Source organism: Adiantum capillus-veneris, chromosome 29 (genome assembly GCF_014529385.1).
Source record: "Adiantum capillus-veneris isolate H3 chromosome 29, ASM1452938v2, whole genome shotgun sequence".
NCBI classification, from domain to species: domain Eukaryota; kingdom Viridiplantae; phylum Streptophyta; class Polypodiopsida; order Polypodiales; family Pteridaceae; genus Adiantum; species Adiantum capillus-veneris.
The window spans coordinates 129,266,149-129,338,237 of NC_140959.1; positions in this window are offsets into that span (position 1 = coordinate 129,266,149).

Sequence of the window (72,089 nt, forward strand, 5' to 3'; positions counted from 1 at the left end):
CCAAATTAATAGAGACATGTTGCCCACATGGATAGATTGCATGGTTGATGCCTGTTGCACAAGAGAGCCCACCATGTACAAAAGATAAACTGCAAACCACATTTTGAAAAATGACTCCATGTTACCACTAGTATGCAAAACTATTCTTCCTTGATTGGTGTGTCCTAGATTGATTCCACTGGTAGTTGATGTCAATCCTTCCACTCTTGTCGCAACCCAACTTAAAGAGCTTCCCAAATTAATGTTACACACAATGTTCACAGTTAGAAAGGAAAACCTAAAGTGCCAGTAGACCTCAATTGCATTTCTCTGCATTAGTCTTTCACCAATCTCGTGCCATAGGGCTAGTTGAAGTGTCTTCACCACTTTCACATGTGGTTGAAAATTTGAAGGGTCCACCTTGTTGTGGTTGAATGTGAGGCCCATTACCTCAATGGAGCTATCACTTCCTTCACTCCCTGTTGACTCCTCCTCTGAAAACTAGAAAACTCATCCTCGGAGGTTTCTAGATCCATGTTGCGTTGTTGACCTATCTTCATGTCGTAAAGTATTGGCCTTCCTTTTGCATCCTTCATCTGGATTATGCCGGTGTCCCAGTCCTGCTTAGCTCTCATAGCCATAAGCCAAGGCCTCCCTAGAATGATAGGATAGCCCTCCCCTTTGTGTGGCATGACAAAGATGTCCACATCTACCTCGGTGTTGAATGCCTTTATCCTAACTGCATTTATGACACCAACACATTGAACTTTTAAATTATTTGCCATTTTGGCTCGGCATGGTGCCGGCCGACTCACCTCTAAACCCAAACGGTGCATCATTTTTTCACTCATGACGCATATTTGTGCGCCACCATCGATGTAGATATTGGAGATGTGTTGCCCTTTTATGTAAGCATCCATCACTGGTAGTATGTCGTCTAGATTCCTCCCAGAGATAGCCCCAGCTATCTTTGGCTTTGGTCCCCTCGTGTTAACCATCTTTTTCCATTGTCTCCTCACCCTAGGTGCTAGGTGGAGTAATTGGTGCCAGGTGATTTTTGGGCCCTGCACAGAAACATCTTGAACCAAATCATGTGGTTTAGAACATTCACCCAAAGAGAAATCTACAATGTCAATTTTACGTCGTGACTTGGACGGCTTTTTGCTAGATTCCCCTTTATTCTTCATCTTTTCTTCCTTTTGAGAAGATTCACCATGCCTAGCGCGTTTTACCCCAATGGCATCTACTCCTTTAACCCTGGTCTTATCCTCCTCCACTTTCTCCTTTCCCTTACCTTCAAGACTGATGATGCTTACTGTTTGATTGCCAACTGGTGGTGGGGGTAAGGGTGGAATGAGAGGTTGTGGTGGTGGTGGTGGTGGTGGTTGTGGTTGAATCGGTGGTTGTAAGATTTGCACAGGTGGTGCTTGTCGTGGTGCCCTCGGTGGTGGTGGTCTTGCTCTTGGTGGTGAAACCTGGTTTTGTCTGGCCCCTCTATTGAAATTCTGCCTCCTTGGTTGTGGAAAGTAGTACATGCCATGACCATCCTCCCCGCAATTGTAGCAGTGGTATTCTTGGTTTTGCCTTCGTTGTCCTCTCCCTTGCTCTTGGTTGCGATTGTGTGCATGCCCTTGTTTTATCAAATGGACTAAGAGATTCTCAAGTTGATTGGTGATTCGGTTGAGCAGGTCTTGCTGATCTTCAATTGGTTCTTGTGGTTGAATCCTCTGGGCGACTGTTGTAGGTGGTGCTAGAGGTGGTGGGGTCCTAACGGCTTCCTCTCCATCGATATTCCTGGCTTGTAGGCGCAACTTCTTGTCTTTAAGGCGGGCCACTTCAACTGCTAGCTCATACGTAGCAGGAAACCTTCCCTTCACCTTCTCTTTAAGAGTTGGCCATAACCCAGCCACAAACCGATCCTTCTTTAGGAAATCAGGTGCCCCCTCATCCTCTCTTAGCGATGCAACCCATCGCCCCCATAAATCTACAAACTTTGACTCATATGATGCGTATTCCAGCATACTGCCCTACTTCAACTCTGTCAAGAATTTCCATAGTTTCTCTGATGTTGTGCCCTCTCCAAAACGCTTGACAAAGGCTGCTCTTAATAAGTCCCACCGTTCCTTGGTTTCTTGTGCCAAGGAATTGTACCATGATCTTGCCTCCACCTTCATTAGAAGTGGGAAGATGCGCAAGCGCGAAGCATCATCATCTCTCGCAGAGATGACACATGCTATTTCCAAGTTGTCTAGAAAGTCTGCAACATCCTCGCCCACCTTACCAGTAAAGGTTGGAAATGCTACACTTGCCATGATTACTGCGAGAGAGCTAGAAAGACACACTTCTTAACTTGCAAAATTTTTTCTTCTTTACAAGGAGGCGTGTATACCCTATTATACTAGGACATAGAATAAAACTTCAAACGGTACATTGCCTTGTACCAAAGCTAAAACAAATGGCTGATCTGATGCCAGATCCTCAAAAAACCGCTCCCCACCCGGCATGGTGTCAATGACGTGCTGGTAGTGAATCTTCAAGTCCAATATTACCTTGATTGAGCATACACGTGTTGGTATGTGTGATCTGTCTTGAGGTAGGTTGTCCTGATTCATGTGAAGCTTAGAGGTGCTTAGTCACTGTCCAAGCTTGTAGGAGAGGGTGGTGTTCTTTCCTGAAACAAGCTCAGTAGATCCCTAGTTTCTCTAGTGAGAGTTTGAGCCAATGCTTCTGTTATCTGTGCTGCAGCATCAGGTGCGACTTGAAAACTGACTATGATAATTAGCTCGGTGACTTGAGTTACCCGATTCTCAAAGTAGAATAGTGTTGATTCTCTATTGTGCAGAGCTCCTTCCATTTTGTTGTTGTTGGTTGGTTGTAGGTTGCGGACATAGTTTCCACCTTCTCCTTCTTCTTCTTGGCACTTGGCCTATGTATATCCACTGGGTTTGGCGCGTTAGTTGACTCTCCCACTTCAAATCGATTACCGTTACGCTTGGTACTCGAGCTTCGATGGAGATGCGGAGTTCGTCTAGTTGTGCTTGGAGCTCTTCTTCTTCTGTCGTCCAGTTAGAAAATCCTTCATACTCATTCATCCATTCACAATAGTTTAGGGTTTTCAGTCTTGTAAATTGAAGGGTTTCAAGAGCCCTCCTCAGTGGGGGCACCAAATGAGAGGCGGAAGTGGAAAAAATAGACCCGGTGGCCTCTACACCAAGACTATGCACAATGGCCTCATCATGGGGAATACACAATAGGGGCACCACCTAACAAGAGATGCGGCTAGGACGCATACATATACACAATGAAGAATGCATGGAAAACAATTTCAAGATCCACGCCCAAATGTGGAATGGGGTGGTCGGAGAATAAGGTGAGAGGAGTGGTGAGTGAGTGAGAATGGGCTCGCTACGCGTGCATGTAGTAAGGAAGATAACGAGGTCAGGGATACATGCAAGTATGCTCACTTCTCATACAAAAGGGGGCGAATCCGCACACCTTAAGATGGAAGTAGCAAGATGATAGGAATATGAGAGGGAGAGAGAGTGTGTGTGTGTGGTGGCGAATCCGCACACCTTAACATAAGCAGAAAAAAAATGGCAAGGAACAAGCATATACCATACTCACAATGAGATTTATTTAAAGCGACACAAAGTATGGCACCAAGATGGAGTGTGTTGATTGCTTGCAAAAGATGAATACAATAGGTAGCGTATGGCAGGAAAATGAGAAGGGAACAAGATCGTAGGAGGCATAATGGAGAGATGGGAGTTGATGGCGAGGAATATCATGAGTGTGTCCACCCTTCTTCTTCTTGAAATTGTGCCTTCAACCCTTAATTACAAGTGGTGTGGAGGTGTGGTGCTCATCTTTTGTGCATGGTGATGGTGATGATGATGGTGTTGTGATTATGTGATTAGGGTTCATGCTACAAGCATGTAGCACAAAAGTGTGTATGGATAGGTGTGTGTGTGTGTGTGTGTGTTCTCTCCCCCAAGTGAGTGTGTATCTCATGGCCTCCTTATATAGGGAAGGAGGGAAGGATTTAGCAATATTTCTATTTGAGGTGAGTGTCCCACTTTGGTGACTAGGAAAATGGGGTGCATGTGACTGTGGCTCCCATCTTGTCTCCTCATTATTTAAAATACCAGAGTCAATAGAGAGAGAAAAAGAGAAAATGTGGGTAGGATGTAGAGGATAGGAAATATTTACAATAGTCTAGCTTTGGATAGACATAAGCTTATTAGGGAGAGAAGAGAGAGGTAAGAAAATTATAAGAGAGGTTGTCGAAGGTGGATATTTGTTGATGATGATGGATCCTCCAAAAATGGTGATAGAATTACTCTAGACTAGCCAAGACCTCATTAAAAGAGCCTTGTCTCTTGTAATCATGCTTGAAGACTTGTAGAACCATAGCCATTCTAGAAGGAAGAAAAGTGGGATGGTCTGTGTCACCATTACACGAGAAAACTGGGGTCCACTACAAAAATCATATCTCCGTGTTCATAACTCCAAAAATTCTGAAAAAAATTGAGCTAAAAGTTGAGATCACGAGCTACATCTTTCATGTTGAACGCTCCTTCAGATTCGGGGTTCTTCTTTACTTAAAAAATTCAGCCAAATAGTGTATTATTTGTGGCTGCAAAAGTCTTTTGGTGGTCCCCTTTGAGTGGACTTCTCTCTTGCCTTCAAGTGTAAGCTCCTTCATGTGTATGAAAACATGACCTAGAGTGTTGAAAAGATTGGCAATCATCTAGATGGAGGTATTATTGAAATTTGAAAGTGGGGTTGAGGTTTGAAAATGAAAACTAGTGAATAAAATATTTGGTAGAGTGGACTAATATATATACATGAAAAAAAAATTATTAGAAAATACTAGAATATATATATATATATAATATTTAAGGTCAAAAGAGAGATCAACAAAGAAAGCTTACTTATTATGCTACATCGTGATTGATTAGCATAAGTATTATTTATTTAATAAAGGCTAAAACGTTAGTGAAAAAGGGAAAAAAAAATCAAAATTAACTTATATAATAGGAAATATTTTTGGTAAAAGAGAAAATAGGGGGGGTTCCCATGCATGGAAAAGCATGCCTCACATGGTGCTTGGACTCGTGCCCTTCCATCTGCAGTAGCACCACCCTCCATGCAGCGCTTCTTTTTCTGTTTTAATTTCCAGCTTAAGCTTTTTGTTTTAAAAAAGACCCCAGCTCGATTCCGTTTCACACACCTAAAACTATTGAATGTCGAAAAAACTTCACCAAATATAAATGCTCTTGCTGAGTTCCTTGTCGCCTCTTTTAAAGCTCCGCCTTGCATGAAGCTCTATAATAAGGAGCATTTCTCATGGCGCCGATGAACCCACGACCGCAACAGACCATAGCTAAACATAACCTGCTCTCAAAACAATGCTTCTCAAGACATCCACCAATGGTAGCACATGTAAGTTTCCTTTGTTAGAGAAGCTTGAAAACCCTCTTTGGTCTGCTAAAAGAAACATTTGTCATACACATCACAATCGCATTTGCTGCAATCTGCATCTAGCACTTGTTCAAGCATTCCCCCATCATGCTACTGATTTCCACACACATGCTATTGGCTTCTCCCTGGGTCGACCAAATCTGGCTGCACCAACGTCAGTGAAATCTCTACATGGAGTGGTCGCGCTCCCCCTTTGCGGCAAGATTTTGTAAGGTACGTTCTTTCACCTGAGTGGGAATTTTTGTGTGACAGAGGGGTGTCCTTGGGTGGAGGTCAAGCAGGTCTTTGTTTGTCGAGAGTTGCTCACTATTCAATATGTTTAGTGTTGTGGGTAAGGGCTCCTTGTAAAAACCCTGAACATTTGTCTTTATATGGATGGATGACTCTCATGGCACATAATGTACATGCAATAATATTGTAAATGTTTTGGTGTATAATTTATTTCCAACTCACCAATTGGTGAGTACTGCTACAAAAAGGTGCAATATTGAGAAATCAAGGTTGATCTCATTATCGTGTGCTCCCTCAAGGCTCGAGACGAGCTTGAGGTTCCTTTGTATATCTGTATGGTGAAAAATCGAGACATACACTCACATTTATGAGTTTGAAGAAAAAAAAGAACTAGTTTCTAGCTACAAAAATCAAATCCATCAAGCTGAAGTCTTCATGGGGGCCTTCAAAAGGCAAAAAAATTGACTATTGAGGGGTCGTAAGACTCAAAATCCATTTTAAAAAGGTAAAAACGCAATCTCTCACTTGAAATTGAAAGCCAAGAGTTGCTTATATGTACTCAAACTGTCAGATTTTATTGTTTTCAACACCTTTTAAAACCAGAAAACCGTCGGATTTTTGACAATGACACCATGGTAGGTAGCTTCAAGGACATTATCCATGCAAGCAATGAGTTGATTATTACCTTGGACAAAAAGAAGAATTTAGATGAGTGGAGTCAGGCATCTCTAGCAATCATGACCTCTTGCAATGAGCAAGGTTGTGTGAGTAATGGCTCGTCCCTACTTGTGTCATAAAATCTAATATCTAACTACCCCAAACTATTTTTTCATAGTAAGATGATCATTTCATGTGGGAGAATAAACGAGAACAAGAGCTAGAATATAGACATGTGCTTATGGATCACATGTGCATAAGGCCAAAATGTGAATGAGAGAGAGAGAGAGAGAGAGAGAGAGAGAGAGAGAGAGAGAGCCGAAACTACTTGCTACCGCATGGGTTGCCTGTGCTGACAGGAGATGAGAGGGGGAGAGAGATTCAATGGGGGTGGGGAAGTGGGGGGAACGGGATGGGGTAGTGTGTGGGTGTGAATGAAAGAGAGAGAGTCTATTATTATGCTGGCCCACATGTAGCCATAGGGATGGAGAGGGAATCAAAGAGAGAGAGAGAGAGAGAGAGAGAGAGAGAGAGAATGAGTCTACGTTGATAACGAGAGAGGGAGAAGGAGGATTTAGGGGGGTTGAACGAGCTGAGAGAGAGAGAGAGAGAGAGAGAGAGAGAGAGAGAGAGAGAGTGAGAGTTAGGGAAGAGAGAGAGTGTGTGAGAGGGGAGAGAGGGTGGGTATGGCTAAGAGTGTGTGTGTGTGTGTGAATAATGGAAGAGAGAGAGAGACTCTTGTCCATGCACGGCAGCCCTGCGAGGGAGGAAAAAAAAAGAATTGTTTTATGCGCCTATTGGCTTGGTGTCACGAGAACAAGGTAGAGAGAGAGAGAGAGAGAGAGAGAGAGAGAGAGAGAGAGGATGTTGGTGGAGCCGAGCAGGAGAGAGAGGAGTTGTCCTCTGGTGATAATGGAGGGGTGTGTCCAAGCTGAGAGGCACCCCGCCCGCGTGCAAGCATGGAAGGGATGGTGGTGCATGTTAAAAACGTTTTTTTTTTTTCCTTGTATTACGTTGCCTCTCGGATTGGGGTTGGCTCTTGCGGCCGCCTCCAAAAGACAGGGCTAATGAATGGACAATGATGAGTCATGGCCAGGTGTGCCTTCAAAGCTGGGCCGCATGGGCCGTGGCAGAGAGAGAGAGAGAGAGAGAGAGCGAGAGAGAGAGAGAGGCCACGAGCTTGGCATGGCGGGTCCACGTTGTCAAAGTGTAAACAGGACTAATGAAATCTACGGATGAAGGGCAAAAAATGTGCCATTCGCGGCTCATTGATTGACCAGAGAATTGTTGAGCTTTCCAATGGTGTTGCCGTGCTTCGGGCAGAGGAAAAATAAACCTTTTTTTCCTTCATTTCCAAAAACTGGCTATCACTGGCAACGTAAACTAGGCTTTAGTGCTTTTCCTCAATAAGAATCTTCTAATAGGTTTCAAACAATTCTTCAAGTTATGTTTGGCTATTTTGAGGGTCAAGCTAGTGAAGGAAATATAAGGAATCATAACAAAACTGATCACCCAACTCACTAAGGGACGCAACACATATTCCCACCTTTTCATTTCTCCATGGATCTTCTCCAAGACACACTTGAACCTTTGCTTCTATGTAAAATCCACCCCCAAGGGACGCTCAGATGTTGAAATATTTTTCCTTTAGACCTAGTCTCTCCTAACCAGACCAATGGGTCAAATGAGTCGTTTTTCGTCAAGGATATTATTCTATACTTCTCAATACTACACTTTGGATCTGAAGCCATAAAAAAATGTCTACACAATCTCTAGCGCCTTCTTGAGTACCCAAGGGCAAGCTTTGAAAAAGACAAGGGAATTGTCTTCAAACATCTTGGCGAAGAGCTGTTCATTGTCGAGCAAAGCTAAACCTTTAATTTCACCCCGTCCAATAAAAGCTTTGAGCATCGTTATCAGAGATTGTGACCCAATGGCAAAGAGAAGAGGGACCAGGGGGCATCCTTGCTTGATAGATGTTTTGGCTTTAAATGAGCCTACAATTCTATCCTTGAACAAGAGCTCAGATTGACTACATGCACCTAGAGTGTGTGTAAGTTGACAAAGGCGTGGCATGAAGCCCACTGATTTCATGACATCTTCAATGAAGAACCACATAATCCTATCATACCCCTTGTCCAGGTATAGCTGAACCAAAATTCACTTCAGCTTTGTGAATGCTTACCATTGCCGTCAAGATATTTTCATTAATTAACCTTCCTTTGATAATTAACCCGGTTGATGAGGGGACATGACTCTATCAAGAGGGGGGCAATTCTAAGAGTGACTGCCTTAGCAATGATTTTGTATGCCACAAACATCATAGTTATGGGAGGCCACTACTTAAGATGCAAACAAGAAACCTATTTTAGGATAGGCTTGATAAGCTCTCTTTTCACACTACGATCCAAGCTGAGCGACCCCTTGACAAAATCTTGGTTACACCCTTATCTGTGCCTGGGACCTTGTGGTCATCCCTGAAATCCTTGAAGATTTAATGGTCAAATCGTCTCAGCCAAGGGAACCGCTCCTTGCCAAGAGCTTGCACCGCAAGGTCTAAGCGAGCACTCATCTACAGAAAACGCAATCTCAAGATGATTGGCTTCAGGTTGAGGGATTTCCAATAGACACTCACGAACAAAGTCTCTAGAAGCTTCATCCACTTCTTGAGAGCCGGTCTCCGGTTGGGATGATTTGGCTTCGATGATCAAGTATCATCCCTTCCATTTTGTCTTGGTCTTGCATAGCATTCCTATTCTCATGTGTGGGCGATGTCGCGCAGCTCCGCTACCATGCTAAGAAATATACCAAGAAGATGCACATCAATCTTAATTGAAGCTTACCTGATTAATGGACAGTGTTCAATGCTTGCTAAAAACCTAGTTTATGATTAATGTATGCGAGATGTTGTTTTAAAGGGCTAGAAAATGCCTTGATGATGCTAAAAAGGAATATGCTTGAAGTGATTATAGATGGGATTCTATGATCTAGAACTGCAGTGCTTGACGTGCTCTACCAGTCTGCCTTTACGGCTAGTCGATTGGAATAGAATGAGGAAGTTATGTTAGTTTGAAGTTTAAGTTGATGTTGATCCATACCCTATTGGGCAAGCGCACCTAAGGGGATAGAAATAAAGTGAATGCATGCAGTTGAAGTGCTCACTTTGTGGAGCGCCCGGACTTTCCAGATTAGTGATCAGATTTCTGGTTGCCAAGTTATTACCAGTTTAAGTTTCCTTGGGGGCCAGTTTTGTGCCAGGTTGACATCCTCGATCGGTGTGTCATCTGGGAATTTTACAGCATTAGCAAGGTTTGTATGTGTCCTATGCAGCTTGAGAAGTATCGTCTCGTCAGAGAGAGTCCGGGTTGATCACATAATATGAACTAAGGCCAGTGTCAGTTTTTGGCAATGTTGAGCTGAATAATTTTGGCATCATCCGAAAAGATGATGCAAGCAATAAACACCCGAGTGCAAAGGAATGCCTTCGGAAAATGCAATCACATATACCTTCATCTTAAAAGCATGTGGCATTATTTGAGATGTTGATATGGGCAGTAGAATCCGTAATGATAGTGTCAGTCGATGCTACTAAAAATCAAATACGTGCGAGGAAATGGTTTGGTCTATGTGCATACCCAATGGGGTGCCATTGAATGTGGTTGGCCGATATGTATACCAAATGTGGTGCGCTACAAGGGTTAAGGACCGCCCACCATGAGAACGGTCGCCTATGGTGTAGCCACCCAGTTAAGAAGTGTTTTGGATTAACAAGTGATATAATCACGAGCCTACCATAAAATGAAGTATTTATAAGAAAAACAAGACCACACTGGCCTACTACGCAGATGAACATGCCAAAATGCGATTAACACATCCAGTGTTAGAAAAAATTGGGGTCTAATGTATTTTAATGAGTTGTAATCGTAACATCTCGGTTAGATTTTGAACTTACCTTTAAGAAAATTGGGAATTTTAAACAATTCTTAGTGTAATTACCTACAAAAGCTTCAAATTTTGACCTAAAAACCTATTTTCATGGGTTAGGGAAAATACATTGTTTAGCCCCAAATACATCTACTTTGAACCGAGGAAAGCATATTTGCATCATTCATTTCCTACCAAAAAATTCACATTTTTTTCAAATTTACAAACCGTGATGCCTCGACCTTAACACACACACACACAGGGAGGGAGAGGGAGAATCCAAATGTATGACCAATCGATTCATGTATCGAGGAGTTTAGAGGTCAGGACTGGCACGCCACTGCATAGCCTCTTCAGAAGGCACTACAACAAAGTCACATCAAAGACAATTTCTAAAACAAGTTTGTCTATTGTCAATTTCTTGAAAAGCATATGCCACCTTCATGTTGAGAAGATTGCAAAGAATGTTGAAAGTTGAAACCTTGGATATTGATCTCTGCTTTTAAGAACAATAAGCTTAAAAATATCGAAGTGCCTAGAGGAAGATGATTATGTGCTATACATAAAAATAATTAAACATTATGCAACCTAAGATGGTTGAATCCTCGTGAGTTTAGTGGTTGAATATAGGAGAACTATGGAAACATTATCATTGTTGACTACACAGAGTTACTATTGTATTGGAGGAGGTCCTTAGTAGCTGAAAATCCTTTTCATGGCTGTTGTACCTCTTGCTCTGATGCTTGAAGTCATGGAACTTAATAACCAGGTAGGAAAATACTTATGTCCACAGGTTGGTTGTAGTGGATAATTGAAGGGGGAGAGAGAGAGAGAGAGAGAGAGAGAGAGAGAGAGAGAGAGAGAGTTGTGTGCACATGAATTTCCAAGAACCCACTTTCCTAATGAAAGTTAAATCAAAGCACCATTGTGGAAGCTTGTGACTTGTTGGTGTTTCGCCGGGAAGGAGCTTTGAACAAGAAACACGATGAGAGGTGGGGCGCGCAGGAGTTACTGGGTTGCGTGTGTATGGTGCAGCTCATGTGGTGGAAGGATTTAAGAAAACTCTTGCTCAGGTGGTGCTAGCACATGGAAGTAGTCAATCTCATCTTCACAGTTCCCCAATTAATTAGCCCTACAACAAACATTGGAATACTTTACAATGATATTTGGCAATGTGCGCCTTTGCACCAAACATCGAGCTGACTGCCCTGTATTGTATGAATGTACACAAATATAGCCATTGCTTCAAAGTAACATGTACAACATTGGCAATGAAGATTAGCACATATACTATATACTGATTCCCGACTAAGGTGAGCTTACATGTGTTAGGAGCCCAACAACTCCCAAATTAAAGGAGGTTTGGTAGAGCTCTAGGTCAAGCAACCTCTCTTGTTCTTCCATGATAGCGTCTCAACACCCTCCAGACTTGTTCCACTCGATCGAGGTGAGGGAGTGAATGATGAGTGTGTGACACGTGATTATCTACGTGTCACTTTTATGCAAATGACTTGAAAATGGGATGAATGTGTGCAAGTCGAGGATATTGTTCAGGCGTTGCATTCAGTAACAGTGCATGACAACTCAATATTACGAAGGAGTACCGTTTCAGGGGAGTGCAAAAGAAAGCAGGATGAAGGGTGCCCTCGTAGGTTTTCCCCCAACACACATATGGATGTCGGCGCGAGAGAGAGAGAGAGAGAGAGAGAGAGAGAGAGAGAGAGAGAGAGAGAGAGAGAGAGAGAGAACAATTGGGCATGTATTCTTTCTTGGATAACCCAGTGCAAAGGATATATCAGAGCTCTTTGTAATTTTTTTAGTTTTTAGCAAATCAAGCTCTTTTAGCTCCTAGATCATGAATGAGCTCGGTGCTTAGATGCACAATATGATCAAATTTAGCCACGAATAGCTTAGCCTCAAAGACCCGAAGGTTCCTATTATCTTATACTTCCAAACCTCATTACCTTAATCAGGTTTGGTGAATTGGGCTTTGGAATCTATGCCCTCCCACAATCTGTCATATGTAGAAAAGATGATCTTTCATGTCCTCCATATCCGTTTGCAGACTTTAATCCTCGTGAGGCAAAGCACTTGCTAAACAGATGTAGGGGGTCCTTAGAAGCCAATCTCACCTTTGAATTCTATTGAGGTAGGGGAGGAAACTCCAAAAAAATATCCCCTCCTTGCGTGGTTAAAATATATTACTCTATAGCTTTTTTTAATTTATTTATTAGCATTGCATTCAATTTTCCTATCATTGCACCACTTTTTATGTATATTTTTGAGGGGCACTTAAGTAAAAAATGGATGCAAAAATCTATTTTGTAAAATCTTCAACTCTTGACCTTGAAAGTTAAGGTCCTTTCAATTAGGATGCTCTAGGGTTCAATTTGTTCGATGCAGCTCAGATGGCTCAAGTAGCTTTTTGTATGAGGGACTAGGAGCGGAGGAGCTCAGAGGATTCACCTATGCTAGGAAGCACACTCGTGTCCTAGCATGGAAAGAGATGCGCGTCAGTGATGCCATTGGAACAAAGGTTTTCTTGGCGGGGGGGGCGCTCCTCGCAAATATACACACAAGTTGTGGCCCCAATGTTTTGAGATGGGAGTGGCTCTCCCTCCCACCTCCTCTTAGGGAGCCAAAGGAGGCCAAGAATATGAGGCTCCGTTGCATCTTTGTTCTTGTGAGTTGCTGTTGTGCATGGCAAACGCCACCAATTTCGTGGTGGCTTGGCTCCCCAAAACAACCTACAAGTGTCTTTGGAATCTATGCCCTCCCACGATCATGTCATATGTAAAAAAGATGATCTTTCATATCCTCCATATCCATTTGTAGACTTTAATCCTCGTGAGGCAAAGCAGTTGCTAAACAGATGTAGGGGGTCATAAGAAGCCAATCTCACGTTTGAATTCTATGGAGGTCGGGGAGGTAGCTCCAAAAAAGTTACCCCCCCCCCCCTTTCCTCCCTCTTCTTACATGGCTAAAACATATTTTCCTATCATTTGCATCACTTTTTATGTTTATTTTTTAGGGGCACTTAAGTGAAAAATAGATGCAAAAATGTGTTTTGTAATATCTTTAGCTCTAATCGTTAACTCTTGACCTTGAAGTTTAAGGTCCTCTAAATTAGGATGCTCTAGGGTTCACTTTGTTCGATGCAACTGAGATGACTCAAGTAGCATTGCCTATGAGGGACTTGGAGCCAAGGAGCTCAAAGGATTCACCTACAGTAGGAAGTTGGCTCCTATGCTAGCATGGAAAGAGATGAGAGGCGGTGATGCCATGGGGATAGAGGTTTTCTTGTGCGTGTGTGTGTGTTGGGGGGGGGGGGGGGGGGGGGGGGGGGGGGGGGGGGCTGGCTGCCTCCTCGCAAATCTACACACAAGTTGTGTCCCCAACGTTTTAAGTTGGCAATGGCTCTCCCTCCCACCTCCTCTTGGGGAGCCAAAGGAGGCCAAGAACCTGAAGATCCGTTGCATCTTTGTGCTCATGAGTTGCTATTGTGGGTGGCAAACACCACCAATCTTGAGGCAGCGAGTCGGAGTCGTCAATGTGGCTTGGCTCCCAAAAACAGCCTACTATGTTTTCTCTCCATTGTCCAGGGACTGCAATTGAACTCAAGAAGCTTCTTTTTGGTGAAGGCCCCTCACCAATCTCATGATGGACTCTTTGGACCCCCCCTGCCCCCCTCTTTGCGGTGTACTCACTATATTGGGTTCAATGTTCTCTATGTTGGATCCTCCTAGGCTAGAGACCTTCCTGGTGGCAGTAGGTTTTCTCCTTATGGAACTCATTCATGATCTTATAAGAATGTTGCGGCAATTTTATTCTGTAAGTTTGGCGAGTGGCTCCCATAATAGCCAATGTACTCAAGTGTTCGGTTATGTAATTAGCTATATCCCTCACAATTGTCAATGTATGTCTTGTTATCTTGATGCCCTAGCTCGGAATCTTGAGCAAGGCCGATGATGTAAATTTTTTGGCTAAGAATACAATCACTCACTGTTGTGAGTTCTGCCCAAAAAACAAAAGGCCTTTCAAATTATTCCTCTTTTTCTATTTTAAAATTTTCCTTTCATAGGTTTTTCGTTTAATCCGCTTTCATCACTCTAAACCTCATGTCAAACATACAACTAAATATATACATCGTTGTAAGAGGAAGATAAGAGTATAAAAGCCATGCCCTGAATCATGCTTGAGATCTCAACATGCTTTCTTGGCGTTTTATACTAAGAACAAGATTTTTTGCAAAATTAATAATCATAATACTCAATTCTGACCTTCTAGGAGTTTTCATTGTCAATCAAATAAAGTTATGCAAGAAAATGAAGAAGCTATTATGCAAGATCTATGATTATAATGCGTGAATTTTGACCTTATAAGTTAAAGTTGTCTAAATATGATTGAGATTTCTTATTTTCGATCAAGAAATTATATGCAATTTTCCCTCTTAAGTAGATTTGTGTCACTCTGAACTCTATACCATAAACATCACTAAGTCGTTACATTCTCACAAGTTAAGATACTTTAAGAAAGATCTCCCCACTGAACAAGAAGTGGGGCAAGCATTGGTCCGAGTCAAGGTGGCAAACAATCATGTGGAACATCTTGCGCCCAAAATGGCTGCATGGAGTGAAGGTTTTCTTGTGGAAGGTTGGTCCGGGTAGATGCTCGCAATGCATAATATCTTGTGAAGATCTCCTCCACCTTTTCAAGGAATGCCCAACAATATGTGTCCTTGCAGGAAAGATTTGCAAGTGGGTCCAAAGGACCTGGAAAATAGGATTTTCAAGAACAATCTCTTCTTGGGAGGGAAATTGTTTACCAGCCATGCTCTACTCATCGTGACTCAAATTGTCAGATTTTTCTACTTTAAACATGTTTGGAAGGCAACGATATTTGAGAACACCATGGAAGTTGCTAAGTTCACAGAGCTAATCCAAGGAAGCAAGGGGACTATCATCGCCATCCGGAAACACATGGACCTTGATGAGTGGCACATGATCCTGGGTGCCATAATGACTGATATGAATGTGTATTTATGAGGACCCATCCATCATCATTAGGGTGGCTCCCCCGTCAGTCGATTCATTTATGTTCATATGATGATGTCATGGCTCGTGAGACGAGCGTGTGTGATTCTATGTTCTTGTTGATATAATCTACTCACCATTGTGATTTTTTAAGGGAAAAAAATATACTTTAAGAGAGCCTTAACTAAACTAAGCCTTATCAAAGAAGGGAAGTAGGCCTCACCGGGTTCACTATGTATAGAATGTGTATATCACGTGAACTCAAGAACTATTTTTAAAACTCAAGAACTATTTTTAAAACTCCTTGTCTGTGAATTTTTTACATATAAGATATAGCCTTCTCATGAGCTTTTCCTATTTAGTCTATAATTTTTTGTCTATCTCCATTTTGTAGTACCCTTTTGTATGTGCAAATGTGAGAAAAAAAATAAAATTTGCACTCACATGATAGTCACATAATTATTAAGTGCGCCCCCCCCTCCCCCCCCAAGGGTAGGGAGTGCTCTTAAAAAGTGTACCTTAGCTTGGCCTTAATTCTGTTGGAGACTGAAGATGGCTAATTGAGAAAATAGAAAAAAAGAAAAGATCCAAGTAAGATTTGACATAAAATAGTGTAAAACTGGCAAAAATATTATGCATACTCTAGTGTCAATGATTGCCTTGGGATTCTTATATGTTTCATAAAAGGGGTCACATAAGCATAGGTAACACCACCAATCTAGATATTTGCTCGACTTTTCCTTTGCTCGAGTTACAATAGGGCTCACCGCCAATGTATTTTGGCTTCTAAAGAATCCAATGGGTCACGCTTCATGCATCACACCACCCATATTCTCCGGACTATAAAACCATGTTCTTCAATAAAAAAGAAAACAATACTCGACTTTATATGTTTAAGAATATCTCTTTGTGGATGGTATGCACTATCTTAGCCATTTGGCTTAGCTCGCACTCCCCCTCAACGCTGGACAGGGCACTAAGGAAATGGAGAATATTCACATCAACTATGCAAAATATTCTCACTGCCTCCCACCCCATATCCCCCCTCGGATCCCCGTCCCTCCCTCACACACACACACACACACACACACACACACACACACACACACACGACCGCCAATATACATTGGCTTCTAAAGAATCAATGGGTCACGCTTCATACATTACACCATTCATATTTCCCCCAACTATAAAACCATGTTCTTCACTAAACAAGGAAACCATACTCATCCTTATCTGTTTGAGCCTATCACTATAAAACCAATATACATTGGCTTCTAAAGAATCAATGGGTCATGCTTCATACATTACACCATTCATATTTCCCCCAACTATAAAACCATGTTCTTCACTAAACAAGGAAACCATACTCATCCTTATCTGTTTGAGCCTATCCCTTTGTCGATGGTACACAAAAGCCATTTGGATTAGCTACCACCCACCTTAATGCAAGATGGAGCTCTGGAGAAACGCAAAAGAGTGACATCAAATATGCGAGATGGGGCACTAGGGAAATAGGGGGGGGAGGGAGATATGTAGGAAAAGGAGAGAGAGAGAGAGAGAGAGAGAGAGAGAGAGAGAGAGAGAGAGGGAAGGGGGGGGGATACACAAAGGGATGGAAAGAGGAGAAAAAGAGAAAGGAGAAGGAAGAAAGCGAAAACGAGACATCTCTTGCCTGATTGTTACCAAATTTTGATAAGCTTCAAGGTTAGCTGCTTCCATGTCTGGAGAAGGATAGTTTTTCCATTTGTTTTCAATGTTTTGGTATTCTTTAAGTCTTGCTTGGTAAGCTTCAAAGACTGCATTAATAGGCTCAAAAAATTTGTCAACCAAAATTGATCCTCCAGATTTCATGGTGGTTTCTTTGATTCCACTTCCAGGTTCTTTCACCTTTTCTTGGAATAATTTTTTTCCTTTCTCCTTGAATTCAGCCCGTTGTTTTGGTTTTCTCATCTCATACCTTTTGTTTCTGTTTCTTTTGGTCTTTTGAGAGGAAATTTTTGTATTCTCTAAATCATCAGAGGAGTTGAGTATTTTTTTGTTAACCTGGGCTCTGGTGATTACCTTGATTGGAACAATCGGTTCGCTCTCAGATGAGATACTAGGTATCACTTGGACTACGTTCACTCCTGTTTTACACTTGTTTATAGGATTTTTTGGGCAATCCTCTGCGAAGTGTCCTCCCTTTTTACATTGGAGGTAGTAACATATATATTTGAGCATCTAATCACTTTTAATTATGGATCTATATTTGCATGTGAAGCTTTGAAATCTTCTTGTTTGAGAGCTTAGTATTGACTTCCTTTTCATTTTCATGTTCTCACATGATTCTTCATGGCATTTTATATAAAGTTTCTCAAGGCTCATCTAAGACATACTACCAACAAGAATCCTATGGGCCACCAAGAGTATTATGCTAAAGTAGCAAAAAGATACTATGGCTCTTTTTGAATTCTTAAGCCAATCAATGAGATGGATTATCAATTAAATTTGTTCAACCATTGGCTCATGCATAATGTTTTCCATGGGAGCTTACTTAAGCGTTACAAAGGAGCGCCAGCAAAAGAAGCAATAGTTGCAGACCCTCAAAAAATCGAAGATTAAGAAGAAGTACTTCAACCTGAGTCCATCCTACGGCATGAAGACAAGGTATTAATAAGAAATGGAAAGTTTATTTGACGACATTATCCTTTTAAAGATGCTAGATGGATGCAAGGAACCTAGCTTAAGGATAATATTAACCTTGTCAATGCTTGCAATGCTACACTAGAGTAAGCAAATGAAAATGCATTTTAAATGAACAATGTTTTGTCTTATAAGACTAGTTCTATTTTTATTATGCACAAATTTAAATAGTGTGCATGCTTAGGATCATGTTTGTGTCGATGACGTCTCCCAAACACCAAGTACAACTTTTCACTCTACTTTGGAAGTATGATATGGACTAAAGAGCAGACATGCTTGCGGTAGCTAAGTCTCCCGAGCACCAGATTGATTAGTCATCTATTCTAGAATGATGTCGTAGGGTAAAAAGGGATCCTCTATCGGCTAAGAAACATGGACTAATGACTAGGCTTTATCTTCTCTACTTTATAGTCGGGGACGACTATGATTTCAAGAGAGAGGTAATGATATAAAATCTGATATCTAGCTAACCCAAATGATTTTCTCATATTAATCTGGTCATTTGATGTGGGAGAATAAACAAGAACAAGAGCTAGAATAGAGACATGTTCTTCTAGACCTTTCTCAGCAAGGGACCAAAAGGAGATATGGTTATATCTCAATAGGGGTCCAAAAGGAGTTGGTCTACCAAAGAGAAATAAGTAATAAGAGCTTCTAGATCTATCTCAACAAGGGACCAGAAGGAGATATGGTTGCATCTCAATAGGGGACCAAAAGGAGATATGGCTGCATCTCAATAGGGGTCCAAAATGAGACAGTCTACCAAAGAGCAATGTGCAATAAGTGCTTCTAACTTATCTCAACAGAGGACCAAGAGGAGAGATGGTTACATTTCAATAGGGGTCCAAAAGTAGGTAGTCTATCAAAGAACAATGTAAATCTAATGGAACTTAAAATATCTCAATAGGGGTCCAAAAGGAGATGGTCTACCAAAGAGAAATATGTAATAAGTGCTTCTAGATCTATTTCAAAAGGGGACCAAAAGGAGATATGGTTGCATTTCAATAGGGGTCCAAAATGAGACGGTCTACCAAAGAGCAATGTGCAACAAGTGCTTCTAGACTTATCTCAATAGGGGACGAAGAGGAGAGATGGTTACATTTCAATAGGGGTCCAAAAGTAGGTAGTCTATCAAAGAACAATGTGCATCTAATGGAACATAAAATATCTTAGGATTAACTTCATTAAAGATCTCCAAAGGTTTAGTGTTAAAAGTCCTTAGACCTTAGGCAAGCTAGGGTTGTGCATGAGGTGGGAACCCGGCCCAAGCTGGAGGTGCTTGTCATGCTTGTTGACTAAAGTGCTTGTCATGCTTGATCAGTAAGGTGCTTGTCGTGCTTGCTGACTAAGGTGCTTGTCATGCTTGATGTCCCAAAGTTAGGGGAATGTTTCACTTAACCTCCCACTCACCCAAAGGGCACCCCCTTTCTCAAGGGGCACACAGACACATGTTAAGCTCTCCCTATGCTTAGCCACATGGTGTGCTTAAATCCTATTGGCTTGGCTAAAGAGGGGTTCAATGAGCTTCTAGTTCAATTCAACAAATATCTAGATATTTTCAAGCTCTCTTTCTCAAAGAGGTAAGGAGAACACTTGCCCTAATGCTACCCATGTTGATTGAAATGAATCATGCATGTGATTGGCTAGCCTTAAAGGGGTCCAATGAGCTTCAAGCTTGAGGCAAAAGGAGGGCTCGACCAAAGCATGCAAGGTGTGTGCTTGGGGGTATATACCCTCTCACACACTCATTTTTCACACATTCTCGCTCGGTGAAAGTGCAAGAACTCCATCTCCTTCTCCAAGCTTGTTGAGGAGTTGAGTGCCTACACCAACACTCTTGGCTATGGAATGCAAATCCAAACAAGAGCCATGTTTCAATGCTTAAGCTTTCCATCTTCTCCATCTTCATTACTATGCTATTATGTATAATAGCAAGAAGAGTGATGATAAGTGAGGAACTATTTCTTTTGCCTATGGAATGTTTCTTCTTCCTCTTCCCAACCCTCATTCCACACTAGCTCTCTCCACCTTTGAAGGTGCTTGAGGCTGGGGATGATTAATGCTTTTTACAAAGTCTATGTGATGCATGAATCTTCCTATCTCTATAGCATCACCAAGGTCACAACGAACACAAAGATTGTATTATACCAAATCTCTCTTGATGGGAGAATCTATAATACCATTAGGAAGAGGATAGGGTCTAGGAGGGCCTCTTTATTTACCATGAGATTATGGAGGTGATTAAAATTTTCACAAATAGATGCATGTCATGTGTGCAAGAATGGTGGGTGTGTAAGAGAGGTGTAATAGTGGTCAAAGGATGCACTTTTCCCCCCAAAAAGGGGGTGGACAACTTTATGATTTTCGGCCTTCCATAATTCCTACATATGATCTACGATTTGAGTATAGATTATAGATATGTAATCTACACTCCAAGCTCTTTCTGTAGATATGCTACATGATATGGTTTTGCCCGCTAAATTTTGAATTTGATTTTAGGGAAAATTTTTGAATTAAAAAAAACTAGCCGTTTTGCCTGTTTGAATTCAAAAGGTGTCCTTCGATTTATTTCTTAATAGTAAAGGTTTGACTCCCTTAAACTGTCAAATAAAGAGGCCCTCCTAGACCCCATTCTCTTCCTAATGAAAAGCCTATTGGAGGGGGGGCCGGATCCACATAAATTTGGTCCTCAACTGTTCTCAAGTTCTTTAATTATCTCTCTCTATTGCGAAAGTATTGCTCATGCCCATTAAAATAAGTATAATGGTTATGTTGCTACCTCTAATTAGGTCCACCCTCTATGTTCTCAAAGTAGTCTCACAAAACACTCGCTGTAATTGTCATGGGACATTTCCATTACAAAAACCAGCGAGTAAAAGATGTAAGGCTAATCAGGATGGTCGCCCCCTCTAATGTATTCTTTAATGGATAACCTTGTGCAAAGGATATATCATGGCTCTCTATAACTTTTTGAGTTTTTAGCAAATCAAGCTCTTTTAGCTCCTAGAACATCGGATTGAGCCACAAGTAGCTTAGCCTCAAAGACCAGAAGGTTCCTACTATCCTAGACTTCAAAACCTGATTAAGGTAATCAAATTTGATGAATTGGGTGCACACCAGAACAATGTGGCTTTGGAACCTATGCCCTCCCACGATCATGTCATATGTAAAAAAGATGATCTTTCATGTCCTCCGTATCCATTTGCTAACTTTAATCCTTGTGAGGCAAGCTCAACAGATGTAGGGGGTCCTTAGAAGCCACCCTCATGTTTGAATTCTATGGAGGTAAGGGAGGTAACTCCAAAAAAGTATCCCCTCCTTGCGTGGCTAAAGCATAGTACTCTATAGGTAAGTTTCTTATTAGCATTGCATATAATTTTCCTATAATTGCACAACTTTTTATGTGTATTTTTTTCAGGGGCACTTAAGTAAAAAAATGGATGCAAAAATCTATTTGGTAAAATCTCCAGCTCTAATCTTCAACTCTTGACCTTGAAAGTTAAGGTCCTTTCAATTAGGATGCTCTGGGGTTCACTTCGTTTAATGCGGCTGAGATGGCTCAAGTAGCTTTTCCTATGAGGAACTTGGAGCCGAGGAGATCAAAGAATTCACCTACAGTAGGAAGCACACTCCTGTCCTAGCATGGAAAGAGATGTGAGGCGGTGATGCCATGGGGACAAAGGGGAAGGGGGAGGGATGGTTCCCTCCTCGCAAATCCATACACAAGCTGTGGCCCCAATGTTTTGAGATGAGAGTGGCTCTCCCTCCCACCTCCTCTTGGGGAGCCAAAGGAGGCCAAGAACCTAAGGATCTAATGCATCTTTGTGCTCATCAGTTGCTACTGTGAGTGGCAAACACAACCAGTCTTATGGCAGTGAGTTGGACTCGTGAATGTGGCTTGGCTCCCCAAAACAGCCTACTATGTTTTCTCTCCATTGTGTAGGGATTGAAATTGAACTCAACAAGCTTCTTTTTGGTGAAGGCCCCTCACCAGTCCGATGATGGAGTGTTCGGACCCCCCAGTGTTTGCACCTCCTCTCCCCCCCTCTTTGTAGCATACTCACTGTATTGGGTTCAATATTCTCTATGTTGAATCCTAGTATGAGAGGGGCCTTCCTGGTGACAACAAGTTTTCTCCTTGTGGCACTCATGCATAATCTTATAGGAATGTTGCGGTAATTTTATGCTCTAATTTTGGCAAGTGGCTCCCATAATAGCCAATGTACTCAAGTGTTTGGTTTTTTAATTGACTATATCTCTCACGGTTATCCATGTATGTCTTGTTATCTTGATGCCCTAGCTCGAAATCTTGAGCAAGGCCCATTATGTAAATTTTTTGTCTATGAATACAACTACTCACTATTGTGAGTTCTACCAAAAAAACAAAAGGCCCTTTCAAATTATTCCTCTATTTCAATTTTAAATTTTTTCTTTCATAAGTTTTTCATTTAATCCGCTTTCATCACTCTGGACACTACAAGAGGTTGTCTGCTCTTGTGACACTTTTAGAGATGGAAATACATTGGGTTTTTATAACCCCCGGCGTCGCTAAAAGCGTCGATACGGGGACGTCGCTATAAGCGTTGCTATAACAATCGCTATCGGCGTTGCTATAATCATCTCTATATAGCGACGTTTGCAGGCTATCTATAGCGACGTTCATAAAATTTTGGTGGCAAGGGAATCGATCAACCATATTGAATGTTTCATTGATTGATTCACCTTTGAAAAAAAGTGTAAAGGTAGATATAGACCCAAAATAGTCACCCATAAGACAATATAACCATTAACTCCATCATCCATAGTACGTATTGTTTGCAAATAAAGATACAAAACTGACAAGCGTGAATTGATGATAGTAAATCAATGAAAATTGTACACATAGGCAAAATCACTTGATTGTTAAACTTTACAAATGTAATAGTTACAAACCATTGTCATTATTGAAAAAATATAAATGGTTTTCAAAAAGACGTATAAAAGTCGTCTCATGATACATAAGCTATGACAAAAAGAAACTAATGATATCTAGCTACGGCTAAACTGACGTCGTCTAATCAGACGTCTCGTCGCGTCCAAGCGACATTTTATGTAGTATATACATACGTCATTTGCATCACGTATCATACATCTTGTACTTTTTATGTTCATACTTTATGTCCACATATGTTGTCGTGTATATATATGTCGTCAAAAGAGTGGCATCGCGAACCATCTCTTATGTCATTATGAACGTAATTATTTCACTAAGAATGCTAATAATTTTCATGAGTTTTTTTTTTTGAGTCTATGATCTATGTAGGATTGATCAAAGAATTGATTTCATGAAGACAAACTTGGTGACAATAAAAGATTTATGAAGACATGTTTGGTGATGCCATATTGATGACCACATGAAGATATGTTTGGTGATGCGATAGTGATGCCAAGCTACATAGCAGATTCATGGAGACACTTCTGATTACGATCTAATCGATAGCCTTTACACCCCTTTATGGAACCTTTGTATTCATTATTGTATTTGATAGGATAGGAGTAATGTAACTCCTCATAAAACATTCATTATAAAAGGAGTGATGTAGCTCCTCATAAAATATTCATTGTAAAAGGAGTGATGTAGCTCCTCATGAACATTTTTATATTCAATGATTTTTATAATATAACGGTGGGTGTATATAGAGCTGTGGGTTTTTCCCTTGATCCCCCAAGGGTTTTTTCATCCACAGTTAGGGACCCTTATTTGAGCGGGGGTGTTGAGCTTATATGTGAAGCTACTCAATATATGGATTCTCTATTTATGGCACCTAGGTCCCCTCTATATATACATCATCTCATTTGTATATTCTACACACTTTGGGGTTCTATTCCTGTGCTCTCTCTCTCTCTCTCAACATAAAAGACATACCAATGGGGCTACTAGCTGTGTAGATGTGAATGGGTCTCACATATACAAATACTTCAATGCAAGAGTTTAATACTAGCTTTGATGGGACAAAATCCTCCTCGAAGCTGATCCTGCGCCACTCCCCGTCTTGATGCCAACTCTTGCTGCATCACTTTGCTGCCACCGCCTGTCTGGATTTGTCGTCCTCTCCCCTAGGGAGTGGCAGCTGGGCCAACTTCGAGGAGGATTTTGTCCCATCACCTCGGTCGTGTATCGACGGGGTGGAAAGGTGAGAGTATTAAACTCTTGCATTGAAGTATTTGTATATGTGAGGCCCATTCACATCTACACAACTGTTCTATGCGGCCCATCACTTGCTTCCCCTCACGGGTCATAATGGTCTCATCGGCCATACGATTGATGAGGTAGGCGTATCACTTTGGCATGTCCCTCGCGTGAATTATAGCAACTCTGTCTGATGAATGCTCGTCATCTAGGCCTCTAGGTGACCCCGACGCAATGTTCGAGTCACTCCTAAGCATCACCAATGCAGTGACCGAGGCACTAGCCACTCTCAAATGCGTAGGTAGTATAATCCTTTGGTGTACTCAAAATAAACCTAAATCTAATCTAATCTAGCTTAAATAAACCATATCTTAAACGATAAAAAGACGAAATGGTGTAACCTTTCTATCACCCAAGTGCGGTAGATTGGTTATTCCATTTCCCTCTTCAGGTAAATAACGTAAATAAACCTAAATCTAATCTAATATAACGTAAATATAAATCTAACATAAATCTAAATCTAACGTAAATAAACCTAAATCTAACTAAAAATAAACCTAAATCTAATTTAGTTTATCTTAAATAAACTTAAATCTAATTTAACGTAAGTCTACATATAATGTCACGGGAACCGAATAATAGAGATCGATAGCAAAAGATAGAGAAAGAGATCTTTGTATTGATGAATCTTTGTAGAGTTTTGATACAACAGAGGAGAAAAATATATGGGCGCACTCCGTTGTACGGAGCTCGAACCTCCCGACCACCCCCGAGCTTCAGTTCGCTTGCATGCAGCGTCTCACTCGAACTCGCACTCGCACTCTCACTCGCACTCGCACTCTCACTCTCACTCGCACTCGCACTCGCACTCACACTCGCAGAAGAAGAGATCGATGAATGATTCCCAAACGCACCATCCGTTGTTCTTTAATCCTTCTTTTCATCAAAAATCATGCGGCTTCTCAAAATAGTCGCTTTTTAGGCGTTCAATCAACTCGATTTTCTCACCAAGTATACCTGTGAGAATAAGATAAGAACGTGATCGCTAAGCGATCCGTAAAGGTTAGATTTTTATCATGACACTTTGCACAGATCCGGTTTCACAAACTGATTTCTGCATCGCCTACAAAATAGTCAAAAGAACATACTCGTGCAACCAATTCAACATGATAATCTAAGTAAAAAAACATAATTATATACCTTCATAATCTCAATTGCAATACTCTACCATGAAGAAACAATCCACTTCTTGATTGATAGCAGGGAGAGCTGTATGATGTTGTATGTTTGACTGTCCCTGTGTATACTACATTGCTGCTGCCTTCTGTTTGTTTTCATCATAACTTCTACAAAAGAACTCAAAACAGAGCAATCCAGCTACTCAAAACGACGGGAATAGGTCTGGTCTACAAGGCGGCGTGGACAGAATTGCGAAAAACGTCTTTTGTTTTGGCTAAAAACGTAACTTTTAGGTCACGACTCATAAAACCTCTATTTTTGGGTCTCCACTACTTTTACAACTTATTTTAAGCCTACCAATGCATTTTGAGCTAAAACACATAAATATAAAACATTGATATTAATAAAAATCTCAATTTTACTGTTCATAGACAATCTATCTGTTATTCATTAATCTTTATCAAATCGGTCTTTAGTGTATTATTTAAAAAAAATAATATATGTTCTCTCTTAATATCTCAACTCATTTGTATAAGCTCTATTTAATAGACTATTCAACAATCTTTCAAATCGTGCTAACGAAACATATGCCCTGCTACATTCTTTTCGACTTTAAGAACTTCAAAGACTAGTCCTATTACATTCTCTCCTTATCAAAATTTACTCTGTCCTCAGAGTTGGTCTAAAGAGAGGAAAATTCTCTTTGCAAAACACTAAGATCAACCCATGATGCATCCTCTACTGGATAGTTCTGCCACTTAACCAAAACTTCCATAATGTCTCTATTTCTTAGATGTTTAAAATGCCTATCTAGTACTAAGTCTGGTTCTACAGTCAATGTTCCGTCATCTTTTAACTTAGAGTTGTTTTGTAAAACATGATGCACATTAGAAACATACTCACACGAAATACAGGATGCACTTTAACATGAGAAGGCAATTCCAATTTGTAAGGTAATGAACCAATGCGCTTCAAAATTTTAAATGGACCAACAAATCGTGGAGACAATCTTCTATCATTTCCAAGAATCAAATGAGACTTCTCAGGAATAACTGTTAAAAAACCATATCACCAGTTTCATACTCCACAACACGATGTTTCTTGTCATAATATAGTTTATGTCTCTTTTGAGATTCTCTAATATTCCCCCTGATTTTTGGCCAACTCGCTATCCATTTTCTCAAGCATCTCACGTGGTAGTTCTACCTTATTCCTCGAATTAAGAAAATGAATAGGTGTAGGATAGTTATAGCCATACATTGCCTCAAACGGAGTCATCCTAATAGATGAATGATATGAACTGTTATATGCAAATTCAACCACCAAAGGCAGATATTCATTCCAATTAGATTGGTTTTCATTGACATACAATTGTAACATATCTTCTAGAATACGATTCACTCTCTCCGTTTCCCCATCTGTTTGAGGATGAAAAGCAGTAGACATGCGTAACTGGGTACCTATAGAGTCAAAAGTCACTCTCCAGAAATGTGAATTGAACTTAGAATCTCTGTCAGACACTATGCTCTTGGGCATGCCATGCAAACGAAATATCTCTTTCACAAACAAGCGTGCAATGGTCAAAGCAGTATCAGTTATTTTCACGAGAAAGAAGTGAGCCTGTTTTGTGAGTCTATCTACTACCACAAAGATCGAGTCATACCCTCCACGAGTAGTAGGAAGTCTAATAATAAAGTCCATGGATATAGACTCCCACTTCTGTAAAGGAATGTCTAAGGGTTGAAGGTCACTAGGAATCCTCTTATGTTCAATCTTAACTTGTTGACATGGAAAGCATTCACGCACGTAATTCTTAACATCCAATTTCATACGCGGCCAAAAGAATGAAGTTTTAATCTTTTCATATGTCTTATTCAATCCAAGATGACCAGAAAAAGGTGAATTATGACACTCATGCACAATTTGACTCTTAAAAGCAGAATTTGCAGGAACACACAAGCCGTCATAATAATACAGATTTCCCTTATACAAGTGATATCTGTTCTCATACATCTCACCAATATTCTCACACAAGAATTTCAAAATCGGCATGTAAAAAGAATCATTTTCAACTTCGGCATGTATCTCATCAATCAAATTGGATCGCACAATAGTCAACAAATTACACATGGGCCTACGACTCAATGCGTCTGCAACTTTATTTTCTTTTTCACACAAGTACTTCAAATCAAAATCATATTCAGTCAGCAATTCAATCCATCTCCTTTGTCTATTGTTTAACAATGGCTACGTGAAAATATACTTCAAGCTTTGATGATCAGTACGCAATTCAAATTTGACACCAAGCAAAAGATGCCGCCAATGTTTCAATGCATGAACAATAGCAAGCAACTCTAGATCATGTGTTGCATAGTTCAATTCATGTCGTCTTAATTTTCTAGACTCATATGCAACCACTCTTCCTTCTTGTGTCAAAACAGAACCTAGTTGTTCACCACTAGCGTCACATAACACAACAAATGGTTTGCCCATCTCAGGAACTTTCAAAACACAAATTTCCACTATTTTAGCCTTCAAGGTCTCAAAAGCAGTCCCACAGGTAGAAGTCCACACAAAACCCTTGTCTTTCTTGGTCAATTCGGTCAAAGGACTTGCTATCTTAGAGAAATCTTTAATGTGTGCTCTCTCATATTGTGCTAGACCCATAAAGCTTCTTACATCTCTTACTAACATAGTCTTAACATTATCAAGATCAATGTGAATCCCCTCTTTAGAAATCACTCTTCCCAAATACACAATCTGATCCTTTGCAAAAGAATACTTACTTGCTTTGGCATACAATTTATGTTCACGCAGAACCTCAAATGTTTTGTTTAAGTGCAATGCATGATCTTCTTCATTCGTAGAATACACAAAATATTATCCAAGAATACCAGAATGAAGTCTTCAAGATACGGGTGAAAAATATTATTCACTAAGCACATGAAAGTTGTTGGTGCATTAGTCAAACCAAAAGCAAGAACTCTAAATGCATAATTTCCATAACGTGTACGAAAAGAAATCTTTAGAATGTCCTCGGCCTTGATACGGATTTGATGGTAGCCAGAACGAAGGTCAACCTTTGAAAATATTGTGGCACCACTCAAATGACTAAGTAGTTCATCTATGTGAGGAAGAGTATATTTGTTCTTAATGGTCTTTTTGTTTAATCTCCTATAGTCGATGCATAACCTATATGTACCATCCTTTTTCTTTTGGAATAACACAGGACTACCCCAAGGAGATACACTAGGTTTAATGAAACCCTTTTTCAAAAGATCATCAAGTTGTATCTTGAGCTCTTTAAGCTCATCAATATTAAACTTGTATGAAGCCCTTGAATAAGATGTTGCTCCTGGATATAGATCTACGGCATGGTCTACCGCTCTAGGCGGAGGTATACCAGGAAGATCGTCCGGAACACATCCTTAACTTCATGTAAGAGATCCTCTATAAATTCAGGGTTTGTTTCTTTATGTTTATCCCGAGATTCTCTTTAATCTCATTAGCAAACAGAAGCAACGTCTCACACAAGCAAACACAAGCAATGTCTCACACTCTTATCTAAGTCACCTTATCAATTCCATTGCCAAAACTAGATTTAGAATCTCTTTCTTTCCACAAAGAGTGTGACTTATAATCATCAAATGATTAAAGATATATTTTTCTTTCTGAACAATCAATCAAAACATGATTTTGAATGATCTAATTGATACCAATGATAACATCATGCATATCAATGTTTATGTTATAGAAATCATCTTTATGATTTTGACTCTTCAAAGAAAAAAAAACAAATTTTCTACTAACTCTTTCGTGGAACTATTATTACCACTAGTTAAGTCCACAAGTCTTTTAACTTCTCGATTTAATTTCAAGTTTAATTTCTCAATCAATTTAGACGATAAGAAGCAATGAATACTATCCAAATCAATTAAGAAATTCAAATTTTAATCTCAACTTCTACGCATAAATTCGATCTCACAGAAGCTTTCAAAGGACATATCAAAGACATAAAACATCACAAAGAAGGGGTAGATGACTTACCTTTATCATACGCATCGCCAAAAGTCTCCAATTGAGCCATCTTGGTACGTATTGTCTTATCGGTCACCTTGCTTGAGCATTCGAAAGTCTCGTGGTCGTGTTTTCGATATTGAAATTATAATCCAAATCTTTGAGTTCTTCAATCCACGCTTCTAAATCTTCGCATATCTTTCTTATGCCATCAAACTCTTTAAGCTTAGCGTTCGTTAAGAATGATTTGGTTGTCGCTTCTCCCATATCGTCATCGTTTCTTTTGGCGGTACCCTAGCTCCGCCATGATGATTATTGTTTCCAGGTGGATTAGCATGGTTTTCACCTTCATGTTGGCCATCAAGGTCTACATAGATATCAAGCTCTCGTGCTGCTTTGCCCCGCAGAGCCTTAGCACGCTCCGGATTTGCAATTTTCAGATCTTCTCATAGTCGTCGAATCAGGTCTTCTTGCTCCTTCATCCTCCTCTCGTATCCTTCCATGTCCAGAATCAACCGCTTGCTCTGATACCAATTGTCGCGGGAACCGAATAATAGAGATCAATAGCAAAAGATAGAGAAAGAGATCTTTGTATTGATGAATCTTTGTAGAGTTTTGATACAACAGAAGAGCAAAATATATGGGCGCACTCCGTTGTACGGAGCTCGAACCTCCCGACCACCCCCGAGCTTCAGTTCGCTTGCATGCAGCGTCTCACTCGCACTTGCACTCGCACTCTCACTCGCACTCGCACTCTCACTCTCACTCGCACTCGCACTCGCAGAAGAAGAGATCGATGAATGATTCCCAAACGCACCATCCGTTGTTCTTTAATCCTTCTTTTCATCAAAAATCATGCGGCTTCTCAAAATAGTCGCTTTTTAGGCGTTCAATCAACTCGATTTTCTCACCAAGTATACCTGTGAGAATAAGATAAGAACGTGATCGCTAAGCGATCCGTAAAGGTTAGATTTTTATCATGACACTTTGCACAGATCCGGTTTCACAAACTGATTTCTACATCGCCTACAAAAAAGTCAAAAGAACATACTCGTGCAACCAATTCAACATGATAATCTAAGGAAAAAAACATAATTATATACCTTCATAATCTCAATTGCAATACTCTACCATGAAGAAACAATCCACTTCTTGATTGATAGCAGGGAGAGCTGTATGATGTTGTATGTCTGACTATCCCTGTGTATACTACACTGCTGCTGCCTTCTGTTTGTTTTCATCATAACTTCTACAAAAGAACTCAAAACAGAGCAATCCAGCTACTCAAAACGACGGGAATAGGTCTGGTCTACAAGGTAGCGCGGACAGAATTGCCAAAAACGTCTTTTTTTGGGCTAAAAACGTAACTTTTAGGTCACGACTCATAAAACCTCTATTTTTGGGTCTCCACTACTTTTACAACTTATTTTAAGCCTACCAATGCATTTTGAGCTAAAACACATAAATATAAAACATTGATATTAATAAAAATCTCAATTTTACTGTTCATAGACAGACTATCTGTTATTCATTAATCTTTATCAAATCCGTCTTTAGTGTATTATTTAAAAAAAAGAATATATGTTCTCTCTTAATATCTCAACTCATTTGTATAAGCTCTATTTAATAGACTATTCAACAATCTTTCAAATCGTGCTAACGAAACATATGCCCTGCTACATTCTTTTCGACTTTAAGAACTTCAAAGACTAGTCCTATTACATATAACCTAATCTTTAACGTCTTTTTGGAGAATTTCCTACGACGTTAAAACTCTCTTCTTCGTGTGTGTGTGTGTGTGTGTGGGTGTGTGTGCCAATTAAAAGAGAAAAATGGTATAACCTTTCTATCACCCACGTGTGGTAGATTGGTTATGCCATTTCCCTCTTGAATAACAGGTTTTGAGTTCAACTCCTCGTCGGCTAGATCTTTAGGTCTCTTTAATTAGTTTACTACGACGTTAAATTAAACTCTCTTCTTCTCGGGTGTGTGTGTGTGGGTGTGTGTGCACGCCAATAAAAAAAGGATAAAAATGGTATAACTTTTCTATCACCGAAGTGTAAGATTGGTTATGCCATTTTTCTCATAAATAACAGGTCTTGAGTTCAACTCTTGTCGACTAGATCTTTAAGGTCTGTTGGGATAGTTTCCTACGATGTTAAGACTCTCTTCTTCTTCTTCTTCTTCTCTCTCTCTCTCTCTTTCTCTCTCTCTCTCTCTCTCTTTCTCTCTCTCTCTCTCTCTCTTTTCCTCTCTCAATGTGTGTGTGCATTCTTTGTTTATGCATGTGTGTGTACGTTTTTGGTTTATGCATGCTCTCTCTCTCTCTCTTTTCCTCTCTCAATGTGTGTGTGCATTCTTTGTTTACGCATGTGTGTGTGCGTTTTTTGTTTTTGCTTGTGCTCTCTCTCTCTCTCTCTCAAAAACACAATGTGTGTGTGTGTGTATGTGAGAGAGAGAGAGAGAGGAAGAGAGAAAGAGGGGAAGGGAACATGAGAGTGAGGAGAAGGAAGGGGCATACCTGGCTCTCCTTCCTCTCTTCGTGTGTGTGTGTGTGTGTGTGAACAACAAAGAGAGAGAGAGAGAGGGAGAGCACGCGTTACCTTGCTTGCTTGAGCGTGCGCCGAAAATTCATATCTGAGATCTGAGTTTTTGAACGCTCTCGGTTATTTTTTTTAGCCCTGACGGCCTCGCTATACGCACCTCTATAGGCGTCGCTATGAGCGTCGCTAAGTTACTTGTAACTTAGCGACGCCCATAGTGACACCTATAACGACGCCATGGTTTTTCACATTTGAGCGTCGCACTACGAGCGTCGCTACTATTAAGTACCTCTTGTAGTGAAACCTCATGTCAAACATACAACTAAATGTATACATCCTTGTAAAATGAAGATAGAGTATCAAAGCCATGCCTTGAATCATTATAATGGTGTTTTTCCATGGACTTGAGAACTCAACATGCTTTTTGGGCGTTTTATGCTAACAATATTTTTTACAAATTTAATAATTGTAATACTCAATTCTGACCTTCAATATTAAAATGGTGTGAACTTATCACTAGAAGTTTTCATTGTCAATCAAATAAATTTATGCACGAAATTTAAGAAGCTATTATGTGAGATCTATGATTATAATGCCTAAATTTAGACCTTATAAGATAAAATTATTTAAATATGATTGGGATTTCTCATTTTGGATCAAGAAATTAGATGCAATTTTTCGTCTTGAGTAGACTTGTGACACTCTAAACTCTATTCCATAAACATCACTAAGTCGTTACATTCTCACAAGTTAAGATACTTTAAGAAAGATCTCCCCACTGAACAAGTAGTGGGGCAAGCATTGGTCGGAGTCAAGGTGGCAAACACTCATGTGGAACATCTGGCACCCAAAATGGATGCATTTAATGAAGGTTTTCTTGTGGAAGGTGCTATGGAGAGCCCTCCCATGTGGGGTGAATATTTGCATCAAGGGGATTGGTCTAAGGAATGCCCAACAATATCTTGCCTTGCAGAAGAAAAGATTTGCAAGTGAGTCCAAAAGATTTGGAAAACAATATTTTCAAGAACAATATCTTCTCAGGAGGGAAAGTGTTTATGAGCCATGCTCTACTCATCGCGATTCAAATTGGGAGATTTTGATACTTTTGGAAGGCAAAGATATCTTAGAACACCATGGAAGTCGCTAAGTGCACAGAGATAATCCAAGAAAGCTAGGGGACTATCATCGCCATCGGGAAACACATGGATCTTGATGAGTGGAACATGATCCTAGGTGCCATAATGACTGATCTAAATGGGTATTGATGAGGACCCATCCATCATCATTGGGGTGGTTCCCTAGTTAGCCGATGTATTTATGATCACATGATGATGTTAGGGCTCGTGACGAGCATGATAGAAATTTGTGATTCTATGTTTTTGCTAATATATTCTACTCACCATTGTGAGTTTTGGGGGAAAAAAAGACACTTTAAGAAAGCAACATATTTAATTTTATTGTGGTACGTTTAGCTTCCTAAACCAAGCCTTGTCAAAGAAGGGAAGTAGGACTCGCAGGGTTCACTATGTACAAAATGTGTATATCGTGTGCATTCCAGAACTATTTTTAAAACTTCTTATCTGTGAATTTTTGACAAATAAAATACACCCTTTTCCTCTTGGCGACCTCATTAAAAACCCCGCTCTTTTAACATGTCTCAATGAATAAAATGACCCCTTATTTTTGAATTTTTTTCTAAAATTGACTATAAAAATCTCTTGTTTTTATGTATTTGTGTTAAATTGCCTAGATTTTTTTAATTTTAAAACCCCTCCTTTTGAACTCACGTTATACATTAGCATAATTACATAGTGCACCTCCATCTCCTAAGCTTTTCCTATTTAGTCTGTAATTTTGCTTTCCATTTTATAGTACCGTTTTGTATGTACGTGAAAATGTGAGACAAAAATAAGATCTAGTAACCGCTTCTATTGCACTCACATGATAGTCACATAATTATTAAGTGACCCCCTGAGAAGTAGATAGTGCTCTACAAGAGCGTATCTTAGCTTAGCCTTGATTAGTTCGAGACTGGAGATGGCTAATGAGAAAAAAGAAAAAAAAATCCGAGTAAGTGAAAGAGCGGTGGTAATGCGTGTGCTAGTCTCCACCCAACAGTGCTATCTTATAGCCTCCCCATAGCGTACACACTGTCTAGCCGTGCCGGTGGCTTTGCCCATAGGACCCATGTCCTTACATTACCCCCCCTTGGAGAATTGTTTTCGTACTTGAAAACGAGCATAGAAAAACGTTTCTTAAGCGCGGAAACATTCTCCCATGTAGAACCTTCTTCAGGTCTATCTAGCCATTTTACCAACACATATCGTCTGACATGATGTCTGGTGCGAAGCTCATGAGTGTTGGAATTAGGGTTGCAGAGAAACACGCACAACTTGGAGAAGACGAAGGAAGCTCAAGGCACACAATAGAGAGTGTGTTACTTAGTGTGCAATGGAAAGATAGATAGCCCTAGAGTGATGGGCGTATATACAATGCACGGGGGAAAAAACCTCCTAAAGAGGGAAAAAATGCCCCGGCGGTCCTAGTGTGTTCACACACATCACTACCACATGTATATGGTAACAAATCCCCCCTGGAGTGATGCGGTGAACGAGAGCTGGAACATGAGAAAAGGGAAGTGCCATGCCCTGAGGACAGGATCAGTCCACAAAGGGGAGTAAGCCCAAAGCTTTGCGGAAAGCTTCAAGCTTCTCACGAGACAATGCCTTTGTGAAAAGATCTGCAAGGTTGTCCTGTGTTGGCACATAAGCCAAGCTGATCTCTCCTGCTGAGAGCCTCTCCCTGACATAGTGGTAATGCACCTCAATGTGCTTTGTGCGAGCATGAAAAACTGGGTTCCTCGCAACTGCCAATGCGCTCTGACAGTCAGTGTAGATAGTGTTGGCAGTGTCCTGTCCAACACCCAAGTCAGCCATAAGGCGTCTGAGCCATACACACTCAACCGTAGCTGTGAAGACTGCCTTGTACTCAGCCTCACAACTTGAAGTGGCCACAATAGGTTGCTTCTTGCTCAACCATGATATACATGAACTGCCAAGCATGAAACTAAAACCACTTGTGGACACTCGCGTGTCAAAACAACCAGCCCAATCTGAGTCCGAAAAAGCATGTAAGTCTGGCGGCAATGATCCCCCCTTGGGATAAAACAAGCCAAGATGTAAAGTGCCACTAAGATAGCGGAAAATCCTCTTGACAGCCTGCCAATGCTTAGACCCTGGGCTATGCATAAATCTGCTGACCTGCGAGACTGCAAACTGAATATCTGGCCTCGTGTTGCATACATAAATGAGGCAGCCAACAACAGTTTGGTAAAGAGTGACATCAGCAGGATCGCCAACATCATGTAGACTCAACTTCAAACCTGTTTCCATGGGAGTGGCAATAGGTTTGCAATCCTCAAGTCCAAACTTACATAGCAATGTCTCTATGTAACTTTTCTGACACAAGGCAATACCACCATCACACTGCTTAAATTGTATACCCAAGTAATGATGCAACAGCCCCAAATCTTTCATCTTGAAAGTAGCATTCAAATCAGCCTTAAATTCAGCAATATGTCTCTCATTTGGTCCAGTGATCAGCAAATCATCAACATAAAGAACCACAATGAGAAATACATCATCCTCACGCTTTACAAACAATGTGCTTTCTGTTGGACTGTTACGAAAGCCTCGTTTAGCCAAATGAGTGTCAGCTTTCTCATACCAAGCACGAGGAGATTGCTTCAACCCATACAAAGCCTTCTTACATTTGCACACTTTGTCCTCTTGTCCTTTTATGACAAAACCGCGAGGCTGCGTTACATAAACTTCCTCAAATATGTCACCATTCAAGAAAGCAGTAACAATGTCTGATTGATGTACATCCCAACCAAAATGAGCTGCCAATGCACATAGAAAACGCACAGTAGTCATACGACAAGTGGGAGCAAAAGTCTCTTCATAATATATGCCTTTTTGTTGTGCATAACCCTTTGCAACAAGTCGAGCCTTATGGCGATCGATCTCACCATCCGGCTTGCGGTTCAACTTGTAAACCCACTTCGTACCAATGGCCTTTTTGCCAGGAGGCAAATCACATAAAGTCCATGTGTCATTCTCTATAAGTGCATCATATTCTGATTTCATGGCAGCAATCCAATTTTCTGAATTCTGTGCTTCATCAAAAGAGAGAGGCTCCTCAACATCATGTAAACTAGACACAGCCAAAGCATAACAATCTGATGCATAAGATGCATGGCGAGAGCCTGAACGAGTACGACTAGATAAAGGTGCATCCAATTTACTGTCACACAAAGTGTGCACCAGCCATTTTGGCATACCTCTAGCCTGCTCATTTTCAGCTCTTTCCTCATCAAGTACATCATGTACATCTGCATCAGTAATAGGCTGTTCTAAAAAAATTTCAGAAACCCCCATAGGCTGTACATTTGCCTCATTGGAACTTACATTCGTATTTCCACCACTGAAAAGAGGCAAAAAAATGTCATAAATGTCCTGTGAGCTTACATTACTGTCTCTAGTACATGACAGCAAGGGCTGAACAGAATCTTCCACAAACACTACATCCCGTGAAACCAGAATACGTTTTGTTTGCGGATGATACAACCTGTAACCTTTGCTTTCAGCACTATAACCAACAAAAATACATTTGACAGCCTTATCATCCAATTTTCTGCGCTGCACTTGTGGCACCAAAGCATATGCCAAACAGCCAAAAACACGCATGTGCTCGATAGAAGGCTTTCTATCATGCCATGCTTCATATGGAGTAATAGACTGCAAAGCTTTCGTAGGACACCTGTTAAGTACATAAGTGGCACACATGATGGCCTCAAGCCAAAAAGAATGCGGCAAAGCTTGACTTTTGACCATACATTGTGCCATTTCCGTTAGTGACCTGTTTTTCCTCTCAGCAACACCATTTTCCTGAGGTGTATAAGGCACTGTACATTGGTGTTTTATCCCACGACTAGCCAGAAATGCATTAAATTCATCAGACATATACTCCCCCCCTCGATCGGAACGGAGGGTGCCCATAGTACATTTTGAGACATTTTCGGCCATAGCCAAAAATTGTTTGAAGCACATAAAAACTTCGGACTTCGCTTTAAGCGGAAATACCCATGCATGCCAGGAGTAATCATCAATGAAAGTCACGAAGTACAGGTAATTGCCCAAGGACGGAGTTTGCATGGGCCTACAAACATCACTATGCACAAGCTGCAACCTGCATGTGGCCCTAACTGAACCATCCTTTGGAAACTTAGAACGCTGCATTTTACCCAGAATACAGCCTTCACAAACATGTTTGACAGGTGCTTCAAGAGGCGGCAAAGAAGCAACCATATCAGATTTCTGCAAACGCAGCAAACTGGCAAAATTCAGATGACCAAAACGTGCATGCCAAAGTTTTGCATCTGAAATAGCCCTTGAATCTGCAACAACATTTGCAAAATTTTGTCCACACTTGTCATACAAAGTGAGCTTATACAGCCCACGGCACAAAAGCCCAGATGCAACAATTTCATCACCAAAACTGAGATCATGAACTGTACATCTGTCATCCACAAATTTGACTACAAGTCCAAGTCTAGCAAGTGCGGATACAGACAAGAGATTCTTCTTGATCCCAGGTACATAAAGTGCATCAACAAGTGTGAAGGAACTGCCATTAGCAGCAGTGAGCACAATCTTTCCAACTCCCTGAACTGGATAAGAGGCGTTGTTGGCACAAGTGACTGAATTCCCATGAGGGACAGACTCGAGAGAGGTAAACAATTCACGATGTGAGGTAATGTGCTTTGTAGCACCATTGTCGAAATACCACACATGTGAATCTGCAGCAACTGATAAGCATGCATCATGGACAGCAGGATTGTAAGTGCACTCTGCGCTAAAAGCCCATTCTGCATCAACATCAGCATCACAATCTCCTTTCACAGAAGACTCAACAATGGCTGCATTTGTAGTGGAACCAGCATTTGCAGTGGAACCACCCTCTTTCTTCTTAGCCTCTTTGGCCTTCAACTTAGGACACGACTTGATCAAGTGATCATTGGCTTTACAATAATGGCAACGCATCTTCTTTTTGCCCTTATCACCAGAATTTTGAGACGAAGTGCTGCCACCAGAAGCATTAGGAACAGAATTTTTGCTACTCGCAGCAGAACCATAAGAAGTGGCTGCATTACTGTTACCACCCTTTCTTTGAGAAGCAATAAAATCCTGTTCAACTGCACGCTGCCTAGTCCTGTTTTTTCTAGAAAGTGACTCTTGCAACAGCAATGTGCATAATGCATCAAACTTGACAACTTCAGGATTTCCTTGGGTCATGAGTCTCCAAGTACTAGCAAAAGTCTGGTAGGAATCTGGTAAGGCATCAAGAACAGTTTGCACAAGGGAACTGTCCGAAATGACTTCACCTACAGAAATGAGTTGCTCATTGATATCCTTGACACTAGCAAGGAAAGTGTCCATATCATCTTCCTCATGCATAATCTTTGACTCTAGCTCTTTACGCAGCAAAGCAATTTTAGCCTCATTGCGGCTTGCATAAAGACCTGCTAGAATATCCCAAGCCTGTTTTGCAGATTTTGCTGAACGGATGTGAGGAATAATGGTGCGCTTCACAGACAACGCAATCAATGCATGAGCCTGCGCATCCTTAACATCCCAACGAGCTTGTTCTGCCGTAGGCAAAACAACTCTAACAGCTGCAATCCTTGCAGCAAGACCTGCAACATCCTCAACATCGCCTACATCTTCAGAACCAGGACGTACATCAATGCCCTGCACAATGTTCCAGACACCTTTTGACACAAGAACATGTTGCATCATATAAGCCCACATAGGGTAGTTGTCCCCATCCAACCTGTCCTGAGCAGCAAACATCTTGAACACATCTGTGTTGTTGTTGTCAGCCATGGTAAATGTTGCACCTGATGTGAAAACTGCCCGAAAATAGGAGAAATGGAGCGGGAACAACTTGTGCGATATAGCACAAACCGTAGAAGACTATAAGGCACCTGTTATGGAGAAAACGGCACTGACAAAAAAACTGCACAAAATGACGAAATAGCATGTGCAGTACTGCCCGTAGTGGAAACGGAGGCCGAAATGGGCCCAAATCAAAATTCTGAGCAGACCAAGCTCTTCGAGATTTCCCAAAATATTTGTCGACCTGCGAACGCTCGCCAAAGCTCACTGAAATCGGAGAAAGTGAGCAGGCGTGTGCTGGAGCAGCTGGCGACTAAGCCCGGGAGGACGTGACCTGCTCTGATACCAATTGTTGGAATTAGGGTTGTAGAGAAACACACACAGCTTGGAGAAGACGAAGGAAGCTCAAGGCACACAATAGAGAGTGTGTTACTTAGTGTTCAATGGAAAGATAGATAGCCCTAGAGTGATGGGCGTATATACAATGCACGGGGGAAAAAACCTCCTAAAGAGGAAAAAAATGCCCCGGCGGTCCTAGTGTCTTCACACACATCACTACCACATGTATATGGTAACAATGAGAATCCAAAATCTTTTCGGGCTCATGAGGAATGCTTGGCGGTGCGATAAGGTCAACCAACACACCTGTGTCAATGACATTATCATTCTGTCCTAGCTGTTTTTGTAAACGGCTAACATGAAAAGCAGGATGAACTCGTGAGTGCTCTGTAAGAGCTAACTTATAGGCCACTTGACCTATACGTTTGAGAATGGTAAACGGTCCACAATAGCGTGGTGAAAGTTTAGCCACTTTTCCCGTCTTCATACCTTCTGAATGCTCATGATCTTTGAGGAAAACCTTGTCTCCTTCTTCAAAAGTAGCAAGACATCGTTGCTCATCTACGTACTTCTTATATCGATCTTGAGCTTGCTTAACATTCTGTCGAGCAACTCGAAGAATGTCAAAATGGTCTTGGAGAAAATCCTTCGCTTGTTGTATCTTCTCCTTAGCCAACCCCACCGTAACGGATGATTTAGGTTGAAATCCATACAAAAGCATAAATGGAATAAACCCTGTAGTCACATGCTTTGAACTATTATAAGAAAATTCCAATATAGGTAAGTAGTCTTCCCAATTGGTTTGCTTATTGCTAACGTATGCTTGTAGCATATCCTCTAGCACTTGATTAACTCTTTCGATTTCACCATCCGTTTGTGGATGATCAATTGTACTTAGATTAATTTTAGTTTCCAATTTTTGAAACACAACTCTCCAGAAGTAATTATCGAACTTTTGATCTCTCTCACTAATGATACTAGTTGGAAAACCATAGAGTTTATATATACACTCTACAAATATCCATGCTAATTCCGGCGTCTTAACCGTAGTCTTAGTGGGAATGAATCGACCCATCTTTGTGAGACGGTCTATAGCTACCCAAATGGCATCACGGCCACCATTTGTAGTAGGTAGTCCCACTACAAAATCCATAGAGATACTCTCCCAATTACCTTGTGGAATCTCTAAAGGATGTAAAAGTCCACCTACCTTGAGGCGCTCTGCCTTATTAACTTGGCACTGTTGGCAGTTAAGTACGCACTCTTGAACATCATGATGTAAGCCCAACCAATAAAATTGTCGTTGAACTAAGGAATATGTCTTACGGATACCTGGATGACCAACACTTGGACTATCGTGACACTCAAATAAGATTTGGCGCCTAGTGTCTAAGTCCTTTGGCACACATACTCTACCTTTGTGGAGTAAGTAGCCATCATCAATGGAAAAATTCTTCCATCGCTTAAGCTCTTCCTGAGTAGGGGTGGAGCTCTGTGTGTTGGAATTTCTATCTGCGCGTGCAGAGACATGTTGATCTGGCTGTTTAGCAAAATGTGAGTGTGAGGGATCCCTTTTTAAAGCGGCACTCCACACTTTAGCATATGATTGATCTTGTGCACAATTGCCACATAATGACTCCAAAAATCCACTCTTTAGTTCCGTGAAAGCAAGTGAATTAATATGAGGCATCCGACTTAGTGCATCCGCTACTACATTATATCACCCCTTGTGATATCGTAGCTTACAATCATAACCTTGAAGGATTTCTGCCCATCTAGCTTTACGGCCCTTCAAGTCTGTTTGCGTAGTAAACCATTTGATACTCTCATGGTCAAAAACTACTTCAAACTCGGCACCATATAAATAGTGTCGCCACTTTTGTAAAGCGTGAATCATGGCATAGAGCTCTCTCTCATAGACATAATAATTCTGTTGAGCTCTATCTAACTTTTTACTTTCAAAGGCTATAGGTCTTCCCTCCTGGAGAAGTACCTCACCAAACGCCATAATGGTTTTTAGTAGCTCTGGCTTCAACACTCTCTTCCCAAATGCTTGACACCTATTGCAAGACCTACACCAATGGCGAACATCCTTGTGCAAACTATGCCAGACATACCCCTCTTGCAAGATCTTATACAAAGTGATCTTTAGAGCAAAATGGCCGCCACATGCGCCTTCATGATTCTCTTCCAACACTCTGTAAAGCTCCTCCCGCCAAGGTACATGTCTCAACACAAGATCAGCCCCTTTCATGTATAAGACATCACCAATCAATTTGTACATGTATGCTCTACCTTCAAATTAAAAATTTGGAGGTAAATTGGGATTATACTAAACCTAGGGTTTCTCTAAGCATTGAAATACGTCAAAATGTTTATCAAAGAAACTACGATTGAACCTACAACCCTGCTTGTAGATGCTTGCGACCATTAGAGGGTCCTGTTCGTAAAGACGGTGATGATGAGTGCCTGCTTTGCAACAAGCAAGATGCATGTGACTCTTACACTAGTGATGAGTGCCTGCTTTACGAAAAGTGACTGAGCCGCGAGCCTTTCTTGAAAAAACAGTGAGGATGACGAGTATGAGGATGCAAGATCTCAGGCCCTACTCGCATACTCGTTGAGGATGAAGAGTACTAGGTAAGCGCCTCAATATAGCAGAGGTTTTTTTTTTTGGCCTCTTTGAAATGTGCATACAACATGCGATCTCGTCTCAAGAATCAGTTCTTGGTTTCTTTGAAATGTACTAAACCTCAATTCTTGGCTATGGAATAAGATTGCTAGTTTAATTGGTAGCAGCAAGTACTCATCCAAAAGGGATGGTCATTACAATCGAACAACAACAATCCTCAGTATGGAACCTGCTAAAAAATTTAGCTTTACTGAGATGATTGTGATTCTTTATAGAGAATGAACTTACAAGCTATTTGGACCTTGTTGTCACTAGTAGCTGCAACATTCTTCGGGCTTGAGAGGAAGCACCACGCCAATGACAGCAATAAGGAGTCAAAAGCATCATGCATTTTGATAAGCTGGCACTGGAAACCATCAAATGGTTACGGTGGGGATTGTTGGGGAACTCAATGTGAAGTGTGGAGCTGCTAACATGCCAAAATTTGGTGTATCAGGGAATAGGTCTTATCCTCATTTTATCATGTAAATGTATTTTCCTAAATTTCAATCAAGAGTTATTGTAGGTTCTCTAATACTGTGTCCAAACAACTATCTCTTCTTTATAACTTGCCAATCTTTGGATTTTTTGTTGAGGAGTTGCATTCTCTTTTCTTGGTGTGTGCTTTGTTTTTGGCTTTGCTAGCCAGGTTGTTTGCGTTGTTCTTTCGTTATACGAGTAGTTCTTCATATGTGAAGTATTACTATGTATGGGTTATTATTGCAAAGCTGTTTTACAACCATTAATTATTTACTCTATTCATTTTGTTGTTTTTGTATATTGATACAGGTTTGAGAAAGGTCGTGCATGTGCAAACTTGCAAAAATAGTCATAGTGAAGGACGACAAAGCTGGGTACTAATGTAGGTGGTGGAGTTTTATGTATCACTTGTAAGTGCAAAGGAAGTATATGGGATGTGGGGATTTTTTTGGGCATATGTATTGTTAGTGTGATCAAGACTGATGCATGGACTTGTTATGCATTACCTAGGTATAGGAGCCAGGCACAATACATCCGATTGTAGTGTCGTATATGTGTGTGGGGTTGTAGTGTTGTACACGTGTGAGGGGACTGGCATGTGGGTGTTGAAGGTCGCTTGGAATGAGTTATATATTATTGAGGTGGGTTGTTTAGATTTTTGTGGCTGGATTTGCTATTTGCAAGTTTGGGCAATTGTTGAGCTATGTGTGGTAGATCACGCAACTCTGTATTTCTACCCTCAATGCTAGCTATATTAGTAGTCTTCTTTGCCCTTGGGATTTTAATCATTTTATTTGTTTGCTAAGCTTTATTTGTCTTGAAAGGGTTCCCCTTGGAATTTCATTGGTTTATTTGTTTGCTAAGCTTTGTTGTGATGAGTCGTGTGGATCTCAAAATACTCTTCCATTGGTGCCTAGTGTCTCATGAAGCTTTTAGGAAATTGATCAACATATGAAGCTTTTAGGAAATTGAACATGTTGATCAGTATAGGGTTTGTTACTCGTAGAAACAATGATACATTACGACAAATGTTTTGAGCTATACGATCAAAATATTGTTATTTAGGATGTTTGTGATCACTTCCTTAACTATGTAGTCAAAATTGCACAATTAACTACATGAAAAATTTAATTGCTTATATAGCTATCCTATAAAATGTCTACATACACTTCCCCTACATTTTCTTATGTAGTATTTCTTTTACTACGTACCCATGTAAGAAAAGGTCCCCTTCTTACTACTTTGGACTTTTACTACGTATGTTCAATCCTATGCAAGATTTTTTTTTTCCCTTATATATGAATCGATTTAAATTCCCTTGTGTTTTTCAATCCTTAAGTCTTTTTGAAGTTCCTTAAACAATACTCCTATGTAAATAAAAATGGGACAACGTTTGAACTCAAAATATTTTTGATTCAAAGGTGAGGTGTCACCAATATCTTGTCTGCAACATGTCACCATCATTGTCCATGTCTTGCCATATCACACTCCTCTACCCCTCATAGCTCTCTCTGCATCACCAAAGGCGGATTGTGTTTGTCTACCCCTCGCTGCCGCCATCACTCAATCGTGTACTCCCCAACCCCATAAAGTCCTCCCCCTTGTCGATCTTCCTCTTGTGCATTGCCATGCATTGCCTCCTTGTGTGCAGATTGGGTACAGGCCTCCGTGCTGTAGAGCAGGTCGCCCTCACACCATTTCATCCCCCACCCCTGTTTGTAGCTATGCTTGGAAAACTTCTACTTAATTACCTCGCCAGGATAACCTACATTGCACTCACAATGGAGATAACCAAGGCATATTGCACACATGCCCTCCTATCCCACCTCTCCTTATAACCATCACATACAACACTTTGTAGAAAAATGTGAGATTATGTAGCTACGATCGGGCCCTTCCCTACGGATGTGTGTGTGTGTGTGTGCGTGTGTAGAGAGAGAGAGAGGGAGAGAGGGAGAGAGAGAGAGATTGCATGTGTGTGAAAGCGTCATTCAGGCCTTCCACGCCTCTCATGGAGCTGTCACACTGCACACTGATATGAGAGGCATCTGCTTTGTGCATCATAGAGTAACGGGTAGACTCCCCCCTTGCACGCACGTCAACACTTTTAAAAAAAATTCTCTCTATCGTTCGGCCATTGCGTTGACACACAAAAACTAACTCTCTCTCTCTCTCTCTCTCTCTCTCTCTCTCTCTCTCTCGCTCAATCATGGAAGAATCTTGTTAGATTTGCACTACTAAAGCACGTCCAAAAAAACTTCTCCCAAACTTCTCCCACTTATCGGCAACTTGTCTTGACATTTAAAAATATTATTGAGACTTCCATAATTAAGTGATAAGGGTGAATACTACCGTACATGGAAGTGTGGTAGATTCATAAGTGATGTCCCCCTTTGAAAAGTTTTTAAAAAACATATGGCACTCGCTTGGGGCTAAGAGTGGTTTAAGTGGAAAGGCCGAATACTACCCATACATGGAAGTGTGGTGCTAGATTCACACGACAAAGTGATGCCACCTTTGAAAAGTTTTGAGATACATCTAGCACTCACTTGGCGCCTAGAGTGGCTATAGCCCAAGCTAAGGTGTTGTTATTGTCAACCTTTTCAACTGCCAGTGTAAAGGAGCCAATTTAGAGACAAAATTTTGACCCCCAAGTTAGAGACGGATCCACCCCTAATTTATAGACGAAAAAATTGCAATATTCTTAGAATCTCGCTTATGTCTCATGTTGTGATTAGGTGAATAGTTTACCATTGTTGGGCCTTGAGTGTCTTTAATACTTCAAAAAACCTCAAAAGTGAATTTTTTCGGATAAAAAAATCTAAAAAATATCAATCTTGATCTCATCTAATTCACATTTCCTTGAGGGTTCTGGTGCAATGTATTGATATTCAAAATGTAGACTTTGTGTTCAAGGTAAAGTCCTTGTGAGCAATTAACATTAGCCCTCTAATTAAAGGTGACCGTATTAAGGAATAAGGAATCAATGCATGGGTGATTAAAGCAACATTTATGATTGTAACTTAATCATGAGGATGCCAGAGTTATTGAAATTCATGAGCAATTTTGCAAGTAGCGGATGAGAATTGTTCGACGTTGGCGCCTAAAGATCTGAAAGACATGTGAACATGAATGGATTACACTTCTAAGCAGTACCCCCAAAACACAATTATTGGACATTCTAAAACACCTATATGATAGGATACATGTCACCATTGTGATCTCCCACCATTTTTACATTTCTTCTAAAGTGCCTGCCATTCCCTCTAGTCCCCCTCAAAAGGCCTTGCATTTCTTCTTGTACTAGTCTTATCTTTTCACTTGTATTACTTCATTCACTACAACTCTGATATTTTGTACTATCCTTTCAAATTACTGCGTTCTGCCAACGATAAAAGTAAGAAGGATGCTCAAGGAACGTCCAAAGATGTGAGAGACGTCACCCAAAAAAAGGCAGGGTAAAGGAGACGTTAATAATAAACGAGTCCTCAAAATAGAGTGGCGTGAGACGCAAGATTGACGGCCACAATCCGAATAGGAAAAAGGTAAATCTTCTCGAAAAATTTAATGCCAAAATAAGAAAAACGATCGCGGACGCTTCACGAAGAAGTAGGACGAATAAAGCTGCGTCAAGCTCAATTGTAGTAAAAAGAGCATAACTTTCTGCTGCGAGCTCCGATTGACGCAAACCTAGAACTCAAATCAAAGAGCTCGAGGAGACGAACAAGTTTTGGATGGGAAGTGCCATTGCGCTTTTCCCGTTTCTCCAAATTTTGAGTAGAACAACAAGAAAAATTGAGATGAAGTTCAAGGTGTCATCAACGAGAAAACGTAATCAACGATTAGATTGATTAGAAATAAACGCCACATAAAACACTAATCATATTCTTCTTAACACAAAACAACCACAGTTAACAAGAATCAACGCTCAAAAATAAAATTTGTAGCAATTTTGAATCTTACATGCGAATCGCATACACATACGGTTGTGGCACCATGAATTGAATCGGCGCGTGATCATTACGGCTCTGATACCATGTTGAGATGTAGAGAGAAAGAGAGAGAGGAGAGACAAGAGACACACCGTATACGCTCCCAAAGACTGATTCATATTGAGGACAAGATACAAATATATAGGTGAGACCAAGTTTAGTAGAGTGAGCCATATATAGCTCCAACACGTCAAAATAATAGCTTTAATTCTTGTCTCTAGAGCATGCAAGTTTTCACAGTGCAATAGGGTCATGTCACCTTCTTTCTCTCTTAACTGCACTATTTTGTGCCTCCATAGTCTTGGAATTTTAGCTTTGCACACATGCTCATCCAATGTAGATAGATTACAGCCTCTTGGCATGCCCAATTATCCAGTGAATGATAGCATCGATTAGCTCGGTAAACTTGAAAATGAGAAATTTTAGAGGTAAATTGACTAAATTTGAAGGCTTTTACACTAAATTACACTAACTTTCTCTACCACAAACGGCTTAAGTGGGTCGACGATTGCTTGGATGGGAGCAGTGGCTATAGATACCTTGAGATGTTTGAAACCTTTTTCTTTAAGTTGATCCGTTATTTGGAAATATGATTTTGGCATAGTCACGGATATACTGCCGATAAAATCCAGCCATGCCTAAAACTATTTGAAGCTCCTCAACCGTGTTGGGATGTGGCCATCGAAGAATGGTAGCCACCTTGTCAGTGTCCATCTTGATGCCAGAATAAGAGATCACATGACCAAGGTAATGTATCTCTATTTTAAAAAAACCGCACTTGCTTTGCTTAGCATACAGTGCGTGAGCTCGTTGCTATTCAAACACTAATCATAAGTGTTCTATGTGTTCATCTTCAGTCTACTGTAAATGAGAATTTCATCAAGGGAAAACCACAACAAATTTTCCAAGATAGGGACGTAAGTGCTATGTTGAGATGTCGAGCTCTACATCTTGAGCTAGCATCCACTACGGGTCTTGGCCGCTTACGGAATTTACTCACGACACGGAGGATCTCTACCAGTGATTCTACAGCTGGACTACACTTATAGTGCCAGCCTAGTACGCTTCTAGCGAGTTCACACTTAGTGACCGCATGTACATATGTGCTACTTTTTAGTTTTAGCACGTAGTCATTTTGTACTCTCTTTTCTTTGAAGAAGAAGAAGAAGCTTTCCTTCTCTCTGTGCTTTGTGCTTGTCTTGTGTAGCTCTCTTGCATCCTCATTCTTTACATGGTATCAGAGCCTAGTGCAGGCAAGAGAGGCTAAGAGAGCAAGAGCATCACAATCCCTTCGTTTGCAGTCCACTACCAGAGATTTTTCGCACAAGTTTCTGAATAGTTCTCCAAAGTGCAGTATACAGAGATTTACTGTACAAGTACAGTGGTTGTATGTACGCTTGATTGTGGACACTCGTTGAGTGTATAAAGCGTTACAGGTACCACGATAGCAGGTTCAGCAGATTTGCAGGTTTTTGCAGATTGCAGCTATTTTGTCTTAGTGCTTCAAGATGTCTTACGGTTTCAGTCAGATTGTTACTGAGAATCTTGAGAAAAATAACTACCCTACATGGGAGTTCAGAATAACAAATTTCCTAAAAGGAAAAGGTTATTGGGACTATGTAGAAGGAGACAATGAAAAGGAACCAGAGATTCCCGAGGCAAATGCTACAGCAGAACAAAGGAAAGCTTTGAGGGACTGGCAACAAGGCCAAAGCAAAGTGATGTATTGGCTTTCTATGAGCATCACAGATGGCGTGATGGGCTATCTACAAGATGCTGAAACCCCCGCCATTGCATGGAGAAACTTAGGCAGAGTGTTCGAGGTGAACACCAAGGTCAGGAAGCTTCAACTAAAATCGGAGCTAAATCAGGTTAAGAGGAACAACCTCTCAATCAATGATTATGCCTTGAAGATCAAGAGTATCATTGAGGCTCTTGGATCTATTAAAGTCTCAGTGGAAGACGATGACATTGTCCGTGCATGCTTGGATGGTCTAGGAGATGAGTATATACATTTTAGGTCTTCCATGAATACAAGAGACGACATCCCCGTGTTCCAAGATTTGATTTCTATGCTTATTCTTGAGGAGAAGAACCTTGAAACATCTTCTTCTCATGGAAGAAATAGTTCTGAACAGGACTTCTATTCTAACTCCAACAGAGGTAGAGGTAGAGATCGTGGTCGAGGCCCAAGGGGTTGCAGGGGCCAATTTCTGGAAGGTCAATCAAATCAAAACAATACAGGTGGCAGAGGAAACCAGTCTCAAGGCAGGGGGAGTCAAAGAGGTCGTGGTGCAGGATCAAGCAGGCAGCAACATACTCCAGATAGTAGAGAATGTTGGACTTGTGGTGAAAGAGGTCACATGTCACGTGACTGTCCAAAGGGAAAAGCAAGTAGAAAGAGAGAACAACGCAACTATGCATCTACTAGCAGAGATGCAAATGACAGCAAAAACGAGCGCATGTTTGTTATGCAGCATGTAATGAATACAATGACTGCAGAGAATTCCACCCAAGATGATGTTTGGTATGTGGATTCAGGTGCCTCTAATCACATTGTGCGCTCCTTGCCGCACTGTCGAAGTAAGCGACTTGCCAATACACCGTGTGCGAGCCACAAATGCCTCCAAGCACACAACAAGCCTGAACTAGCAAGCTCAAGAGAGCAAAGGGTGTGTCACTCACCGCTCTACGCTCGCCTTCGTGGTGGATTCCTCGCCGCGATGAAGAAGAAGCTTCAGTCGTGCCGCGCTCAACCGCTTCGCTGCCGTCATGCCTTCGTAATGCTTGATCGCACACACACTCTCCCTCTCTCTCTCTCTCTCATACACACACACACAAGGAGGTGAAGAAGAAGAAGATGGAGATGGAGATGGAGGAAGAGCACTCTTCTATTGCACAAATGAGAAAATGAGTAGAAATTAGGTCTAGTTGGCTTTTATATGAGCTCACCCCATTCACACTTGGGCGCCCATGCTTAGCCAACTAATCCCTTGAATGTCCCAGTTAGAGTGCGCCTCTCATCGGCGATCACTCTTACCCTTTTCCTATTGGTCCGACAAGCCCGGTACCTGACTCTACCAAATACATAATACGCGTCCGTCGTAGGTGATGGGGTATCCGTGAGCCGTGAGGGTTAACATGCCCCCCTTCCTGATGTAGATTCCGTCCTCGGAAGCTATTGAGTTGAAGCTGGTTCATCGAGGTGGAAGAGCATTTGAGATGAATGTCCTTAGCCTTCTTCAGTCACTGCAAAATCAAACAACATTGGCACAGTAATTGCATTCTCTTAAAAAGCATATGCAGTTTTAGGTAGACAAATTGATTGGTAAAAGAATTTCAAACAATTTGTTAGCAATGAACATTAAATTGCAATGTAATCAAATTCATAAACAGATGTAAAGGTAAAAAATTAAACAAGTCTGGGGTCGCTAATTTGACGGTCAAAAGGCACTAGAGATCGAATATTAATACCATGGGTAAGCTTCTTAATTATCTGTGGTCAATTAAGTTGTTTAATCCCGAGAGCCAAGTATTCATGTTCGAGGACTGACTAGAGGCTATATCTAGAAGACCTTGTAGTTAAGCTACCATAAAAGGAATTTCTCATGAAATCATCGCCTGACTGATTACTTTTTCTTTGACCCCCCAAAGTCTTTTCACATTGATTCAATTATGATGTGTGTGCTTATTTTGTATGCCTTGGGTTTTTTACTTTTCAAGGAAAAGCGCCCACACTGGGAACCTCTAGGGCTCAAGTACCATAGGCAATACATGTGAGTGAAGTACCAAATCAAGTTGAGATTTCTCTTCCAGCTTAAAATTTTACATTGTGGCACTTTGATTTTTTGTTTGTTCATTTTCAGCATTTTAATTTTGTAACTTTGGGGGGTCATATAACACTGTTACCCTCCCCAGGCTCATCACATTAGTAAACTCCCTTTATAATACTTAAGCTAAAGGTCAATAGGGTTAAGCCCACTAGAAATCCCTAGTACATTTCATACAATGCTGCCTAAATCGGATTAAGAACCTACGTAACCATTGTTTATTAGGAAGGCATTCCCCATGGTATTAAGAGAAGATCTCTAACACCTAACTTGGTCAAACTAGCTTAGTCGGACTGCTTGAGTTTTAAACCTAGACAACTGATTATGACAAAAGATTACATTGAATTAAATGTTTGATACTAAGAAAATGCATTGAATATTATGCTACCAATCACAATCAAGGCAGACAAACATGGATGCAAAAAGATAAGGGCAATGCTAATGGACATAAAACACCTGTTTGTGTTGATGGTCGCGCTTGATTTGAAGTGTGAACGAGAGAAAGGTTCCATGAAGGTCCAAATCCTAACCACAGCAACACGTTCCTGTACACACTATGAAACACAAGGAATACCTCTAGGAGGCACATTAGTGGGAAAAGAGAACTTCGCTAATCTATCAACTCTAAAACAGAAACACTCCTATCGTACTAATCTTACCTACCCTCCATCACTCAAGTGATGAGGATCAAAGGTGTTTTATGGCATAGGTTTCTGTTTCACTGTACCAGATGTGACATGTGTAGGTCTGAGTCAATGTTTTGACTTTAAATGTGCATACTCGTTTGCTAATTGCTCTTGCTCTTTATTTTTTGGTTTTTTTGGTTTTTTGTTTTTTTTTGCGAGTATAAAGCTTTATATGTACATTCCCTAAGATTGGGAGATATAGAGGTCAGGGAAGAAGGTTGAGAGGGAAGCAAATAAATGATGACTGTCAGCAAACACTCCCCCCTTCCTTCGGTAGATCATACCATTTGAAATGAGCTTGTCACCCTTTGAAACCAATTGTTCCAGTTGGTAATAGGTGAGGATTTTTGCCAGTAGTTTTCTATTACCCTAGGCGCCTCGTCGAGTTGCAAGGGTGGTAAGGTACTCTCCCAGGATCGAACTTGAAGTGGTTCATCAGGTGATTCTTGAACACTGGGAGGTGTGGATTCTTTTGTAGCTTCATGGAGGTCCACTACTATAGATGGAGGCTGTGTAGAAGCTTTTACCTCTATGGATGTATTACATGAGGAGCTAGAAGCTTCATGGGAATCCCCCCTTCCTGAGCTAGGTGGAACAAATCGTTCTTTCTTTGGTACCCAAACTAGCTCGGGAGCGGGTGTGTAGCATTCTGTGATTTTTTTCTTTCCACGATCATTGATTCGTTTTGGAGCTACGGGACTGGGCTCACTTGGGTCAGGTGATAGGTAAGAGCACAATCTATGTTTTGGCACCCAGATTTGATCATTTCCTTGATAGTAGCCTTGGGCTTCCAATAGTCGTTTAGGGATCCATCGCAACATTTTCTTACTTTTATTGGAGCGAGTGGTACGTTTCTTACAAGGCTTCTGTTTTTTAGCACTAGCTATGGTCACTAAAGAAGCTTTAGGGACCCACTTGTATGTCTTCTTCGTTACATTAGGATGAGTCTTGTCGGAAGCGATATGCATTGCTTGTAGCATATTTAAGGGTACAGGCATTTCATCCCCCTCAGGTGTTACCCAGGTCGTCCCCCTATTTTCCCAAGTGTCTATGGTTGCTGCTAGGTAGACACCTATGTGAGGAGGCAGGGCCGGTGGAGGTACTCTTGGAATCATATGTGGGAGAGGGACGGGTACCGGTCTTGGCATATGTGTGGATGATGCAGGATATGGAACATAACCGGGCATAGGTACACTCGGATAAGGGCTAGGGAGCGGCACTCAAGGAGCATGAACAAGTGGTACAATTGGAGGTGTGGGGGCCATGTGTGCATAAGGGGCTAGAGGCACATACGGTCGAGGCTCCATATTAGGTACTACGAAACTAGGTAGTGGCACTGCGCTAACCGTAGATGTCATCGGTACATTCTCTGTCAAGCTTATCCCTGGAGTGAGCACTGTGTTTTCCTTAATAGAGGGTTGAGCCAAGTTAGGGAAGCTAAAGTTGTCGCTCGGAGGCTCAGATTGCATAGAGACCCTAGGTGAAATGACGTAAGATGGGTCCATGGGACTCATTAGAGGAGTCTCCATTTGTGATAGAGTAGGCTGTTGAGCCTTGCTCGTATCCAGAAATCTCATGGGGCCAGTTGAGAGTATATTTACCCCTCGGTTTTGCCTTTCTGATTGAATAATGCCATGGATAACATTACAGATCATTTTCTGTTGATCTTCGGTGCTCGTGGCACTAGAGGTGGATTGTACAATCTCTATCCATCCTACATGGTAGGCGTGGCCAGAGTGTAGATCCGTCAACACCTCAGTGTGGAGGTCGTATGTCCAATGATCATTAATGAACAATCCTTCTAGAGTCGACGTGTTAACGGTTTCTTGTGAGGTAGAAGCAATGTGGCTCCCCGTGGTTTTACTTGTCAGCAACGATACTCTAGAGGGAACTTCTGAAGGAGGTAGCTCAACAGGGCCTTCTTGGTAAGAAGTTGGCAGGATATCCACATGGACACTCTTTGGTGGTGTGGGGTCCACGTGCGATGTGAAAGGAGAGTCCACTTCCCCACCCCCTTCGTGTGCTTCATTTGCATCAGGTTCCAAGCGAGTAGCTCTACCTAATGTTTCCATGAAACAGCTAAACATACTAGTACTAGGTTGTGGAGCTTCGGGAGGTGCATGGCCTTCTCTCTCAATGTTTTGGGTAGGGTATGCTTCCATGATTTCTGAGTCGGAGGAGGAATCACTAGCGGCTATTTTAGGGTCTTGGGTGGTGCTACCTTGTGTCCCCGCTGAGGGTCTAGAGGCTATCAAGGATGGGTAATGGGTGTCCGTATGAACAGAGGCACCCTCAATATGCTCGTGTTCTAGCACCCGCCCAGAGCGTAAGTGCATGTGCTTTTGATACCCTAAGGTGATCCCGATCTATCTTTTATACAAACCAACCCGTCCCTTTTAAAACTCACGTTTTTTATTTTCAAAAATTTAACCTCCCCCTCGCTTGCGTTTTTATTTTTTGGAATTTTTTTTTTCTCGAGATTTTTTTAAAAAATTATTTTATTTTTTTGGTACGCGTTGACCTTACCTACCTGCTTTCTGTCTCACCTAATTACTAGCCTACTTAATTAACTAACTGTGCGTCTAACTGTGCACAAACCAGAAAATGCAGAAATTGAAACTTGACAGAACTGTGCAGTGCAAACCAGAAAATGCAGAAAATGCAAGAAATGCTAGCTGTGCAGTGCAAACTAGAAAACGTAGAAAACGCAAAAAACGCAAAAAACAGAAATCTCCACACAACTACACACACCCCTGCCTTTCCTATGATAGAAATTGCACCACAAGAAAGCGTAAAGTGCTTAACCGAGCTTAGTGTAGGGCATTTCCCTGGCAGCGGCGCCAAAAATGTGCGCTCCTTGCCGCACAGTCGAAGCAAGGGACTTGCCAATACACCGTGTGCGAGCCACAAATGGCTCCAAGCACACAACAAGCCTGAACTAGCAAGCTCAAGAGAGCAAAGGGTGTGTCACTCACCGCTCTACGCTCGCCTTCGTGGTGGATTCCTCGCCGCGATGAAGAAGAAGCTGCAGTCGTGCCGCGCTCAACCGCTTCGCCGCCGTCGTGCCTTCGTAATGCTTGATCGCACACACACTCTCCCTCTCTCTCTCTCTCACACACACACACACACAAGGAGGTGAAGAAGAAGAAGATGGAGATGGAGATGGAGCAAGAGCACTCTTCTATTGCACAAATGAGAGAATGAGTAAAAATTAGGTCTAGTTGTCTTTTATATGAGCTCACCCCATTCACACTTGGGCGCCCATGCTTAGCCAACTAATCCCTTGAATGTCCCAGTTAGAGTGTGCCTCTCATCGGCGATCACTCTTACCCTTTTCCTATTGGTCCGACAAGCCCGGTACCTGACTCTACCAAATACATAATACGCGTCCGTCATAGGTGATAGGGTGTCCGTGATCCGTGAGGGTTAACACACATGACGTCTCGTGGAGAGTGGCTTAGAGATATGCGCAAACTAGATGTGTCAGGCTATGTGCAGACAGGAGATGACACAGCTCACCCCATTGCTCATGTAGGGGAGATACCTCTAAATACGAAGAGTGGGAAATCAAAGTACTTAGCAGATGTACTTCATGTCCCAAACATTACAAAGAATCTTGTTTTTGTTGGACAAATGGTTGAGCAGGGTTTGCAAGTTCGCTTCAATCCAAATGGCTGTTATGTAGAAGATTTCCAGAATGGCTGTAAGCTGATCACAGAGGGTAAATGTGTGGGCAGAATGTTTACGCTGAATGTAGCCATGCCTGAGGTAAAAGCTGCATTATTTGCACAGGGCACAGGTGTTGTGGCTGATGTTGACATTTGGCACAAACGCATTGGCCATGTCAATGAGCAGAGATTACGCAGCATGCAATCAAAACAGATTGTAAAAGGTTTGCCCAAATTCAAGGTGGATGGTATGCATAAAGTGTGTGCAGCATGCCATTTTGGAAAATAGTCAAAGGGCTCATTTACACATGAGCGCAATGTATGTAAAAAGCCATTTGAGGTGGTGCACACAGATGTTTGGGGTCCAACCGACACTGCAAATATACATGGTTGCAGGTACTATGTCTCTTTCATTGATGACCATACAAGGAAGGTATGGGTCTACTTCATGCGTAACAAAAGTGAAGTATTTGGTCACTTTCAAGACTTCAAAGTCATGATTGAGAAGGAGACAGATATGCAAATCAAGACATTGAGGTCAGATGGAGGGGGAGAGTACTTCTCCAATGATTTTTCAGATTTTCTGCGAATGCATGGTATACGCAGGCAGTTTACATGCAGATATACTCCACAACAGAATGGGGTCGCAGAAAGGAAAAACAGGCACATTGCAGAGGTTGCACGTGCATTGATGAATGAGAAGAACATGCCTCATCATTTCTGGGCTGAAGCTATAAATACAGCTTTGTACATTATGAACAGGACACCTACAGCTGCGGTGCATGATGTAATGCCTGAGGAAAAGTTTACAGGTACAAAGCCTGATTTGGCACACTTGAAAGTGTTTGGTTGCATAGCTTACGTGCATGTACCAGATGAGTTGCGTAGGAAATTGGATCCTAAAACAAAGAAATGTATTCTTGTGGGATATTCTCTTGAACAAAAGGGGTATAGGTGCTACAATCCTACTACACGAGAATTACGAGTGAGCAGAGATGTAGTCTTTGATGAGATGAGCAGCTGGTACAGTAATGCACATGGCCCTATTGGGGCTGATGTAAAAGATGATGTGGTTGTACAAAATGTAAGGCCACAGTCACAGGTTTTAAGTGGACCACAAGATTCCTCTTCTCGTGGCTCTGTTCTGAAGCCATGGAATGGTAGACTATGTACGCAGGTTACTCCACTAGCAGGTACAGGGAATGTATCACGAAAAGGAAAGGAAAAGGTTGATGAACCTCCCCTTATGGATGATGCATCATCAGGTTTTTCACATGTAGACATGGATTCAGATGGTTCTGAACAAAGTTTTGATGAGGAATTTGGAATTCCAACTGTCAGGACACCTGGTGTAAGGAAAGTACAAGAAGATGCTAAAGGGCAAAGGAGCGACCCAGGACCGCGCAGATCTAACAGAGTCAGAAATCCAGTTCAGAAATTGACTTATGATGGCTATCTAGCGCATCACCAAGCCTACATGGCTAAGGTGATACAGGATGTGGATCCCACATGTTTTGAGGATGCAGTTTGAAATGTGCATTGGGATGATGCAATGAATGAAGAGATGGTTGCAATGGAAGCAAACGACACATGGGAGTTGGTGCCATTGCCAAGTGGCAAGAAAGCTATTCGCTGTAAATGGGTGTATAAAACCAAGCATAAGGATGATGGTAACATTGAGCATCACAAGGCAAGGCTGGTCGCAAAGGGTTATGCACAGACGTATGGCATAGACTATGAGGAGACCTTTGCTCCAGTGGCAAAGATGACGACTCTGAGAGCTGTCATAGCAGTGGCTGCATCTAGAGGATGGATTATGCATCAAATGGATGTAAAGAATTCCTTCTTGAATGGTGAGTTGCAAGAGGAAGTGTATATGGATCAGCCACCTGGTAATGTCGATCCAGGTTACCCAGATTATGTATGCAGGCTTCTCAAAGCTTTGTATGGTTTGAAGCAGGGCTCTAGAGCATGGTATGACAGGATTGCCAAGTATCTTGTCAGTATTGGGTTTAGGAGAGCTCATGCAGATCATTCACTATATGTACGTGAGAGTGATGTGGGGATTGTGGTCATTACCATATATGTAGATGACCTTATTATTGTTGGTGACAATGCTATGGAGATTGACCATGTGAAGGGTCTTCTCAAATAGGAGTTTGAAATGAAATATTTAGGCGAGTTGCGCTACTTTCTTGGCATTGAGGTGATCAGGACCCCAGAGGGTGTATGGCTATCATAGAGACAATATGCTTTGGACATGTTGTCAAAGTATGGTATGGCTGATTGTAAGCCAATTTCTATTCCCTTGGATGTGAATGTAAAGCTGAGTGCAGAGAAGGGTGATGTTGTTGAGGATGTCAACATGTACAGGAAGATTGTGGGTAGTCTAATCTACTTGACTATCACGAGGCCAGACTTGAGCTACACAGTAGGCTTGGAGAATCAGTTCATGCAGCTTCCGAGGAAGCCACATTTGGATGAAGTACGACGCACACTTAGGTATGTACAAGGTACTCTTGACTACGCATTGTTCTATGCAGCAGATGCACCATTAGCATTGTATGGGTATACAGATGCAGATTGGGCAGGTAGCATTGTTGATAGGAGATCTACGAGTGGCTTCATGTTCTCTTTTGGGAGTGCTGCTGTTACTTGGAGCAGCAAAAAGCAGCCTATGGTTTCTTTATCGAGCACAGAGGCCGAGTACAGAGGTGCAGCAGTTGCGGCGTGCGAGGTAGCTTGGCTACGCACATTACTTGAGGACTTGGGAGTGCATGTGGACCAGCAGATTGTCATCCATTGTGACAACCTCAGCAGCATGCAGTTGGCTAGGAACCCAGTGTTCCATGCCAGGACCAAGCACATAGAGGTCCATTACCACTACGTTCGAGAGCAAGTGTTGGCGGGCGACATCGACTTGGTCTACGTCAGCATAGAGGAGCAGATAGCGGATATCTTTACCAAGGCCCTCGGAGCTGAGAAGCTTCGACACTTCCCGACTATGCTTGGACTCTGCGACATGCAGAGCTCGAGGGGGAGTGTTGAGATGTCGAGCTCTACATCTTGAGCTAGCATCCACTACGGGTCTTGGCCGCTTACGGCATTTACTCACTGGCGCATTAGGTGACCGACACAGAGGATCTCTACCAGTGATTCTACAGCTGGACTACACTTATAGTGCCAGCCTAGTACGCTTCTAGCGAGTTCACACTTAGTGATCGCATGTACATATGTGCTACTTTTTAGCTTTAGCACTTAGTCATTTTGTACTCTCTTTTCTGTGAAGAAGAAGAAGAAGCTTTCCATCTCTGTGTGCTTTGTGCTTGTCTTGTGTAGCTCTCTTGTATCCTCATTCTTTACATGCTATAGACGAAAACATGGCTGCCCTGCAAAATACCCAAGATAACACAATATCTAGCATAAACTAATAAATTTGCATACCTGGCGATTCCCATAGCACATAAACCACGACGTATGCGAACAGAGAGAGACTGAGAGCGAGGCAGAGCAAGAGAGCACATGTAGGCACACCTCCTAGAGAGGAGTGCTACGCCCGGCACGACAAGAGAGAAGAGAGGAGATGAGACAAGAATAGACACGAGCACTGGGTGAAATCTCCCCCCGTGCAAGAGTGACCATTTCCCTCTTGCACGTATTTGTTTTATAGATTTCTTGAATGGTCAAATTGGTTACAAAATGACCGGCCGGTCATAAATTGCCGAAGCTCATAAAGAGCACTTGAATAATACATGAAATATATTTTTATGCCTAGGCCTAGCTCGGTCAAGGCTTTTCCACCTGTCAACTACAATAATTAATAGAAATATCAATTCCATTACAGTAAGACAGTATCCATGAGTGTCATAAATGTAGCTGGAGCATTGGTTAGACCAAAAGGCATAACTAAAATGCCCGAACTGTGTTCTAAAGACAGTTTTGGAGATATCTTGCAGTAGGATACGTACCAGGTGGTATCCTGAACGAAGATCTATCTTTGTATAGTATCTTGCCCCGTGGAGTTGATCAAACAACTCACCCACTCGAGGCAGAGGATTCTTGTTCTTGATGGTTATCGCATTTAATCTGCAATAATCTATGCACATGCACATAGTACCATCTTTCTTTTTTACCAATATCATTTTTGATGCCCAAGGAGAAGTGCTGGGTCTAATGAACCCACGAGCAAGGTAGTCAGACAACTGATTCTCAACCTTCTTGGCTTCTTTAAGACTCATATGATAAGGTGGTTTACTCACCGGTTTAGTGCCTGGCAAGACATCTGTGCCATGATGCACATCACGTGTAGGGGGTAAACCCGGTGGTAAATCACTTGAGAGCACATCACTATACTCTGTGAGTAAGTGAGTCAACTTTGCCGTGCAAAAGGAGAAAGTAAACTAGAGTTATTCTCAGATGGAGAATCTTGTAATTCCTGTAATGTTTGTTTTACAACAGTTGCACGTTGCTCTATAGAATTAAAATTGAGAGAACTTTGCTCGTTATATTTGTTAACACTTTGTTTATCAGTAGAATTCATTGCAGTTTGCATACCATTACTAGAATTCATTGCAGTTTGCATACCATTACTAGAATTCACTACACTTTGCTCTTGAGAGTTTATGAGACTTGGAGACAAGCAGTAACACAAAAGACTTCATTTATTAAATTTGATTTCTACAAAATAGAAAGCTCGGCTATACATATAAGAGGTGCAGATGGTATATTTTTCTCACCAAGCAAAAGCACATGTTTACCATTGGCCATAAAGGATAAGGAGTTGTGCTCATAACTAGTGTGCAATGTGTTTTCTAAACCATGCAGCCACTCCCGTCCTAAAACTACATCAGCATGGTCCATGTTCATAACTTCGAAGTCAAGGGTCATCGCATGATTTTAACAATAAGCTCAAACCCTTGAACTACTGTGTCCCATACTTCTTTATCATTCCCAGACATCTGCTCCACCACATACTTGTGAGAGCAGGGAGTCTGTGTAAGCTTCAATTTCTTGACTAGCTTATAGTTCAAGAAGTTATGCTTTGCACCATCATCCATTAAAAATACAAACACATTGTCCGTTAATAGTGCCATGCACGCGAATCAAATCATGGGGGCCAAAGGTGGGCTACCACATTGAAGCAGGCACACAACACTTGTGCTTTTCTTCCATATGATGAACCTCTACAACGCAATATTTAGGAGATGAATCTAATGTGAGGCGTTGCACCATGTGCATGAACTTTTATTTTCCTTGAAAAAGAGGACAATCTTTCTTGTTATGTTGGTCCAAAAGACATCTAAAACAAAAATTGTGTTTCATTGCATGCTCAAAATCAGCAGTGCTGAGAGACCCATACGGAGTATCTCGTGATTGCTTAGGCTTCTTAGCCTCTTGTGGACATGCAGAGGTAGATTGTCTCTTATTCCTCTTCGAACGTGTGGGAGATCTACCTCGCCATTGGATCTTAGCCACGTTGCGCTTAAAAAAAGTATTCTTAGAGTAGGGAACATTTCCTTTCCTCTCTTGGTCATCACCATATCTTTGTGCATGACTAATGGCTTCTTCCAAAGTTTTTGGATGTTGGGTCTTGACATGAAGACGATAGTCTTTGTCAAGACCCCTATTAAAATCCCGTATCTTTTGGAAGTCATCTAGACCTTATTGTTTTAATATGATTTCTCGATACTTTGAAAGATACTGTGTGAGAGAGAGGCCAGACATGCGTCATGCATCCCATGTTAACCAATTCTTATCTTCTTCATTGGAGTCCAAAAACTCTTTGGAGAAAGAGCTTGAAACACCGCCCAAGACGAAGGACGAGTATCTATTGGAAATGTCATCCACCAATTATAGGCATTGCCTTTAAGAGATAGACTTGTTTCCACAGCCGTCTTTATATCCGGGGTGTGTCTCAATCTATGAATATCACTCCATTTGCGTAAGAACGTATTGATCGCATCCCTATTGTGATCACATTCTTCCCCATGAAACTCAGGAATGGTGATATTCTTAAGTAATGCATTGCTACCTTCTGCATCTTCTGCAGCACTTGTCTCGTGGACTCTTTGAGTCGTGCGAGCTTGGTTTCCTTGAACCGTGCCACTTGTGGCTCCTTGAGTTATCTTTGAATTCATAAATTTCACAAGTAACTCTGTAAGATTGGTAACATTTGCATTGAGTGCAGAGAGGTTTCTTTCAAGTACCCTTTGGCAATGTTCCAAAGTCTTGAAAGAATCCATATCTACAAGCCCATGATCTCCTCATGCATATTAGTGTCAGCAGCATCCGTGGTGCCCTGATTTTGATCTACGTGCTCAAAATCAAACGTGTGTGTATGTGGGATATCCTCACTGGCCATGGTAAACACACAGTAATGCAAAGAGAGAAAAAGAAACGACAACTTGTACCTTGAGAAATTGAAGTCTTTGTGTTTTGTATTCTCCGCAATTTGCGTTGCATGCGAACCTCGCCTTGCGAGAATTTGAGCGCTTCACTTGTTGTTCCTTGTAAGAACACCTTTGATGATTCTTCACAAAAACTCGTCATTTTTGTGAAGGATTTTCTTCACTTTGAAGCTACCTCCTTGAGGAAAAAAGAATTTTTGGAAGAAAACTTTTCTTCCTCCACGAAGCGAAAAGGAAGGGTAAAGCTACTTCCTTGCGTTTGAAGCTTTCCCTTTCCTTTTAGTTTTCTTTTCAACACAAGTAGACTATCTTTCCTTGTTATACACAGCAAGGGTCAATAGCTTGATGGTAAAGTGTTGGCCTCTTACCCTCATGGGGTGGGTTCAACCCTCCTTCATGCAAGGGTTAAAGCAGGCCTCCCTATGCACGCAGTCAACAGCGCCAATGGAAGCCTTCGGACCCTTGGTGCCGTCAAGTTGCCAGTCGATTTTTCCTTGGTCTCCCACCTTGGTCGCTGTGGAGGGCGTAGATGGGGCGGCCGTGGTCGATTGTCGTTGTCTATCCACGCGCTGCTCGCATATAAAATTGTGCCTGTCTTCTTTTTGCTGCACAGCGGAGATGTCGCTGTCTGCGGAATGTGGGATAGAAGCAGGACGTCACACGCACATGCAAGTCGCTTTTAGCCTCCTCCCAAAAATAGCTTGGATACCAGTGAAAGAGAAGTGGTAATGCGTGTGCTAGTCTCCACCCAACCATGCTATCTTTTAACCTCCCTATCCAGCCGTGCCGATGGCCTTATCCATAGGACCCATGTCCTTACAATAAGATTTGACATAAAATAGTGTGAAAATGACAAAAATATTATGCATACTCTCATATCAATGATTGCCTTGGGATTCTTATATGTATCATAATAAGGGTTGTTTGGAGCATTAGAGGTATTATACATTTGAGCATTTATCATTTTTTTATTATGGACCTGCATTTGCATGTGAGCTTTAAAATCTTCTTTGTTTCTAATTGTTAGAGAGCTTAGCATTGAATTCACCTTGTTAGAAGAGTACTATTGTGGCATTTTATGCACCTCACCACCTCAAGGATGAGGAATGGTCGATGGTTTGGTCTCACAAAAAAACATGTAATGACAGTTCGTGAGTTCAAGGTAAGAATTAATTGTTTCTTCTTGTAACTTGGAGTTCATTGTTTTTTGTAAAGTTATAGGAAACAATTGTTCATGAGTTAACATAAGGGCTAATTGTTTTTTGTAGAGTTACAGAAATGTCCATATATAAAAGGATTTTTTTTAAATAGTTTAAATTTTGATACGTGAAAGATACTTTTATTATAATAAAAGCTCACCAAAAAAACTATAGCTAGAGATTTTTAAAACACCTCTTGAATGTCTTTTTTAGTTCTTAAACTCACCCTTCATCTGTTTTGAAAGAATTTTTATTTTTCTAAGATTGGGAAAGGTTTACATATAGTGACCCTTCAATGTTTTATAGGTTTTATTTTTTTTAAAATCACAAATGCATTAAATGGAACAAAATAGAGTGATATCACAAGAGACAACACGACAACTCATTTCTTTACACTCATATCTCTCTCATTTTCAATTGCGGCCTTCACCATATATGGTGTGCAGATTCTGCGATCTTATCTTATACGTCTTCTCGCAACAAGATATGGCTATGAATATTCTCGTCAACGGCTTTCCTTCTGGCCAGCGTTCTGTTCCTCCTTTCCAAGGTCAAGGATTTCTAGGCTGGAAATCAAAGATGTTGTTAATTATTGAAGGCGATGAACTCTCTGATGTTGTTCTTGGAAATCGTGTTTGTCCGCCTCAGCCTGTTGATACGGATAATGATAACGTGCTTATCACTGAAGGACCTATATTTGAAGATTGGAATGTTGCCTATACGGATTGGCAACGACGTGATAAAGCAGCTTGTCGGTATATTCTTTCTGCTCTTACTGATTCCCTTTTGCTTGATATGTATGAACTCCCTACTTCCCACGACGTATGGAAGTACCTTATTGCAAAGTTTCAGAAGAAATCTATTACAGAAATACTTTATTTGAGAGGGTTGCTTAACAAGTTACAATATGAAGTTGGTACTGCCATGCTGCCGGTGATCCTGTTTCACAAAAGGAACTGATTACACTTCTCCTTGATACAGTGAAGGACTCTTCTTATGATAACATTGTTACTATTCTCTCTAATAAAGATGGTCTTGATTTCGACCAAGCCTGCATGTCTTTAATTGAATACTCTTAACGTCAAGAACGTCGGAATGATGGTCACGATACAGTTATGATTTCACAAGAGGAGACCGAGTCACAACAGATGGAACATGCTTTTTATGCTCGAAGGTGTCCATTTCAACGAGTCAACCGTAGAGGTGGCCGTCGCGGTAATATTTTCTCTCGTCTCAAATTTCCTAATAAGCAATGTTCTTACTGCAACAGAAATGGCCATACTGAAGATGATTGTTGGGCACGTCAATATGATGAAAAACACAATATTACCACAAAACAATCACGTTTATCTAAAGACTCTTCTTCTTCTTCTTGTGAATATTGTGGACGATCTGATCATCCCACTCATATGTGCTATAAGCGCCGATTCGACACAGATTGGAATAGAGCATATGCTACTGAACATCGAAACAACATTGTACCAGAAACAAGTTGCGTCCTATGTTCAGTTGCTCCAGACAGAATACGTCATGTACGTGATGGATCACTTTTTATTGTCGATTCTAGTGCTACAAGAAATATGACATATCAGTCTAAGTGGCTCCATAACTATTATCCACTACCAGTTCAACGTGTTGTTTATCTTGCTGATAATACTACTTGTCAAGTAAAGGGTATTGGAGAGTTATATCTTGGTACCTTATCTTCTTCCACTTGAATTTTGCGAGGAGTATTACATGTACCAGATCTTCAACGTAATTTTCTTTCAGTTGCTAGACTTGTTGATCTTGTTCTGTTTGTTGTATTTGATCATACCAAATGCCGAATTGAGAAAGATGGACAGACTATAGCCACTGCTCCTCGAAATGGTAATTTGTTTGAACTCTCTCTCAACGATGCTGTAGCAAATAGTGTCACTGCTCAAGGTGATCATGATCGCAAAGTATGGCATCACCGTTTTGTTCATGTTGATTTCTCAAAACTCCTTGATCTTCAACGTCGTGATCTTGTTCATGGAATGGATCTTAAAGCCCATCCCCATATGGGAATTTGTGAATTTTATGCTCTTGGGAAACACAATCGTAAACCCTTTCCTCTTTCAAATACAACTCATTCTCATGACATATTGAATCTTGTTCATACTGATATATGTGGACCTCTACCTTCTTGGAGATCACAATATCGCTACTTCATTACTTTCATTGATGATTTCTCAAGGTATACGACTGTATTTATACTTAGACAAAAATCTGGAGCCTTATCTGTTTTCAAACAATTCCACAAGTCTGCGGAACTTCAAACTGGTCATCCCCTTAAGAAGCTTCGTAGTGACAATGGAGGCGATTATGTTTCTTGAGAGTTTGTGAGTTACTGTGCTGACAGTGGAATTCATCATGGACACACTATTCCATATTCGCCTCAACAGAATGGTGTTGCTGAACGAAAGAATCGCACTATTCTCAATGCTGTAAGATGTATGCTGATTCATTCTGGCTTATCTCGTGTTTTCTGGGCTGAAGCTACTTTGACAGCAGCATTTATTCAGAATCATCTTCCTACTACTACACCCTCTGGTAAGATACCCATCACAGCATGGACAGGTGACATTCCTTCTGTATCTCATTTTCGAACCTTTGGATGTATTGCTTATGTTCATGTTCCCAAAGAAACACGAACAAAGCTTGATGCTCCTGGTCTTAAAGTTATTTTTATTGGATATTCTGACACTTCCAAAGGCTACAAATTCTATGACCCTTCCTCCAAGAAAGTAATTGTGAATCGTGATGCTACTTTTAAGGAACAGCTTATGGGAGGCTCATGGTCCATGGATGATTCTGATGATACTAAATCATTGCTTCAGGCTTTTCCATTTCTTTCAGAAGATGAAACTCTTCCTAGAGAGAAACTTTCCTCTTCACAACCATCCATTCCGAATGTTGCCAATGATGATATTGATATTTTTGTTGATCTGCCTATTGATTTTGAACATGGCTCATGTCATGTTTATGATGACGATATTGATGATAATGATTTTTCTACTTCCGAAGATCCCATTACTTATGATGAAGCTATCTCTTCACCACAAAAGAATCAATGGCAAGAGGCTATGGAAGCAGAGTACGATTCTCTTATCTTTAAAGGTACATGGATACTAACTGAATTACCTCCTGGTCGTACAACTATTAAATGTAAGTGGGTGTATAAGACAAAAGTAAAATCAGATGGATCTTTTGACAAGTTCAAGGCGCGTTTAGTTGCAAAAGGTTACTCCCAAGTAGCTGGTGTTGATTATCAAGAGACTTTTTCACCAGTTGTTCGCATTACAAGTGTTCGAGTTTTATTGGCATTTGCTGTTCAATTTGATTTAGAAGCTCATCAAATGGATGTGCGAACTGCTTTTCTTAATGGTGATTTGGAAGAGGAAATTTATATGGAACAACCAGAAGGGTTTGTTATTCCAGGTAAAGAAGAACTTGTTGCTCAACTCCATAAGGCACTATATGGTCTCAAACAAGCTTCGCGAGCCTGGTATACAAAATTTGATCTTTTTCTCACCTCTAAAGGATTCATCTCTTGCTCGTCAGACCCCAACTTATACATACAACGCCAAGGTAGCAGTTTTGTGATTCTTGCTCTTTATGTGGATGATACCATCCTTATTTCCAATGATTTGGGATTTCTTCAGCAAGTGAAAAAGTTATTGTCTTCTGTATTTGATATGGTGGATCTTGGAGAGATTCACTCGTGTCTTGGTATTCAAATCCAACGGAACCGTACAAAAGGTATTTTATTCCTTCGACAGTCAAAGTTTATTGCAGATACTATTCAAAAATTTGGTATGGAATTTGCACATTCAGCCAACACACCTTGTCTTGCGAGCTCTACGAAGAACACTTCTGACAATGGCGGTCAACTTGTCACAAATCGACCTTATGCTAACTTGATTGGATGTCTTCAGTTTGTTGGCATGAACACTCATCCTCATATTTTATTGGTTGCTAATTATCTTGGACAACATCTCGCATGTCCTTGTCTTAAGCATTGGTCTACTGCAAAGCGTGTATTGAAATACTTGAAAGGCACTACAAATTTTGGTTTAGTCTATCGACGTCAACTCACATCGGATTCTATGAAATCTCTTTCTCTTTTGGGTTACACAGATGCAGACTGGGAAAGCTCACATTTATCTATGCGATCTACTAGTGGAAGATGCTTCTTTATAAATGGTTGTCTTGCTTCTTGGACCAGCAAGAAACAATGTTGTGTTGCAGTTTCTACGACTGAGTCAGAATATGTTGCGGTATCACTTGCAGCTCGTGAGTTGATTTGGCTTCGACAAATGCTGGTTGATATTGGTCACTCTCCTCTTTCTAGCACACCCTTGTGGTGTGACAACAAAAGTGCTTCTAGTCTTGCAAAAGTACTATTAGTCTTGCACATTGCTGTCCATTATCATTATGTCAGGTATGAAGTACGCAAAGGAACCATTATGGTTAAACACTGTCCAAGTGACCAGATAATTGCAGACATTTTGACCAAAGGCCTCAATGAGTCACGTTTCATTCTCTTGCGCTCGGAGCTTAGAGTTTTTTCGGCCTCACGCTTTCTAGATTAGCTTCTTTGCTATTGTAATAGCTTTGTACATATGACATTGTAATCTTTTAGGTACCATGCACTATGCACACTCCACATTTGCACATTGTGATATCTAAGTCACTTGAATATTTGTACATAGATGCACAATTCACTTTCACATCATCACCGCTGGTTCATATTTTCACATTGTATAGGGGCTTGGGTTTTTCCCTTGAACTCCCCAAGGGTTTTTTCATCCAAAGCTAGAGACCTTTGTTTGAGTGGGGGTGTTGAAGCTATATATGGATCACTCTACTGAACTTGGTCTCACCTATATATTTGTATCTTGTCCTCAATATGAATCAGTCTTTGGGAGCGTATATGGTGTGTCTCTTGTCTCGTCTCTCTCTCTTTCTCTCTACATCTAAACATGAAAAATTGCTACAAATTTTATTTTTGAGCGTTGATTCTTGTTAACTGTGGTTGTTTTGTGTTAAGAATAATATGATTAGTGTTTTTTGTGGCGTTTATTGCTAATCAATCTAATCGTTGATTACGTTTTCTTGTTGATGACACCCTGAACTTCATCTCAATTTTTCGGGGTGTTCTGCTCAAAATTTGGAGAAACGGAAAAAGCGCAATGCAGCATAGCGTTATGGCACTTTTAATCCAAAACTTGTTCTTCTACTCGAGCTCTTCAATTTGAGTTCTAGTTTTGCGTCAATCGGAGTTCGCAGCAGAAATTTATGCTGTTTTTACTGCAATTGAGCTTGACGCACCTTTCTTCGTCCTACTTCTTCGTGAAGCGTCTGTGATCGTTTTTCTTATTTTGGCATTAACTTTTTCGAGAAGATTTAGCTTTTTCCTATTCATATTGTGGCCGTCAATCTTGCGTCTCACGCCACTCTATTTTGAGGACTCTTTTATTATTAACGTCTCCTTAACCCAGTCTTTTTTTGGGTGACGTCTCTCACATCTTTGGACGTTCCTTGAGCATCCTTCTTACGTTTATCGTTGACAGAACGCAGTACTCATATCTCTTTCATTCTCAATTGCGGCCTTCACCATATATGGTGTGCAGATTCTGCGATCTTATCTTATACGTCTTCTCGCAACAAGATATGGCTATGAATATTCTCGTCAACGGCTTTCCTTTTGGCCAGCTTTCTGTTCCTCCTTTCCAAGGTCAAGGTTTTCCAGGCTGGAAAGCAAACATGTTGTTAATTCTTGAAGGCAATGAACTCTCTGATGTTGTTCTTGGAAATCGTGTTTGTCCGCCTCAGCCTGTTGATACGGATAATGATAACGTGCTTATCACTAAAGGACCTATATTTTAAGATTGGAATGTTGCCTCTACGGATTGGCAACGACGTGATAAAGCAGCTCGTCAGTATATTCTTTCTGCTCTTACTGATTCCCTTTTGCTTGATATGTATGAACTGCCTACTTCCCACGATGTATGGAAGTACCTTATTGCAAACTTTCAGAAGAAATATGTCACAGAGATACTTTATTTGAGAGGGTTGCTTAACAAGTTACAATATGAAGTTGGTACTCCCATGACGGGACATATTGATGTTATAGAATTGATAATTTATTCTTTATTGCAGCTGACAGGTAGAAAAGACTAGACCCAGCTTGGCCTATGCGAATGGATATGTATATCATGTACATTTTATTATTCAAGTGCTCTTTTATGAGCTTTGGCCATTTATGACCGGCCGGCCAGTTTATAACCGATTTGACCATTCAACAAATCTATATAACAAATACGTGGAAGAGGGAAATGGTCACTCTTGCACGGGGGGAGATTGCACCCAGTGTCTATGTATTCTTCTCTCCTCTCCCCTCTTCTCTCTTGCCGTGCCGGCTTAGCACTCCGCTCTAGGAGGTGCGCTTGCACGTGCTATCTCGCTCTCTATCTCTCTGTCTGTTTTCATACGTCGTGGTTATGTGCTATGGATGACGATAGGTACATAGATTTAGTCGTTTATGTCTTGCTATGTGCTATTTTTGAGTATTTTGCAGGGTAGCCAGGCTTCCGGTTGTAGCAGTGATATCAGAGCATAGGTAACACTCTTGGTAACAAGGAGTCATCGAAGACTTGAATTTGGTATCCAAGAAAGGTGCACAATTTGCTTATCTTGAAATGTAGATCTTTGCAGTTAAGTACCACAGATAGGTGCAATTATACAACTCTAATTAGCTTCATGCGATTTTATCTTGATTGACATGTTTTTGTAAAAGTCTTTGAAATTTTTGGGGGCTGCAAGGGATCCCGATATGATCATGGCAAAATAAGAAATAGGAAATAGGATTTTGTCGTACGTAGCGCTAAAAGAAGCAGAAGAAGTCTGTGTAGTTTGGAAAACAGAGGTGTTTGTGTACAAATCTGGAAGTAGAGGAGAGGAAGTTGATGAGGCAATGATTGAAACTAATCATTGGAGCTAGATCTGAGTTTTTCTATCTTTCTTTTGAATCGGTGGAGTCTGCAAAGAAGTCTGGAATGAGGTAAAGCTTTGGAAAGAGAGCGTTCTCTATGTATGGAAGTTCTCTACAAGGGAAGCAAGGATCACATTAGGAAAAATATGAACCCTCTAGGGGCCCTTTGGGATTAAGTTCAATTAGAGGCCAGCCAATGAGAAGAGGGTGGTGGACACACTCTATGCCCTCAAAAACGTAGGGGGACAAAGTAGTCTCACACTTTTTAAATGGGATCTTACCTAGTGAGAAGGTGGGGTGGGGGGGGGGGGGGGGGGGGTGGGCCATATGGAACCTCCAACTTCCCTCCTTTTTGAACCGGTTTTGAAAAAATCCCAAAAATTTGAAATTTTCCAAAAATTTCAAAACTCAAATTTCATCTTCTGAAAACCCCCCTAAAACTATTTTATGTTCAAAAAAGCATTTTTTGATCTCAAAAAGTCAAAACGTGCATCCAAAAATCCAAAAATTCAAAATTTTTAAAAAACTTTAAAAAAATCTTTTTTGCTATCCAGAGCTCCCCCAAATTAGTTATTAGGCAAAAAGGGATTTTCTCTCTCTAGAACCCCTTTTCCAACCCCTCCTTGGTTGCAACCATCACACTCATCCTCTACTCCAACACTCTCTCTCTTTACACTATCTCCATTGCTGCAGCAAGGAAGCTCCTCTCTCCTCCCCTACCACCTTCCATTGCCACACCAAGCAAGGCTTATCCACCTTCTCCTCCCAGTGCCACACCAAGCAAGGGTTGTCCACCTTCTCCTCCCATTGCCACAAGGGTTGACCATTTTCTCATATCACTTTATCACACCTACATTGTAGCAACAAACAAGGTTATTCTCCTCCTCCTAGTTTGCTTTGCTCAACCATGGCCAACTCTACTTTGCAAAGGCGACCAAAGGATGAGGTCACAGCACTTGCATGACACAACACTAGAGGTGTAGATGATGAGTGGGTGCCACAAGAGCTCACCAAAGGTGCTTGGGTATACATGCAACCATCTGCTGTTGGCCCTCATCGTGTGTGGAATCGTTCAAACTTGGATCTTCATTGGAAAGGAAAGCTCCTTGGCTTCAAGAACCGCAAAGACAAGGGGACCATAGCCATTGTGCAACATGTTTTCTCAATGTCAACCATGCACTTGCAACAAACACCTCGATTTCCAACACATTGTAAGTACATGTTTTGAGAATACAAAGCTAGGTGTGAAATCACAGTGTAATGTTATTATGGATTCATACTTAACATTTGTCATGCATTTATAGTCATATTTCCATCCACGTTGGTGGAGGAGCAGCCACTACATAGTCTCTCCGGCACATTCAATGCTATACATGCGGATATTGGAGCAATAATGTTCCCGCATCTTTGCCCAACCAAACTGGTTCAAAGAAGGATTTTCTTCTATTCTCACTCCTATATTGTCCCTACTTCTACACAAGCATTTGGAACGCTTGAACCCATCAAAGTAACTTCCTTATTAAGTATGGAGTGGCTGGTCCCAGATTTGTGGTCGGTAGCATCTTTCAAGCAAAAGATGATAATGGATGTCCAAAACTCTTTGAAATACTCTAAAGCTTCTAGGTCTGTGGGCTTGAGCTGGTGTTTGCCTATTCATTGTTTTGTGCACATTTTTAAAGAGTTTGGATTTGTGGAGACTACCACAATTCTTGTATGTAAAGATGCGCATTACGAGGAATTAGGAAGGCTTTTAGAAGAGGACTGGGGTTTTGTGGAGGTCATGCACAACGGGGACCGGTATCGTTGTAAGGTTGGAGCTTCAGGTATTGGAATGCGCTATTTGAAATCCTGCACCTCCTTGTACATACAATTTCACTATGATCGTTGGATGTGCAAGCTTGGAGTGTGGACTCCCTTACAGAGTGTAGACGGCGCTATTGCAAGCTTTGACATTGCAGTGAAGATGCCCAACGATGCTTTCGAGGCAGTCCAAGTGAACAAGCATTGGACTCTCAGTAATGTTCGAGAACATCTAGTTATTATGGGTTTTTAGGCCCTTCAACAAGCACAATTTCGTTTACAAGGTCACAAGGTGAGAATCCTTCCACCACATTTTCAATACATCATGGTTTTTCGATCATTAGATGCTTATTGTAATGAATGTCCGCAGATTGGGAAGAGAATGGAAGACAAATTGAAGGTCGAGGAGGACTGGGGGATAGATGGAACTATGCTATCAATCTTATAACTTTGTAACTCTTGCAATTTTCATATTGATCCCCGCTGTAATCAACATGATTTGCTTCGGCAAATCATGCCTTTGAATATAATTTTTTGCATTGGGATGAGAAATCATTTTTTGGTGAAAGTGCCTTTTTTTTTTAATGTCTTAAAAAAAGGGTACATTATAAAAAGGGGGCCACCTAACTCATTCACTATTTTCACTTTTGCAACTCCTGAGCTCCTCCACTCTCTATCCACACCCCAGGCTAAACATGGATGCTGCCATAGCCTCTGCATCTATACCCACATCCACCCCTTTGTCACGCTTCATCCTCTTCCTCGAGGACACCAAATACAAAGGGAAGTTGGACCTCCACACCTTTTTTACTCGTCTCCCTGACCTTGACACCACAGTTACCCTTCACATGGATGCATTTGAGGAGATTTCTGCGTTCATGGAGGAGCACATCATAAAATATTCTGTATCTATCCCCCCACATGTAGGGATCTGGGTGCCTTGCGATCTTTTGCGCTATATACACAAAGGTGATCGCCCATTCGCCAAGCGGTTGCAACAATTCCAAGAAATTGCAACCAATGCAGGCCATTACTTAGACGAGCAAGCCCATGGGGTGTCAGCGCTCAAGAAGCGCAAGTTGGGGGTGGAGTACCTTTCTTGGCTCGCAACATTTATCTTCTTGGTGAGCGAGGAACCT